Genomic DNA, 70910 nt, shown 5'->3' with positions numbered 1-70910 from the left:
ATACAAAATTAATGCACAGAAATCTCTTGCATTCCTATACACTAACAGTGAAAAATCTGAAAGAGAAATTAAGGATACACTCCCATTTACCATTGCAACAAAAACAGTAAAATACCTAGGAATAAACCTACCTAGGGAGACAAAAGACCTGTATACACAAAACTGTAAGATACTGATGAAAGAAATGAAAGATGATAGAAACAGATGGAGAGATATACCATGTTCTTGGAGTTGAAGATTCAATATTGTGAAAATGACTATACTACCCAAAGCAATCTACAGATTTAATGCAATCTCTATCAAATTACCAATGGTATTTTTAACAGAACTTGAATAAAAAAACCTAAAATTTGTATGGAGACACAAAAGACCCCAAATAGCCAAAACAGTCTTGAGGGAAAAGAACGGAGCTGGAGAAATCAGACTCCCTGACTTTAGAGTATACTACAAAGCTACAGTAATCAAGAAAATGTGGCACTGGCACAAAAAGAGAGGTACAGATCAATAGAAAATGACAGAAAGCCCAGAGATAAACCCATGTACCTATGGTCAAATAATCTATGACAAAGGAGGCAAGGATATACAATGGAGAAAAGACAGTCTCTTCAATAAGTGGTGCTGGGAAAACTGCACAGCTACATGTAAAAGAATGAAATTAGAACACTCCCTAACACCATACACAAAAATAAACTCAAAATGGATTCGAGACCTAAGTGTAAGACAGGACACCATAAAACTCTTAGAAGAAAATATAGGAAGAACACTCTTTGACATAAATCACAGCAAGATGTTTTTTGATCCACCTCATAGAGTAATGGAAATTAAAACAAAAATAAACAAATGGGACCTAATGAAAGTTAAAACCTTTTTGCAAAGCAAAGGAAACTACAAACAAGATGAAAAGACAACCCTCAGAATGGGATAAAATATTTGCAAACGAATCAACAAAGGATTAATCTCCAAAATATATAAACAGCTTATGGAGCTCAATATTAGAAAAACAAACAACCCAATTCAAAAATGGGCAGACCTAAATAGACATTTCTCCAAAGAAGACATATAGATGGCCAAGAAGCACACAAAAAGCTGCTCAACATCACTAATTATTAGAGAAATGCAAATCAAAACTACAATGAGGTATCACCTCACACCACTTAGAATGGGCACCATCAGAAAATCTACAAACAACAAATGCTGGAGAGGGTGTGGAGAAAAGGGAATCCTCTTGCACTGTTGGTGGGAATGTAAATTGATACAGCCACTATGGAGAACATTATGGAGGTTCCTTAAAAAACTAAAAATAGAATTACCATATGATCCAGCAATCCCACTACTGGGCATATACCCAGAGAAAACCATAATTCAAAAAGACACATTTGGGCTTCCCTGGTGGCGCAGTGGTTGAGAGTCCGCCTGCCGATGCAGCAGACGCGGGTTCGTGCCCCAGTCCGGGAGGATCTCACATGCCGCGGAGCAGCTGGGCCCGTAAGCCATGGCCGCTGAGCCTGCGCTTCCAGAGCCTTTGCTCCGCAACAGGAGAGGCCACAACAGTGAGAGGCCCACGTACCACAAAAAAAAAAAAAAAAAAAAAAGACACATGCACCCTGATGCTCACTGTAGCACTATTTACAATAGCCAGGTCATGGAAGCAACCTAAATGCCCACTGACAGTCGAATGGATAAAGAAGATGTGGTACATACATATAATGGAATATTATTCAGCCATAAAAAGGAATGAAATTGGGTCATTTGTAGAGACATGGATGGATTTAGAGACTGTCATACAGAGTGAAGTAAGTCAGAAAGAGAAAAATAAATATTGTATATTAACGCATATATGTGGAATCTAGAAAAATGGTACAAATGAATTGGTTTGCAGGGCAGAAATTGAGACACAGATGTGGAGAACAAACGTATGGACACCAAGGGTCAAAAGCGATGGAGGGAGGTGGTGGTGCTGTGATGAACTGGGAGATTGCGATTGACATGTATACGTTAATATGTATAAAATGGATAACTAATAAGAACCTGCTGTATAAAAAAATAAAATTAAATTAAAAGAAAAAAGAAAACCAGTGTTCAGAAAAACAAAAACACTTTCGCAAATGCTTTTAGTTTTGGTAATTGCCCCAAACTGTAAAGAACCAACGTGACCCTCGAGTGGGAATGGAGTCTCAAACTGCTTCCTCCAGATAATGGAAACCTAGTCAGCAAACCAACGGAACAAGCTCCCCGGGCTCGCAACTACATGGGTGACTTCCACTGTGCGTGCCAAGTGAAGGAAGCCAGGCCAAAGGCCTCCATTCGGTGTGATTCCATTTGCGTCACATCAGTTCTGGAGAAGGCAGAACTATAGCGTCAGAGGAGAGAGCAGTGGTTGCCTGTGCCGAATGTGGGGTGGGGGGTGACAACAAAGGGAGTCTGAGAGAATTTGACTGGGGGCGGGGTGGTACTGATGGAACTGTTTCGTCTTTTAATTGTGGTCGTGGTTACACAGTGCTTTGCATTTGTCAAACCTTACAGAACGTTCATTGAAACCAGTGAATTTTAGTGTGTATGAAGTTTTTCAATGTTTTAGTAAAAAGAGTGTATATTAAAAAAATCATTCATAAACATACCATCATTAGTAATAACATTTTGGTGTGTATTTTTTTGTGTTTATACAAAAAATGAGATCAAACTTTTGCAGCTTATTCACTTAAAGCATATATTGGACAACTTTCCATATCATTAAACATAAATCAACTCCTCCATTTTCAAGGTTCCATGGCACTCCACTCATAAATGTACCATGGTTTATTTATCCCCATAGTTGGGCAAATAGGTTGCTTTCCATTATCTACTATTTCCACTATTTATTATCACAAAAATGTTGCAATGAACAAAGCTTCGTGCAAACCTACTGCTCTTTTTGTGGATAAAATGCATAAAGATGGAACAGTGGGCTTAGCTCTACGTTGACAAACTGCTGTCCAGAAAGGCTGCCACACTGCATAGGCCACCAGTTCTATGTGAGACAAAAATTCCACCGTTTTAATTTGTATTATCTGATCACTAGTAATTTTTCTTTTTTTGTATGTATGGCTGTTAACTATTTGATATTCTTTTCCGAACTCTTTACGTCCTTTGCCCCACTCTATCTTGGGATGTTCATCTTCTATTTCCTTATGGATTTGTAAACATTCCTTATATGTTAGTGATAGTAACTCTACGATCTTGATCAGGCCTAGCTATGCTTTTTGTCTTTAGTATCATGTTTACAAAAGCTTTCTCTACTATTTTAGCCTGCATTTTATGGTTGCAAAAGACAGAAGCTCATGCAGAACCTCCACAGAAAGGAGGTGGGATGGGGAGGGGGGTAATTGTTAGAGTGGATGTAGGTGACATGAAAATCCGGGAAGCCCAGGAAGCCTAAAGCACTGGTCTCCAGACTCAGGAGCACACGCCACATTGGAGTGTGGGAAGAAAACATCAGCCCTCCTACTTGAGTACATATACGTTTATAGTGTTTATAGGAAACTGGAACAAACGTACATAAGATGTACAAAAATACGTGTTCAGTTTATGGAATAATAAAACAAATACTCAGGTATCCATCACCTGGGCTAATAATACCATTAATTTGTTATCTCATCCTTTCAGATGTCTGCTTTTTTCCCCACATGCTACCCCTGACAACCACTTGCCGAATGTTTGTGCAGTAATACATGTAGATGTGCAAGTAAGTAAATATGCATGTGCTGGAGGAGGCGTGTCAAGCTGTTGACTCTGAGGCCCCACTTGTCTCTGCCCGCCAGCTTCTTGCTCTACCCACAGACCTCCTCTTCCGAGTGGTCTGCACCCGGCTCGTGGTGGCTGCACTGGGCCGGCTCCGGCCCCTCCTCGTCATGACCTTCTTGCTTCATTCAGCTCCTGTTGCTCATTGGCACAGCCTTCTTCTGTCCGTGCTCCAGAGCTGGCTGGGGCCGGTCCAGCTGTGAACTGGCAGGCTCCGGGCTGCGGAGGGTTTGACCGTGTGGTGCAGTAGACTGCACTGCCCACCAGAGACCCGCGTAAGTGGGCTGCTGCCCTCCGGTGTGTTCATTTTAAAGGAGGATGTAGCATTAGAATCTCTGTCTTCATTTCGTTAAGTTCATTAAGTTCCAGTATTAATTTTTAGTAATCACCACCAGTACAATATACTACCTTTGTTACGCAGTCAAGTTTTGTAAGCCATGTATGTTTCCATGCTTTCATTTGTGACTTGATCCACCTGTTGAACGCTAGGTAAGCACTACACTTTAACAAATCATTATGGCTTTGTAATATATTTTAGTAACAGTAAGACAAGTCTTTTCTCCTTGCTATTATTTTTACTGTCTTCCCTTACTTCCCTGTATCTTTCCTTGAACTATTTTGCCATTTATTTTTCCAGATTAATTTCAGAATCTTTTTTGTTGAGTTCCCAAAAAACACCCCTGCAAATTTTTAAAGTTTATTGAGGTGTGTATGTATAAACTAAATTATACCCTTCATGCCTGTCCCTGTTAAGGGTGGAAGTTGATTCTCTCAGAGCTCCGTAGCCCCACTCTCTTCTGTAACTGAGAGCCTTTCTGGCGTCTGAGCTGACCAAGAGACGGGCAGATTTAGCCTCCCTCAGCTTCATTTAATTACATCGGCTGTTCTCATCAGCCTGACTGCGCAAGGGCAGGATGGAAGTCAAATGGTCCTCAATCTGGTTTCAATTCAGTATTTGAAAATGCTCAAACGGAAATACTGCATTTAGCCTTGATAAAGCCTCACAGGCTAACCAAACAGCCTATTTCTCCTTTTTGCTAGAATTATAGCAACTCAGTGGAGAAACCCTTGGTATCCTATGCTGAACAGAAGTTCTGATAGGAAATGATATATGTCTTTGATTAAAAATTTTAAATGGAGTGATCAAATAATTACCAGAAAATGGAATTTGTTTACTTGAGAGATGCTTTCAAATTATGTGTTTCAAGGAAGCAAAATTAATTAAAGAGCTTCCTGGTCAGGGGAAGATGAATTACTTCACTATTCTTAACTTTTTCTCTTCTCTATTGGGAGAAAATTAGTAGGCTCCGTGGTATTGGGGGCGGGGGGGTAGCCAATGTGCTGCAGAGCAGTGGTCCTCAAACCTTAATGTGCATAAAAATCACGTGGGGATCTTGTTAAACTACAGATTCTGACTCAGGACACCTGGATGGAGCCTGATTCTGCGTTTCTAGTCAGCTCTCAGGTGATCCTGCTGGTCCAGGGACCACTTCTGGGCATCAAGGCTGTAGAGGGAGGTCTAGGGTTAGCTTTGCAGCAGACTTGCAGACAGGTCCCCCTCGGCCCTTCCTCTCCTACACAGCGAGGACGTACGGGATGGTCTCTGCCACGTCTGATACCGTGATGACACAACAACCTCAAGGTCATCCGAGAGACCGCAGCACCCAGCAGATGCAGAGCCCAAGGCTCTCGAGACTGGGAGGCTCTCGTACCACCTACACAGTTCAGCTTGGCCCCGTACCTCTGCATCATCCCAGTGGAGACTGGATAGGGGGCCCCCAGCTGAGGACCACCCCCTCAAGCAGTACTTCACACGGCTCACGTGTAAGGGTAGCGCCTAGGCTTGGTCCACAGAAAGGGACTCGGCGGGCACACGAGTCACCAGCCCCGCAGCTGAAACTGACCCAGTGCTGCTACCTACAGCCCGAGGGGAAACTGCCTGCCCTCCCCTCTAGTTCGTTCCCCGCTCGGCGTCCTGGGCCCCAGAAAGCGCCCCCATGGCCACTGAGCAAACTGCTCTGCCTCTCTGAGCCGGCCTGTGTTGGCCCCACCCTCCAGCTCGAGTCACCGGAGCTGCTGAGTGGGGCTGAGGAACCCTCGTCTGGCCGCCTGCATGACCCCCAGCCCCATCCCGCCTCTGCTCCGTCAGAGCTTTCCGAGAGGCTCCTTCAGCCGGCTCTCACCTGCAACCTGGAGGAGCTGGTACCGCGCCTCCCCGTGTCCGAGCTGCAGTGAATCGCTGCGCGATTGGCCGATACCTTCTCCACATCGCACTGTTTTCTTTCAAGTGCCCTTCGTGGGAACTCTCCTTCCCCTCCTCAGTTGTTTTCTTTTTTTTTTTGAGTTATAGATTACAGACAGTCAAATGCAAACACCCGAAGTTTATACTTAACATCTCCTGAGCTACGCAAGTCATCGCCCAGATCCAGCCACAGAGCGTCTCCAGGGCTCCGGAAGGACGCCTGCGCGTCTCATAGTAACCGCCCACCTCCTGCCGCAGGCTGCTCTCATTAGCACTGTAGATTAGTATTCCCTGTCCTCACAGCATCTCATCTCATCCTCGATCATCCCTGTTCTACAGATAAAAAATCCAAGACAAGTGAGTTGGTCTTTCTAACCTGGTCCTGTACCAGAGCAGGACCCTGTGGGGCCTTCCCAGAACAGACCCCCTCCCCCACGCCCAGATCCTCCACCAGCCTCTCGCCCGCAGGAGAGTTTTAGCCTCCTAGGCTTTCCCTGAGTTCCAAAGAGAAAAATTAATCAGAGAAGAAAATACAGACGAAAGGAAAAGAGTCATGTAAGACAAAATAAGAAGAGTTTAGCTATTAAAGTCAGGGACCTTTAGTTCCTCCTCAAGGGCTGTAGATAATATTCTGAGCCATTTCCTTTGAGCTGCTTTGCAGATACTGAAACTCCCACCAGGTGGAAGAAGTTGACCGCATGCTGACCACAAGCAGGTAGACTTCAGACCAGCTGGAACCAGGTGGACAGTGTTGACTCCTGATTACCTCGCCACTGACCAATCAGAAGAGTGTCCACGAGCTGATCACGCACCCCACAATGCCCCTCCCTCACCCTGTCTTTAGAAACCTCTCCCTGAAAGCTGTCGGGGGAGTTTGGGCCTTTCCAGCACTAGCTACCTGGACGCCTTGCTCGGTGCCCTGTGATAAATGCTGCACTTCACCCACACCCTGTGTCAGTGCATTGGCTTTACTGTGTGTGGGCTAGTGGACCCAAGTTTGGTTGGGTAAGAGGCCGACCTGAGTACTGCCTCCCCCATGAGTGGGAGTGGTAACCCCTGTGTCCTCCTTGACTGGGTGCAAACACAGTCACATATGCAACCCGGACAGGACACCCCTCCATGATGAGGTGTTGCAGCTCCCTGAAAGCAAAGGACCCAATTTATAAACTTGACTTTTCACTGACTGCATATTCAGTGATATTAAGCAAAAATAGATATTTTTTGGTGTGATAATGAGATTTTTTTTTTTTTTTGCAGTATGTGGGCCTCTCACTGTTGTGGCCTCTCCCATTGCGGAGCACAGGCTCCGGACGCACAGGCCCAGCGGCCATGGCTCATGGGCCCAGCCGCTCCGCGGCATGTAGGATTCTCCCGGACCGGGGCATGAACCCATGTCCCCTGTATCAGCAGGCGGACTCTCAACCACTGTGCCACCAGGGAAGCCTGATTGTGGTTATTTTTAAGACTGAGTTGGTATCTTCTATAGATATGCACACATGTGGGACTTGGTGGGGTGGGAATGGGTGGAGATGTAGAAGAAAAAGGTCAGCCGCGTTAAGAGTTACTGAAGCTTGGTGATGGGTGTATCAAGTTCACTAAGCTAGGCCACTCTTTGAGTATGTTTAAAATTTCCCACAATAAAAAGGAAACTCAAGTTTTCCTTCAATTAAATATCCACAGAGATGTTCTCCTGAAGTATGACACAAAGTGAGTGACTTTTAAGACCCCCTAGGAGGGGCAACATTAGCGCCCTCAGACTCCTAACGTGAATCAAAGCAACGGTCACGGTGGGTGCCTGGCGGACGGATCAGATGAAGCTCTGCCCTCAGCCCTTCCAGGGCCTCGCCGACACTCAAAATAGAGCCAGAGTCCCTGCCATGGACTCCAGCGCCCAATGAATGTGGCTTCCGGCCCCTTCTCCAGCCTCCTGCCCTCCCTGATTCACCAGCCACTGTCACGCTGGGCTCCTTGCTCTTCTTGAGTGTCCCCTGCTCACTCTGGGGTCAGGGGCTTCCCCCCAGATACTCACATGGCTCACTCCCAGTTTCCAAATGGTCACCTCCTGAAAGAGTCCTTCCGTGACCAGTCACACTAACACCCATCCTCGTTACTCTCCAAGCCCTTACCTTCTTTTATTTTTCTTCCCCACTATACGATTATCTGACCCCACTTTATGCATTTATCTGTTGATGGTCTGTCTGCCATACTAAAGACGAGCTCCCCCAGCTAGGAGGGTTCCCTCCTGTCTCCCAGCACAGAGGACAGTCCTGGCACGTGGCAGATGCGCGATAAATACTGAAGGAACAGACGAACCGGCTGCTGAGCACAGCTGGGTGTCCTGGGGCCAGAGGAGGAGAAATGCTCACTCATGACCTGTTGTTGGACCCTCTAAGGCAAGTAAGCACCACCCTGTGAGCCGAGCACAGGCGGAGATGGCACAGAATTAAACCAACTTGGCCTAGACTGGCAGAAACTAGGCCCCAGGAAAATCTGAGCAGCCAGACACAGCAAATGGCCCCTTGGGTCAAAGTGGGAGTGATACTCCATTGTTAAAGCCAGAAATCCTCGATAGGAACAGTCACAATCTGACGGAGCAGCTGCACCTGTGGTCGAAGCCCTCGCTGCAGCCAGCAGCCCTCCAACAACCCGCTGTCCTGAGCATCACATTCTAGAACGTGGAGGACTGCCCTCCTCCTTGGAAGACTCAGAGCTGCTTGAAGAGTAACAGGCCCCTGCGCCCACCCCACTCCTGAGGAAGAAGCTGCTCTGACCGTGTACTCATGCCCTGCTGTTCCTGTCAGAACCAAACGCCCCAAAACTTCTGGTTTCAACCTGATGGTTTTTCCCAGAAACTTTTTTTTCTATATTTGAATACCATTTAAGAAAACAGGTGTGAAGAGTTCATTAAGGTAATGTGACCGAACAGCTCCAGGCTCAGGTATGTATGGGGTGGGGGGTGGGGGACAGGAGATGGGGGAGTTCCAGGAATTAGGATACTGCAAGGCAGACTCCAGTGTGGGGAGCAGGGGGGTGGAGGCAGGGTAGAAAACACTTATGATCAAACCCACTTGCTGACACCACCTGTTAAGCATGCCTCAAATCACTGCCCTCATCAGGACCAAAAATAACATCAGTCATCACTTCCTGAGCATGTGCCGGTGTTCCACATGGCTTCTCTAACCCTCACAGCGACCTCACCACACCAGTGCTATCATATCCCCAGGTGACAGGTAAGAAAAGTAAGGCTGCGAGAGGTTACCTTAGCATCGTCAGGATGGAAACCAGGCTGGTTTCAGGGCAATGAACTCCTGAAGAGTAACGCACGATGAACGGACAGGCTGCGTGCAGGCGCTGCACACCGGCCACCCCTGCAGGGGAGGAGCCCGAGTCCGGCCAGCTCTGAGGGTTACTGGCCGTGTGGTCCCCAATTCCATGTCACCATTCCCAGAGAACGAAGTCTCTCCACCAACACACCTGAAATGATGCCATCGATCAACAATGGTGAGGGGACAACTGAAGTTTGCCCTGAAAGCTGTTTTTTTTCCTCTAGTGAATCCACTACCTAACCTTGGCAAGAGGGGGATATTTCGGGCTACCTTCAAGTTCAATAATATAATTATACAAAATATAACAAAAATAACAGCTACATAAAACCTGAGCAGCACTGAGCTAGTTTAACAAGTGTTCATAACTGGAGCCTGAGAACACAGCCTGCGTGGGTCCTTAATACTCTGGAATGATACCCACCCAACAGTAAACAGCAGTTGCCTATGAGGAAGGTGGGGCAGTGCTGGTTACAGAGGCTTGAGCTTGACCTGCCATGTCTAATTTTTTAAAGGAACACAATGGTGGATTTCCACAAGAAAAGATTAATGTTGAAGATCCAAAGGAAATGCATCCAAATAGTTTCCTGGTGGTGGAACAATGGTGGTTTAAAATTTTCTTCAACTTTTCTGTATATTCCAAATTTTTATGTTATAATCATGGAAAGACAAACTTTAAAGTACATTCTTAAATGAACAGAAAATACCTAAGTTCTAAAGAGGGTATGAAGGAACACGTGGCTAGAGGTTATTAATTGTACCTCATTAATAAATAGGAATAACCACCCGTATCTTTACAGAGTAATGTAACTCAGAACTACGAGTAGAATGTATCAGCTAAATGGATGAAAAATGCTTGTGTGAGACTGCTCTTTGAAAGGGTAGCTCTCTCTCTCACACACACAATTTAAATTGTGCTATATGCAAAATAAAACACTTCTTTAGAGCACTATTGGTGATTTGAAAATTTTAATTTCTTTTAACCTTGTATTTAAAAACAATGAGATATTTTACAGTCTCTCATGCAGATGCATTCACAATTTCAAATCATTTACTGGGTTCACATTAGCTGTCCAACCCACACAGGCCTTCTACCGGTATTCAGTGAGTCTCAGCTCTTACACCTGAGCTATTAGCTACCTCACGGACAGCCAGATGCAGAAAGTAATTCTGGGCCTGCTGCATGGACAGCATTCTTATAATTTTCAAATAAATGCCATTTCTTCGAATATTAATTCCACTGAACAGTCCAGCAAAAGCACCATAGCCTATCCAGGTCAAGGTCTGCAAGTGGCACTTTGCTGAGAGGCAGCCTTGATTTTAATTTCCCGAGATTCACAATGGAAAGGCTGCCCCATGGGTGCACAGCGCCCCCGTTCTGTCTGGGTTCACAAGGTCCCCATGAGTGCCCCACAGCACTGGGACAGGCAGGGACCTGACTAGAAATTGGGACCCAAGTTCTAATCTAGATTCAGGAGTGAAGCCAGCACCTTAATCTCTGGGATTGTCCGCTCATGAGTAGAGAGATTTGGATTGTCATCTCTGAGGTGCCTTTCCCTGCTTCTAAGCCTCTAAACTTGACACTGGAATGAAGAGCAAATAAAAGTTTCTTCAAAAGCTTCTGTTCCTTTTCTGGATCATGACACAAGCTCTAACCTGCAACAGCTGAGAATGAAGACTGAATTTTCTCCGGCACAAGCTGCTGCCAAGTGATCCACACAAACGTTCTGTGGCTTAAAACAGACCATCTTTTCAAACGTCTGGCATTTTAGATACTTAAGATCTTTGTTACATGAGAGTAGTCTTTTATTAAGTTCCTCACGTTCTTGACAAGGTTCCTGGGAAAGTCATTCCAAACCAACTACTCCTGAGTTGAAGTTTATATAAACTAAATCTTGGTATTTTTTTAGTAAGGGAAGCTTAAAGGAGAATGGCACTGTATGAGTTCACTAGGGCGCTTTCACAAAGTACCACAGCACCGGGGCTTGAACCACAGATGTTTATTGTCTCAGCAGTTCTGGCGGCTAGAAGTCCCAGATCAATGGGTTGGCAGGGCTTGTTTCTGGAGGCCTCTCTGTGTCTTCACGTGGTCTCCTCTCTGCCTGTGTCCCAATATCTTCTCATAAGAACACCAGGCATGTTGGATGAGGGCCTTCCCTAAAGGCCTCATTTTAACTTCATCACCCTTTTTAGAGACTGCCTCCATTGGGTTAGGACTTCAACGAACACGTGAATCTGCGGGAAAGTTCAGCCCATAACCACTACAGAGTTTATGACTTTTTTCACATGCCTTGACATATCTATAGTAGGTTTTAACATTAAGTATTGAGAATTTAAAAACCAAAAGACAGCGCCATGTCACGTGCACAGAGCACAGAACTGATGTGCAAGGAAAGCCCGTGTCTGATGAGGCGCCACACCTGTTACGGTTTGTTGAGACTTTCAGAGGCTTTGCGGCAGCTTCAGGTGGAGAATGGTGATAAACGGTCAAGTCCAGACAGCAAGGAAGTTTTGAGTAGTTTTTGTTTCAGAAACAAAAGCCAGCACCTTCCTGAATGGCTGTCTGCCTAGCACTTTGTGGATGGATACACCAGAAGATGACGCACCTAACTCACCCAGATGCAAACCTGCCCTCCTCCACCCTCAAAACCGTCTCTCGAGGCCCCAGTCCCCCAGCCACCGCATCAGAGGCACCTGGGGTGGCAGGTGTGAACGCAGGTCATTGCATCCTTCCTCAGCTCAGTGAACCCAGCCCTGGGCCCGGGAACCTGCACTTTAACAAGCACCCACCTACCTGCCCCCTCGAGTCTGGGGGTCTCAGCCCAGAGAGCTATAAGCTGCCATCTCTGCACCCACAAGAAAGGCCACGGTTGTCCAAGCTGCAAAAGCACACCTTTATTTCAGACAAGTGCAATCCGGTACAGGCAGGAAGGTACTCTGTACACACTCATGATCTGTATCCTCTTACACCCATTTGGCAGGTCCCTGAAAGCCTGGCACATCGTTCAGCTAGAAATCACATGAAAGGTCCCTAGGGAATCTGATCTAATGGTTTGCCCCAAACAACAGCTTTTCTCTACATTAGTAAAATCAGCACCTGCTGACAGGGGGACACAATGCAAACCTGACAGTGATCTTCATTAACAAGCAAGACTACACTAATGCTTTCAAGCATAAAGATTAACTGTGAATGTCAGAGAGCCTAATTTGATTGTTATCAGCCACCAAGAACTCAAAGAGGAAAGCAAGGTCACTATGGAAGTTACGCTCTTCCTGGAAATTCACTACAACCTGCCAGAGCGAGTCCAAGACACTGGAGGGACAGCCATGCTGATCAGAGGGCTCTGCTCACGTGGAGACCCCACGGCTGCGTCTTTTCCAGCTGTGTCCTTCCCTGAGGTCCATTCCGCTGGCTTCACGGCAACTTGGTCCTCTGGTCTCAAGGCGACCATTTGGGAGACTTCTGGTTAAGAATCCATCCTTGCTGAACCCAAGAGTAGCATGCCCTGCCCAAAATTTAGGTGTTCTCCTGGTATGAAGGCCATTCTGTAGGTTGCATGTATATACATATAAGTATCAGCCCCTACGGGAGACAAAGCTTCCTTCCTCTTTAGCAGAATAGCGCACGGCCGCGCTGCTTTGGCTAGCTCTTTTTCCTGTGTTCCCTCATGTGCGCAGCAATCAAACCAGCTATTTCTGCATTCTTCTTGTTCTGGCCAAAATAATCTAGAAACTCACCATCTGGTCCAATCAAGTACATTATGATTGTATGATCCACCTGCAGAGAAAGCGGGGGGGGGGGGGGGAAGGAGAGGATGACAAAAAGTTCACCAAAATAAGCTGCTTATTTTACTGAATAAATGCTACAGGATAAGAGACTTCACATTACTAGTTAAGCAACCTTTGTAGCATCTATTATTTATGGAACAGGCCTAAGTCTATTATACTAAATACACAGCAACGAATTATCTAAAATCTTTCCAGAAATTTGCCGACTATTGCCTGACACATCAGCTAGAACTTGGAATTCTTTTGGTTCAATCCTTAACACACTCATCCACACAATTTCTGAGAAAAGAATGCACTTTTAAGAAATGGCCACTGCCAGCCTTCATTAAACAGCCAATGCTTGGGGAACAGCAAAGCCTGCTTGGGAAGAGCCTACATTTATGAGTAAAATATTTCATCTGATCCCTTAACCATATTATAAAGAGACACCACACGGGATTAAAAGTGTTGGTGAAAAATACTTTCTTTATTAAGTTCTAGGGTATATTCTTTTATGTTTTAGGAAGAACTGGTGATCATTCAACAGGCTAAATTCTGCTTACCATGTTATATTACAAACAAAAACAGAAAAGTAACCACTAAATATATAATATATAAATTCTAATACAGTATTTAGTCCTCATATTAGCGATTCAAATGGAAACATGACAACGAGTGTTGTCCTCCCCTAAGGACAATCCTACTACGCTGAACAGTCCTACCTGAAGCACATCACCCAGAAGTTCCTCAGCAGCCGTAAGTGCTACACCCCCAAGGAGTTACCTTAAATCCATTATCCACTTTCATGGCAAAGTTCTTAAAGTGTTCCTAGCTCCACCTAAAGTTTAGACTAGCCATCAATTTTTTTTAGTTATATGCTTCCACAAATCCAATTTTAAATGAGTTGAAGACATGGCACTTAGAATCCTTGGAATTTATTCCAGGCTTGATTGCTGTTTGGCAAGACAAAAAGACAGACAGGAATGCGATCATACATACCAAGCTGGAGACACCCCAAATATACCCAGACACACGATGTGTCTGTTAGGTTACCGTACTTTTATACACACACATCCATAGAGAGTAAGTGGAAAGAGCCACTTGCTTATTCACATAAGGAAAGAATGTAGACCCAGAGGGCTCAGACAGCCGGTGATCTTGAGGGGGCTGGGAGTAATTCACTGCGGGAGGACAGGGAACCCGCGTTTCTCCAATTTTCTGACAGTCAGAACCAGGTCTCCAGGTGTCTCTTAAAGCCCTACTCCACAGCTTACACCTCTCTTTCTCCTCATTTCTTCCTCTTTCCTATTCTTTCTATTCTCTCTCCCCCTTAAAAGACCAGAATTTCAGCATGCGTTGGGCTTATTTTATGAGTCTTCTTCACATAAATTACTTTCTAATACATAATAAAAAAATTGTTCTACTCAAACTGTCAAACTTGTCAGTGGTCAGGTCTCAGTGTTCACTTGGGTTGTGGGCACAGCAAATCATATGTAAATAAGAAAGGAAGAATACACAGTAAATGTATACAATGAAGTCTTCCACTCCTTCCAGACTCCCAGAGTCCCTCAGTTCTCCTCAGAGGGCACCACTACCACCAGTTCCTGCTGTTACTCTTCGAGAGAAACCCTCTGCGTCTATTAGTGTGTCAATAACCATCTATTTATTTTTAGACAGAATTAACCACACACTATACCTGTTTTCTCACTTAGCAATATACTGGACGTTGTTCTGTATCAGTACATATATAGTAGCCTTTTAAAGAATGGTTGCTTGGTTTCCAGTCTTTTTTACAAACAAGGCTATAGGTTATCTCTGTAGGACAAATTCCAGAAAATGGGGTCTCTAACCTAAAAAGTATTCCACTTTAAATGCTGATGATACTGACAAACAGCCTTCTTATGAGGGCGTATCAGTTTAATTCCCATCAACAATGCATGGAAGTGCCAGCTGGTCCAATTTTACTCCAACACTGCAGCATTTTCCCTTTTCCTAAATTAGATTTTGACAGTATCTTTGGCCTTTCTGATCTAACAGGTGAAAAATGGCATCACATTATACAATTCACATTTCTTTTATTGTGAATAAAACTGAACATCTTTTCTTAGGTGTGAAAGCTATTTGTATTCTTTTGCGAAAGTATTTCCTAATTAATATTTAGAAAATAATGTAATACTATACATATAACGCAATGATGTGCACATTTAGCTTTCAGTGGAATTCTAAATGCTTGTAACCTGCGTTACATATACTATGGGTCAGAGGATGCCACCCGTATTCAAAGCCAGAAGCTCACCTCTGTTGCTATCAAGATTAAGAAAACTTCATTCCTTTATATCTCAACCTTTAAGGTACTCCCTCATTCCCTTCATGTCCTTAAATCTTAAGAGAAGTTTCCCATACCATGTTGCGGATTAAAATCTGTAACCTCAAAGGACAGAAGTCATAGTAATGAAAAACCCAAGAAACTGGAGAGTGTCTCCCCCTACTGGTTGATTTGGCAAACGTACAGCAGTGAACTCACTGATTCTTATCAAACGTCACATTCTTATGGCAGTAGACCAGTATCTACTTGTCAAAATGGGGTCTGGGATGGGTTCTAGAGGATCCAAGAATCTCCGTAAGACGTACATATTTACATCTTGATTTTTTTTTTTTTTTTTTTTAAATTTATTTATTTATTTTTGGCAGTGTTGGGTCGTCATTTCTGTGCGAGGGCTTTCTCTAGTTGCAGCGAGCGGGGTCCACTCTTCATCGCGGTGCGCGGTGCGCGGGCCTTTCACTGTCTCGGCCTCTCTTGTTGCGGAGCACAGGCTCCAGACGCGCAGGCTCAGTAGTTGTGGCTCACGGGCCCAGTTGCTCCGCGGCATGTGGGATCTTCCCAGACCAGGGCTCGAACCCGTGTTCCCTGCATTAGCAGGCAGGTTCTCAACCACGAGCGCCACCAGGGAAGCCCCACATCTTGATTTTTAAGACTAAAAAACTTAATATCCATATTCTGGATTATCTGCATGGCTACCTTAGAGTGCAAATCTCAGTGCCCAAACCTTATTTGATTTATGTTTATGAGTTCACTGGTACCTCGCCGTATACTGCTGGTTACAGTCAGACAAGAAAAAGATGCATTCTTACTAAGTCAAGACCAACCAGTCCCGGTAGGCTACACAATGAAAGGTTTCAAAGTAATTTAAATAAAAAACCACGAGGGGCGGCTGACTATAGAGGTGGGTGTCTCAAATCACATTCCTGTGGTGAGCAGCGCTTCAGTTTCAGCCAAGTATCTCTTACTACTTTAACTGGATGTTTTACTTGTTTTTTTTTTTTTTTTTTTTGGCGGTACGCGGGCCTCTCACTGTTGCGGCCTCTCCCGTTGTGGAGCACAGGCTCTGGACGCGCAGGCTCAGCGGCCATGGCTCACGGGCCCAGCCGCTCCGTGGCATGTGGGATCTTCCTGGACCGGGGCACGAACCCGTGTCCCCTGCATCGGCAGGCGGACTCTCAACCACTGCGCCACCAGGGAAGCCCATGTTTTACTTGTTTATAAGTTGTTTGCTCTAATTTGTAAAATTAATTTTAACTCTAGAATTATGAGCTATAAGCAACAAGACTAAAGGGTGTTACCTAGTTTACAACTGTACATATGTAAACAGTTTAATAAAACTATTCGGCACTGGAAGTCAGACTGACTAGCTCAGCTGCTCCCACTGTCATCACAAGTTAAACCTCAAAACCAGTCAATACAACTCTTTCATAGGAAGAGTAACGAATTCTGAAAAGCTCTTGTTTCTCCACAGCTTCCTTTCTGCTCTCCTCTCATTCTTCTCATGCTGCTGGTGTGACAAGAGGAAACCACAATAGGGTCCCTCTACTTTCCTTAAACTTAGGGTGTAAGAAGAAAATGCTGATTTTTCTAGTCTTTTTCTCCCATGAACCCAAGTTTCCCTAAGTCTATGAGGCACCAGAACTAGAAAATGTGTGGGCTTAAGGCAAAGGGACCAGAAACGTGCTTTTAATTTAGGCCAAAGGCTACAGTGCTGGGACTTCCCTGGGGGTGCAGTGGTTGGGACTCTGTGCTCCCAGTGCATGGGGCCTGGGTTCGATCCCTGGTCAGGGAACTAGACCCCACATGCGTGCTGCAACTAAAAGTTCGCATGCCACAACTAAGAAGCCCGCCTGCCACAACTAAGACCCAGCACAACCAAATAAATAAATAAATAAAATATTAAAAAAAAAAAAAAGCTACAGGGGCACATGTGCTCCAGGTTCAAAAGTGGTGAGGAAATCACAGTGGGCCATAGAGACAAAGCACCACAGTGGGATGTCCCCTCTGCATGTCACTCTTGGGAGCTGGCCATGGCATTGCGGGAAGAGCAACGACTCAGGATCCTGACCATCTTTCTTCCTACAAAACCAGCTCTGCGGCTGGAAAGGCTCTTATGATTAATCACTTTGTCTAACCAATACTATAGAGAAACTAGAGCATGACAACTGAGGAAAAAACCTGAAATGATACTAAAATACAATGTCAACTCTTCATGTGATAGGGAAAAACGTCCACACTGAGAAGGAAACTGGATGCGTACGGGTGGCGCTTATGCTTCACTGTGAAACCACTGACTAGAACAGAACAAGGTGACCCAGGACTCCTGGACAGTGCTGATGAACGTGAAGACGGCTCTTTAATATAAGAGCTATAGAAGAACAACCTGATAGAATTTGTTCTTCATCGTTAAAAAAAACTTTTATTTTTTAATTAATTAAAAAAATTTAAATTAATTAATCCTAATTATGTAGAGCATAATAGCTGCAAATGCAACTAAACACAAAATTACGCAAACGCATAGTTGGTATGAAAAGAAATCTTATGGGAAGTCTAGTTGCCTATGGCTTTCTTTTCTCCTGCTTTTCAGAATTCTTACTCACTCAACCCAAAAACGCAGTTCCCTACGGCCTAACACTACTTCTCAAAAGGAGTATATTTCTTATACGTCTTCATTGAGGGCAGAGAGAACCAATACGATGTTTAGCAACTAAAATGAGCTTTGCCCCAAACGATTATATTATATTATATTGAATCTAAGATATCCCTGATTTTATATTGTGCTATAATTTTATGTGCCACTAGAAAAGCAGGCAATTAAACTCTAAGAACAATGAATATAAATTAAACAATCATCCTTCAAAAAATACATATACTTCTTCTATCCTTTCAAACATCCCTAATTATTAAGGAATTTGCTATGATCTCAGATTATCTTTCGTTTTAATTTCATTTCTAAAGCCAGTCATCACGGAAAGCTATGTGAATGTCTGGGACCTGGGAGCCTGTCAAGGTGTTGAAAGCTGTGCATTTGCTTACTATGTAGTCCTCATCTTCATCCTTGGGGCCAGGACTGTAATACACTCTGAATGCTCTGGCCACTCGATCGATCTCTTCTTTTGTGCCAGTTAAGCCAATCAGTTTGGGAGAAAATTCTAAATAGAAAATGAGAAAGACAGTGAAAAAGAAGCAAGCAAAACAACCATCCCTACACTTCAAAAAACAGTATCCGTTATACAGCAGCCCTACTGCCACTTTCTTCCTGTGAGTCCCTAAACATTTCTTCATGTTTCAAAGAAAAACAAATTCGCATAGAACAAATGAAAATTCTCCCCTGTAATATATGTTACATTCACCAAGATAGATCACACTGGAATTAAACTAGAAATCAATGGCAGAAAGATATCTGGAACATCCCCAAACTCATGGAAATTAAACACACTTCTAAATAACACATGAGCCAAAGAAGAAATCTCAAAGAGAAATTTTAAAAATATCTTGAATAAAATAAAAATGGAAACACAACTTATTGAATCCATATAGTAGAAAAGAAGATCTAAAATCAATAATATAAGTTTCCACCTTAGGATCTAGAAAAAGAGCAAATTAAATCCAGAGTATGCAGAAGAAGAGAATTAGAGCAGAAATCAATGAAACTTAAAACAGGCTATTAATAAAGAAGAGCAATGAAACCAAAAGTTGATTTTTGGTAATATGTAAGTCAAATCCTTTCATGACTAGTAAAGAGCTGGAGGGAATATATTCTAATTATTTAAATCACAATTTTTGTTAATTTAGTGGTTCTTAAATATTTAGGTGTAGTTCTGAGATATGCTGAAGTTTAAAGATACTATTATGAATTAAGCACGACAGTTTTCCATTGTATCATATGAGAAAAAAGTTTGCTTGACAATTAGTTCATACCAGATCAAAATACCTGTATCTCATTTTCTAACATAAAACCTCACAGCATGCACCTGCTATTAAGTTTTTGGAATTCACGTAAGTAAGCTGGGGAAGTCACTTAAAAGACCTGGCTTCATCAGACTACTGAGCCGAGTCCAACATTTAACAGCAGTAGCTTCTTCCAAAGGGAGAGGCAGCCTATTTTTATTCTTTGGACTAACTCATTCTAAATTGAAAAACTGCTCAGGTGCTGAAAAAGCAAGGTGGCTTGTTCTTCTTCCCTACGCTCTGACTAAATGAAGAGAAGGTGAGTGAGGCCTGAATTAGTTGCACATCCAAACCTTTTCAAAAAATTGTTGAAATTGCAGTTAATTTTCTAAATACCAACTTAAATATTTAAAAATCCCCCCCAAATGCAACTAGAAATGATCGCATCATCAATCACTGTATGTACCTGCTGATGAAGAATATTACTGTAAGGTTTTGGTATTTCCATTAAGTACGGCAACTCAAATGTCTATTCATTTGGGGATTCTCTAAGGTTTGGTTAATATGTGATAATAAACAATTGCCAGTATGACACACATTTAAATTGGAGATCATTTATCACCCAATGAGTTACACCTGCTTTAGAAAATAACGATGCTATTGCTCAAGTTTCTGACGTACCTGTAAACTGTGGACATAAATTCTGCTTATATATAATAAAAACTCTAAAACTTCAACGAGAAAACAAACCTTTGTAACCTTGGGTTAGGCAAAGATCTCTCACATAGGAAACCAAAAAAATTATCTATAAAAGAACAAGCTAATAAACTGAACTTCATCAAAATGGAAACTGCTCTTCAAAAGCCATGGCTGACATGACAAGCCAGACTGGGAGGAAATATTTGCAAATCATACACCTGATAAAAGACTTGTATCAGGACTATAAATAATAAATAAATAAGTAAAAATAAACAGCCCCATAAAAATGAGTAAAAGATGTGGAGACGCTTTACCAAAGAAGACATACAGATGGCAAATAACGGCATGAAAAGATGCTTAACGTTAAAAGTTATTAAGGGAAACGCATTAATAAAACCACAATGAGATACCACTAAGCACCTACTGAAGTGGCTAAAATTAAAAAGACTGGCCCTACTAAGTGTGCAAGGATGTGGAGGAGCTGGAGCTCTCACACTGCCAGCGCGAGTGTAAAAACGTACTGCCATTTCGGAAAAAAGTGGCAGTTTCTTAAAAAGTTAAACATTCACCTATCATATGACCCAGCCACTCCACTCGCAGGTATTTACTCAAGAGAAATGAAAGCGTGTGTCCACACAAAGACGTACGTGTACATATGAGTGTTCAGCAGCTTTATCTGTAATAGCCAAAGACGGGAAATAACTCCAATGTCCATCAATGGGATACTACTCAGCAATAAAAATGAACTGTTGACACACGCTACAACATGGGATGAATCTCAACATAATTACACTGAAGGAAGTCATTAAAAAGAAAGCATATACTGTATAATTCCATTTACATAAACTTCTAAAAATGCAAACTAATCTATATTGATGGAAAGCAGATCAGTGGTTGCCTGGAGACACGAGGTGGGTGCAGAGGAGGGACATGAAGGAGGAATTAGCAAGGGACATGGAAGCTGCTGGGGGTGATAGATATGTTCACTCTGACTGTGGTGATGGTTTCCCAGGTGCACACATGTGTCAAAAGGTAACACACTGTGCACTTGAAGTATGTACTCTTTTTATATGTCAACTATCTCTCAATACATGAGTTAAATAATAAAATATACAGCTGGTCTTACATAAGACACATTTTAAAATAACTCAAAGTTTTAGTGGATATGCATTAGAAGGTATCACACAATAAAAATAAATAGAAAACTATTCATTAGTCCTTCTGACCAGTAGCTTAAATCAATTCCACCATACTTAAAATGGAAATTCCTGATTTTTAAGCACGCATGTTCCACACACTAGTACAACAACAAAACCCGTCTGATCAGATTTTTATTCTCATCACTTTTTTCAGCTTAAGAAACTTGAATTCAGAGAAATTACCCAAGCTCACAAGAACCCAAATATTCACCCTTAATTCTAGCATAATTTATAGTCTTTAAAAGTACCTTCTAGGGCTTTCCTGGTGGCACAGTGGTTGAGAATCTGCCTGCTAATGCAGGGGACACGGGTTCGAGCCCCAGTCTGGGAGGATCCCACATGCCGTGGAGCAACTAGGCCCGTGAGCCACAATTACTGAGCCTGCGCGTCTGGAGCCTGTGCTCCGCAACAAGAGAGGCCACGATAGTGAGGCCCGCGCACCGCGATGAAGAGTGGTCCCCGCTCGCCACAACTAGAGAAAGCCCTCGCACAGAAACGAGGAGCCAACACAGCCATAAATAAATAAATAAATAAATAAATAAAATTTGAAAAAAAAAAAGAAAAAAGGCAAAATTCCTTAAAAAAAAAGTACCTTCTAATAGTTTTTAAGTGCATGTTGAGATGTCTGAATTGAAATTCTTCCTTAAAATGGTTATAAATATGTTTATCATTAATATTTTAGATTTATAAAATATATACTATGAATTCAAAATGTGCTTATATTTCATAATTTTTCTTTAATCTCCCAATGAACATATTCCCAGAATGTCTGTCTGTCCTAATTTTACAAAGGGAAGAGTAAGGTAATCAGAAGCAATGTGTCCCCTCAATTCAAGGGTCTCTCTACTTTGTTGATATATGAAGGCCAAGTTCAATCTTTCCTCTGTGACAAAATAAAGAGCCCTGCACCAGGAACTGAGAGGCCTCTTCCTTATTTATTTACTTACCGGCCTCAGTCACAATTCTGAGACTCTTTTCATCCACCTGTAAAACTGGTGACAGTACCATATATCCCCTGTATCTTACAAAGCATTCTGAAGTCCAAATAAGCTGATCTTTCAAAAACTGTAAGAGCTAAACATATGTAAACTATTATGAATAAACACACCTTTTACATAATTTGCGATGGCTTCTTTTGTGTCCCTCTCCGGGTCAATAGTGATGAAAAGTGGAGTTAAATCTGGCAGAGTTGGAATACTATCTGAAAGAAAGTTCTCATTAATCAGTATTCACATTTTAAGGGAAAAGAAAAACAGCAATTACAGCAGCGTGTAGGGAGTGCTACAGCAAGGTGTTAAGGCAACACAGAGGGACATCTAACACGGATGGGGAAGGGGATGGGACAGCCTCCAGGAAAGGCAGATATATATATATCTGTGGTGCAATCAGATAGATAGCCTATCAAATATCTGCACCCCTGCACACATGCTGTTACTCAGAATCACATCACGTGGATATCCTGTCTCCTAATCCAATGCAATGTTTGTAGGATTCCCCCGCCCCACCCACCATTTCTCAAGGGCAAAGAAACTATTGATAAGGACTGAATATCCTGGAACAATTCATTTTAAGAAGGATATACATCACAGACCATACCACAGATTTCCTAGTCTAACCATCAGTCACCAGGGAAAAAGCAATGGCAGTGTCAGTGATGAAAGGCAACAAAAAGAAAGGGACACAAAGCAGAGTTAAGGGAGACCCAGACCACACCAACATTTTTAAGCAACCTAACATTTAGCATCAAAACAAGCTTCCTTTGGTAAAGAATAAGGTCATGGGAATCACAGCCACTAACAAGCCTAACACTGAGATTTTATGTTCTCACAAACTGAATAATTACAACCCTCCACCTAACAGTAATATAAGAATGTGAAAAGCATAGTAACATTAGGGACATCAAGTAAACACATACTTTTTTATAGCAAGAGATGGCTTTCTTACCTATTTCATCCACAACTTGAATCATTTTTTCTAGTTCTTCTGGACAGATATCAGGGCAATGAGTGAAACCAAAATAAATCAATACCCATTGACCCAGGTAGTCCTTATCAGTTTTGGGCTCGCCAGTATGAGTTGTGAGGGAAAATGGACCCCCAAGTAAAGGCTTTCCGATGCTTCGCTGCCGTTCCTTCTCCAGCTCTTAAACACACACGAACACACACCGAAAGGGAAAAAAAAAGTTAATCTAACCACAGGTACTCAAATGCCTGATCTATGGTTCATTCTATACTACTGACTGAGGGCACAAAATGTGGAAGAAATAGCCTCAGTTCTCAAGAAGCTTGAAAAATCTTTTAAGAGAAATAAGCGTAAAACAATAAAATAAAATCAAACGCTATTGTATATAGTAAGGACTACAAGAAAAGAAAGTGGTAAAACTATTTTCTTCCTCCTCCAGAACAATTCAGTCCTTAGCCATCAGGTGTGGCCACGATGGGGGTGAGGGCAGAGCAGAGCAGAATGTCTGAGCCCAAGTGGGTGAGGTGGGTGGCCTGGCAGTGGGTGTCTGAGCCTGGGTGTGCTGAGGAGGGCAGCTGTGTGAGGAGAGGACAGCAGCGATGGGAGCTCAGTTACACACAGGGGCTTGACCAAATAAGTAAATACATTAAAGAGGTATGGATGAAAAAGGAGTTAGATCGATGGAAGGAGAGAAAACTAGAATGAACGCTGAAGTATTGGAAAGAAATGGGAGGTACAATACAAACTTATAGTTTCAATATATATAGATACAGAAATAAGTATAGATGTAAATAAGCACATCTCTCTCATAGCTCTGTCCACTGAAAGGACCCAGGGGCGGATACACCCCAATAGCAATGAGCTCATATCCTGACTTCTAATATCCTCCTCCACTAAAAGGAAATGAGGCTTTTTAGAGAAACGGCTGATACCAGGACTAGGGCAGAGAAAGTACACGAACCTAGAACACCTTTTTGTGTCACAATTAAGAAAGAACCCAAAGCACATAGGAGGCATGTCAAAAGGAAACAGAAGCCTGTGTCGAAGGGGCTCCCACTGACCAATCTGGGACGATGTGAGCGTCAAACCAAAGAGAATGATGGATTACAACTCACTGGCTTGCTAGGAAATCATGAATCACACTGATATAAATAAATGAATTGAGAGTTTGATGGGGAACAGAATATTTACATGTATAAATACATAATATTTACATGTGTAAATGTACATCACAAAATACACATTAATTACATTTCCAGTAGAGAAGCCTGACAGACACCACCTTAAACAAGTGATCAAACTGAACTTAAATCAGTAATGGGACAAACTGAAATCATGACACCTGACTAAATGCAATGAGAACACAGCGTCCTGAATCCAACCATGAGAAAACATCAGACAAACCCAAACGAAGGGACAGTCTACAAAATAACTGGCCTGTAATCTTCCAAGCCGTCAAGGTCATGAGAGTCCGGTAAAGGCTGAAAAACTGTTACAAACTGAAGGAGACCAAAGAAAAAACTAGGTATGAGGTGTGGCTCTGAACTGGATCTTTCTGCTATAAAAGGAGGGCATCAGTTGGGACTTCCCTGGCAGTCCAGTGGTTAAGACTCTGTGCTTGTACTGTGGGGGGCATGGGTTCAATCCCTGGTTGGGGAACTAAGATCCCGCATGGCACAAGGCACAGCCAAAAAAATTAAAAATAAGTAAAATAAAATAAAATAAAGGAGGGCATCAGTTGCACAGCTTGAATGAGGTCTGAAGATTGAACGGTGTTAACATATTGATGTTAATTTTCTGATTTTGATGGCTGCATTGTGGTTATGTTGGAGAATGTCCTTGTTTGTAGAAAATACACAATAAAGTATTGGGAGATGGTGAAGCATCATGTCAGCGAATACTCTCAAACAACTTAGGCACACTTTTTTTTTTTCCAAAGAAGATGTTGGGGGTAGGAGTTTATTAATTAATTATTCTGCTGTGCTGGGTCTTCGTTTCTGTGTGAGGCCTTTCTCTAGTTGTAGCAAGCGGGCGCCACTCTTCATCGCGGTGCGCGGGCCTCTCACTATCGTGGCCTCTCTTGTTGCGGAGCACAGGCTCCAGATGCACAGGCTCAGTAGTTGTGGCTCACGGGCCTAGTTGTGCCGCGACATGTTAGATCTTCCCAGATCAGGGCTCGAACCCGTGTCCCCTGCATTAGCAGGCAGATTCTCAACCACTGAGCCACCAGGGAAGCCCCAAGGCACACTTTTAATACTGTTTCATAATACAAGTTTTTATAAAACAAAATTATTAACTGAAGGTGAAATTCCAAACTAAAGTCATAAGAAGCTTGGCTTTTTCTACAACCGTCTCTACCATTACTTTCCTAGTTTGTCAGGTTTGTTTCATTTTGAAACTGAAGGAACTTAACTGCTTATTAAAATATGAAAATCATATCAATAAAACACTGCTTGCTACACAAAAGAAATATAACTGTATATCAATATGGATCTTATATGCCTAAAGTTCTAAAGCCTATGAATTTTCACTCCCAGCTGTAAATATTATCCTTTGTATAATGTCATCAAGAGACTCTCTAAAGAATCAAAACAGAGTTAAGTGATACTTTAAAAGTTTACTGGAAACTTCTAAAACAAATCTTAAAAGTCCTGAAATATTCCCTAAAATATAAAGTTCTTGTAAACAGTTTCTAAACACTCTTGAGTGTTAGTCCAGAGCCGTTCCTTGCCGTGAAATTCCCCCTGGCCTGGCAGAACCTCATCTAGTGAATCCTTCACTTCTGTGTCTGTTTCACTGTCATGGGCGCCTCAGTGGCTGGACTGCACCTTAGTCATCTTTGCACCCTGGACTTCTTACTATCTACATCCAGATCTGTCCACAGTAAGTCTTTTCACACGGTTAGACAGTGGTGCCCTGAACACATAAGACAGTGGAAAAACAGGTGAAATCCAAATAAAGTTTGTAGGTTAGGGAACAGTACTGGATGAACTTTCATTTCTCACTTTTGATAAATTAGCCATAGTTATACAAGATATTAACATTAGGGGAAGAAAGGTGAAAGGTACATGGAAACTGTCATTTTTACAACTCTTCTGTAAACCTAAAATTATTTCTAGATAAAAAGCTTAAAAACAACAATGACAAAAAGATGACAGTCCACAGCCAGGAAGGATTTTATTCAGCGCTGACCAGATGATATCTACTTACTCTCTGTCTTTTCTTTCTTGAAGTACTTCATCCCAGCCAATAAAACTCCTCCAATAGCAAATGTGATGGCTAAGGACTTCCAAGAAACAGGCTACTGGGGCAGAGATTTCAAAAATAAAAATACGAAAAAGATGAAAACATTTAATCACACTAAATTTATTACAGTATTTTTGAAGATACCTACACAAAGGCCTCGATCTTGTTAAACGGACAGCATGTTTCACGTTACTTTGGGATGAGAAAATACTGAAAGTTTCTGGGGATGCAGTTGCATCTGGGCTCCTAACACAATTACAAAGGCACTTCTTTCCAAGGGAAGGTTCCCTAAGTCGATTTCTTTTCATGTGGAAAAAAAGACCCAAGGCTCAAGCACCATGATTGTTACCACGTGTGACCCAGATCCCAACTGCTGATTTAAAAACCTGCTTGTGCTTTGAGAATACATAGAAATAAACCAAATAAATTTAGGAGGTTAACCTAACTCTGGCTTCCAAAAGTAACAAAGGCAAAGTAGAAGACAGCTAAAAGTGGAACGTCTTGCAAACGGCATCATTATTTCTTTGTACTTTCTCCAAGTCCCAAGATAAAATAACTCATTAACCTTCCCCCAGCTCCGAAGACCACTTCTCTTGCCTATCACTAGAGCCTAATGGCTCTCAAGTTCTTTTGGGGTCAGAACTAGAACCCGGGAGAAACCAAAGAAAAAAGGCATGTCCAGCACGCCACTACGACCCACATGTGCTCAATTTCAGCATATACACACCAGACCTCCGAAGGGAGAGCCAAGTGATAAATAATAAAAATGCTCTGACGCGCTTCAATCATGGGAAACTTAAGGTTGAGACCCAGCCCCCACGCTTAGAACACCTGAAACTTATTTTCTTGGAGCAAAAGCTAACTAAAATCCAAGCCCGGGTATCTAACCACGTGGAGAGGGTGTCGGTTCTGAGGTTCTCTTTACCGCTGAGGGTCCGGGCAAACCGGAGGAAAATGAGGGATGAGATTCTGTGACCCAGGGAGGTCAACCAGCGGAGTGGAGGACAACTTGAGGCCGAGCGGTTTCTGAGGTTATGACCAAATGGCATGGGAAGGGCGCGGAGGGTTGACTGGCGAGCAAAGGCAGGGCTCCAGGTGTGCACTCACCCGGGGCTGCGAGGGGCGCGTGGGGTCTCCGCCGCCCTTCGGCTCCGGTCCTGACGACCCGGGCGGGGGCTGCCTCGCCGTGCTGAGGAGCCGGCACCGCAGGCAGCTGCCAACGAGCCCCGAGGCCTGCCACGCCTCCTCTGGCGGCGCGCGGAACCGCCCCAGCATGACCTTCGCGGTCCCCTCCCCGGGGCCCCAAACCCCGAGGCCGCGAGGCAAGAGAAACCAAAGTTTGCTACTCGGAAGCCGCATTATCCGGCCTGACGCGCGCAACAACCCCGCCATGAGCTCGAGAGACCGCGCCTCCTTTGCCCCGCCCCTCGACTTCCGGCACCGTTTCCGCTTCCTCCGAAAGTGAGGGAGAGCCGCTCTTTCCGCTGCGCTCCATGGTGACGCGGTCGGCTAGCCGGTAGTCTGGGAGCCCTTCGCTGCGGAGTCGGCGCGCGGTAGGTGGTTCCTCGCGGCTGGAGGCGGGGCGGGGTGGGCCGGGCTGGGCTAGGCCTACGCGGGCGGGCGGCAGGGCCCTCGGGAGTTGGCAGGGCCCGGAGGGGCGGGCCGCGCCGGGGATCGGGCTGCGCGGCGGGAGCTGAGCCGGGAGGCCTGAGTGCAGCTCAGGGGCCCGGGGCTTCGGCGACCGCAGCCTCTCCTTCCCCACGGGGTGCCCCCAGCCTCGGAAAAGAGAAAACGGCGTCCGGAGACGGCCGGCACCGGGCAGCCCCCGTCCTCAGACTGGAGGCCGGTCCTTGACCGCTTTACACCCCTAACGTAGAAGCGGACCCATTGCGCTTGAAATAATGTGCGACTTTTTTTTTTTTTTGCGGTACGCGGGCCTCTAACTGTTGTGGCCTCTTCCGTTGCGGAGCACAGGCTCCGGACGCGCAGGCTCAGCGGCCATGGCTCACGGGCCCAGCCGCTCCGTGGCATGTGGGATCTTCCCCGGCTAGGGCACGAATCCGTGTCCCCTGCATCGGCAGGCGGACTCTCAACCACTGCGCCACCAGGGAAGCCCTGTGCGACTTTTTAAACACATTTGCTGGTTAGGATATTTGAGCGGTTAGGGTGACAAGGACTAGTCAAGTATGACTGAACTGCCTGGGATTTATATTCGCAGGGTATAAGGAACCTGAATAGAAATACCGGCACTGTACGGAGTGGTGTCTCTCCTGCGTCACGTCCCAGCCCATGACTTGGGCTCCCTGGGCCCTAGGATTTCTACAAGCCTGTATTTACATAAGCCCCTTGTTAACGAGGCGGAGAGCGTTTGTAGGTTGACTTTTCATTCCTTGCGAAAGTTTAACTCGCGTGCATTCTGTCTTGCCTTTGTTTTTGTCTCAGCGTCTGCAGTCTTAATCTCTCTCCTCCCCGCCTCCGTGCAGATGTGCAAAATACAAAAAAAGGAGGAAAAAAAAAAAAGCCTTCTAACGTTCTTAATTTTGGATCCCACTCCCGCGGGGCCTTTTTCAGGGCGTCCGCTGAGCGGAAGCATCCGGTGCCTGGTGATGGTGGCCCTGGGGCGGGGTATTTTTTATGAACTGGCATCATCAGCCAGTGTTCTCCTCTGCTCGCCCACCAGGAGGTTTGTAGTAGTCTGTCATTACCTGTGTTTCTTGATTCCTGAATTGAGCTGGACTTCTCTGGAATATCGGCTCAAAGTAAATGTTCAGCACTTCAAATCATTTTTAATCAAACTGATTTTTCTGTCTTGAGCTTGCCCATGCTTCAGATCTTCTCCCCCGCCCCCACCTTATTTCTCTGTGTTTGTTTCTCCAGGGAGAAGGTAGTCCTCAAATTGACAAAAAGACACAAAAGTACCCTGCATCTTCAGGCAGTGAGTGTGTACAATTATTGTTCACCTCTTTGCTCAGTTGTAGGTTAATTGATCAGACAGCCGTCAGATACATTAAAATTGAACTCAGGATTTTTTTTCAGCTGGTCTGTGAATTTTTATTTTCCAGAGTGATTCTTTTAACAGCTGGACCCTTTATTTGTTTACCAAAGCATTTTTATACAACGCCTTCATATTAAATTTATAATGTTAAATAAAATACTAGCTTCTAAGACAGTTCCTGGCTGAAAGTAGGTGTTTTATAGCTGTACATTGGATGAATTGCTAACACCTCTGAGCCTGACTTCACGCACCTATAAAACTTTAGTGTTAAAAGATACCTAAAACACTGTCTAGTGTAAACCTGTCACATGTGAGAGGAAAATCAGAATGGTGTTGGTATTGCTAAGAGAGCTCACTGAAATGGAGTCCGGAGGCCCTTGAGGATGTGTGACTTAGGCACTTCTCAGCCTGGATGGAATCTGACCTTTGACCATTTATTGTCCTAATGAAGTCATCCAGAACATGTGCTGGAAACTCACAATACCTAGCGGACCCCTAGCCTGGAATAATTCTGATTCCTTAAAGACAAATATTTCTTGACTTGTGTCAGAGTCAATCACAGTTCTCAACAGGCAGCTAACTCTGTGGCTTTTCGTATTTATGAGCCCCTGACTCTTTCTCTTCCCCAGAACACTCTCAGTTTTACCTGAATCTGTGTCTCCCAAATTGCAGTTCTTAAGACCCCAAATAAATTCATTTCTTACTTGTAGCCTCCTGCATTGTGTTTTGTTTGACACACTTTTATTACTCCTCTTAAACCACCAAGATCACAAACGAGTTTTTTTTCTTTTTTTTCCCAATTTAGATACTTTCCTTGAACGAGACAGGATGTAGATATTATCATCTGATATTTGTTCTATCAACAGTGACAAGGCTGATCAAATTTTGTGCTTGACATAACCTTAGGCTGTTTGACTAGGACAGCTAGGCCTAACTTCCCGGCCCTGTAGTTCCCTTGCTTCATCTCAGGTGCAGATCTCCGCCCTGCGTGTCTAGCCACAAACATTTCCTGCCTCACCTTGCCTGTTATTGCTGTATCTAGCACAGTGAGTTTCAAGGCTATCCCCCCCGCCACTTCTTTTTCCACAGCTACCTAGCCCACGTGGGTCTGTGTATAAAAACTTGGCTCACGCATCCCTTCCCTGAGATGCTTTTGGCTTAGGCTTTGAGCATCTCTTTATGGCAGTAGTTCCCCTTAACAGTCTCTCCTTAGTAAAGTCTAGGCTTGTCACATTTTTTTCCTTTGACAGTAGTTTGAAGGGCTGTCTTTCTTCACATCCTCACCATAGATTCTTGAGGGCTTTCTACAAGGACCTTCAGCCTTCTGCCAGTCTTAATTATCATAGAAGTTTTTTATATCATCTTGTAGCAAGTTTTCAGCAAGTAAGCATCCCTGGGCATTTCCTTCTATTCTTGAAAATCATTGGTGCCTAAGGTGGTTTTCGCAGAATGCTGACTGCTTATCCTGCACCATGAATTTTTGTAGGACCTTTTTTGAGGAAATCTTGTTAAGTTTTCTGCATTATTCTGGTCTATAAAAAGTTGGGGTAGTTTCATTTACCTTGAGGTTCACTAGGCAGATATATAATTAAAAAATAATTTTCTTGGGCTTCCCTGGTGGCGCAGTGGTTGGGAGTCCACCTGCCGATGCAGGGGACGCGGCTTCGTGCCCCGGTCCAGGAAGATCCCACGTGCCGCGGAGCGGCTGGGCCTGTGAGCCACGGCCGCTGAGTCTGCGTGTCCGGAGCCTGTGCTCCGCAACAGGAGAGGCCACAACAGTGAGAGGCCTACGTACCGCAAAAAAAAAAAAAAATAATAATAATAATAATTTTCGTAACACGTATAGAGTGCTTTATGATTTACAAAGTAGACCACTGTGCATTAAACTGAGTTGAATCTCAACAAGGGATGAGGGTTATTTTGCTCTAAGAAACTGGAACTGCAATCAGTTCTAGGTTTTCAGCCTCACAGCTTCCAGCAGTTCATCATAATACCTCTTAACTAAAACTTAGCATATGTAAATGGTGCAGGCAAAACTTCCAGAACCAAGTTCACTAGAAACTTGCTATTTGGCTTTCTTTTCAAAAGCAAATTATTTTCTTAGATCTTCTAATTCTTCCAGACTTTATTTTTCCCTAAACTTTAGAATGCTTTTAAAAAACTTTGTATTATAGACATTTAAAAACATGCATAAAAGTAGAGAGAATAAACCTCATGTACCCATTTTAGCTTTAACAATTATTCTCTACTCATCTACTTGTTTGTGTGTGTTTGGTGAAGGATGGGGAGTATTTTGAAAAAGTTTTACGGCACTGGAATGCTTGTTAATTCTAAGTCTCCCCACTGGAGGTGTCTTTGAGTTGTTGATCTCTCTGTCCACCAGGATCAGTCTTTCTGAGCTCCCTGGCATCTCCCTGAACCATAAAACAGAAAACTCTAAATGAGCCAGAAGAGTCAATTCCCGGCCCACTTGGTTCTTTTTTGCCCTGACTCACTCACTGTTGATTCCAATTGTCTTTCCGTGAATGTGGTCTTGTCCTCCCTTATCTCTTATCTTTTCTTTAACAGATCACGGTATAAATTTAAGTTTCTGTTTTACAAAATAATTTCTTTGTTTAATGAAATGCATATTTTTTTCTATCCTTAGCCTTATCTTTAAAAGCTATATGTAATGAGCATTTTGAATCTCTTTTCTACCCTAGAACACATTACTACTTTGAAGTATGTGGCCCTTGCTGGTTCTTTTCACATTACTTAACTTTCTTTAAAAAGCTGGCAAATCTTCAGATACCCTGGAGTTTCCCTAAACTAAACTGTGTTCCAGTGGAAGGTGCATCTCATAGGGCTTTTGGTATCGCATGACAGAAACCTTAAAGCCAGTTCACTTTGGCTTTACTCAGAGGAGATTTTGTTGGCTGATAGAACTAAATGACCAAGAGTAGTTCTAGCAGGGACAGGTGGATCCAAGTGTTCAGCTAGTGTTTCCAGGACTTGACATCCTTCCATCGGTCACATTGCTTCCTTCTAGGTTGGGTTTCTTCTCAGTTAACTTTTCCCTAGCAGCTCCAGTCTTAGTTATCAGTTTTAGCAGAAGTAGTTCCAGTAGTTTTGCTAGTAGTTCCAGTGAAAGTCCCAGGGCTGATGCTTATTGACCCCCAACTGACCAGAGGGAAACTGGGCTTTTAGAGGCCAGGCCTGGGTCCTGGGTCTGCCTCTCCCCAGCCAGGAGGTTGAGGTTAAACCACACAGACTGAGAGTGAGAGTGGGTAGGTGCCTAAACAGACATTGGGATGCTGCCACCAGAACAGGAAATGAATGCTGGGTCGGCAGTGACAGGTGTCTACTGGACAAGATCAAATTAATTGGGACCAAATACCTTCTAGGAGATGTAGAGTACATATTGTTACCCTAAAGGCGCTGAGTTTAAAGGTAAAAACAAACAAGCTTGTTTAGCAGGGGATAAAAGCATTCCCAGAAACCATTTTCTCTTAAACTCTGGTGATAACATTCCAATGATAACACTTGCTAAATTATCTTCTGGTTTGATTCTCTTATTAATCTATACTTGGAATCCCAAATATTTGAAGCCTTAAAAGACTAGGGGTTTTCAGCTTAAATGAGTTTTGTATTTATTTTAATTGTATCTCACCTTTCAAATCAGATTATCTCATCTATACTATCCCTCGTACATATTAACTGAGTTGGTATTTAGTGGGGTTTTCAGATGGGACTGCAGGAAGAAATGAACAACAACAACAAAAAAGTGTAAGAACACCAAGGAATTTTTCAGGGTTTCCATCACTTTTTCTGGTTCTGTTTTACCTGTTTTGGGGCTCATTCTGTTTTACCTGTTTTGGGGCTCATTCCCAACCAGATTAAGGAAGGAATTTAGCTCATAATTGGGTAGATCACATAGAAAGTGTGTCATTATTGACAAACAGTTTAGACCAAAAAGAGACCCTTAATTCTTAAAAGTGTCAAATAGAAATGTGGCCCTTGTTGCTGATTGTGGAGTTGTCACCTCCACCTCATAGGAGCACTCTGACAGGATTTCACATGTCTGTAGACGGTTAAAAAGAACTCAGTAGGAATATTCAGCAAATGACTGGAGACCAGGAGTCTGAAAGTAATTTTAGAAACTACAAGTGAGTTTTTAGAAACAACTAGGTTTTAATAACCTAGACACCACAACACAATTTATTACTGTAGTTTTTATAACAAGAATAGTTGATAATTTAGGGTCCTAGCCTTTTATTTTAATCCTTAGTGTTCTTGGCACTTTTAAGAGATTACAAATGATTATAAATTTAGATTGTAAACAATCTAATAAAGTAATAGCTTTTTAAAGTCTAAATCCCTAGCACTTGTGGTCCACTGAGGAAGAGATCATGTATGAGAAAAAAAGAATACATATTTCCTGTTTTGTTTAGAGAGAAGGGGAATGTGTTATTCAGGTTTTAAAAAGCTGGTACAAATTTGAATCCAACTTTTGAAGAACCAGGCATCGCTATTCACAGAAGTGAAAACAGTCACATCAATATCATAGTTTTTGTGCCGGATTTTTTTGTTTAAATTAATCCTCTCATCTTTTTTTCCTCTTTGTGTTATTGCATATATGAAATATGAGAAAATTATTTGAGGTGACCTACCCATCAACAAAGAGAAAAGATCTAGCCTAACGTAATATACTCCTAGTGGGAACTAATGTATAAAGTACAATGAATGAGTGTAATATACAACTCCCCCCACCAAAAAGAAATCTTGAGCTTTTGATAGAATTATTTTGGTGTTTGTGGATGAAGGGGTGTGTGTGTGTGTGTGTTTGTTTAAAACTAGTGTATATTTATTAAAAATTACAAATTATACCAGATTTGAATTTGACTTTACTAGAACTAGAATGCCTGTTCACGAATAGGATAATACCCTTTTGTAAATTGCTGTTCTTCTGCAGAATAGAGGTTATCATCTATTTTACAGATGAGAAAACAGAAGCATTTTGAGGACTTGGTGATTTGGACCTAAGACCATCAGACTCTAAAGCCCATGCACTTTTCTCTGTACCAAGCTACCTAGTGGATTGACTATTAAGTTTAATATTCATTTTACCGTTTTCTTCAGTCCAGTTCGAAAATTAGATGTTTATAACTTTATCTTTTTCACTTTCCTTGCTTAATTTAGAAAACTATTTGGAGATTATGGATGCTAAGCCCGAACCTGGACCCCTCAGTGAGAGTTCAGAACCTCTTTTCTGCTTTGGAGTTATAGCAGATATTCAGTATGCTGATTTGGAAGATGGCTATAATTTCCAAGGAAGCAGACGGAGATACTACAGACACAGTCATCTTCACTTACAGGGTGCTATTGAACACTGGAATAAAGAAAGCAGCCCACCCAGTTGTGTACTTCAGCTTGGAGACATCATCGATGGATATAATGCACAGTACCAAGCATCAGAAAAGTCACTAGAACTCATCATGAACACGTTCCAAAGGCTGAAAGTCCCAGTTCATCACACGTGGGGAAATCATGAATTCTATAACTTCAGCAGAGACTATTTAACAAACTCCAAACTTAACACAAAGTTTCTGGAGGACCAGATTGCCCATCATCCTGAGACTGTGCCTTCAGAGAATTATTATGCTTATCACTTTGTACCGTTCCCTAAATTCCGGTTCATTTTACTCGATGCTTATGACATGAGTGTCTTGGGCGTGGATCCGTCTTCTCCAAAATACCAGCAGTGTCTGAAGATACTGAGGGAGCACAACCCAAATGCGGAATTGAACAGTCCTCAAGGTGAATTATTCCTTTGAGCTGAGAATCTAATACATTGTCTTTAAATTCTTCAGCTACCTTTTATTCAGCAGGAAGATGGACGATTAAGGTAAAAGTATATTGTCCTGTTGTTCAGGGTCAGGATTTCTCACACGCCTCATGGCACATGGATTGGTGGCATTTGGTTCAAGATTCATTTATTTAACACATAACTGAGTGCCTGATGTTCTGGCCGGGTACTTTTTCTAGGGCAGCTATTCAGAGGCGTAGGCAATACTGACAGTCCCACTTTTTTATGGATGGAGTAGAGGAAACAAGAGGAAAGTGGACGGGACAGATAATAAATGCAACAGAAATAAGTGATCAGTGCCACCAAGAAAATAAAGTGCAATATTATAGAAAACGACTAGGGGTACCATTTTAGTCAGGTGGCCAGAAATAGCCCATCTAAGGAGAAAAGCATTTCAGCTAAGTGATGTGAAGGAGTCAGCCTTGGGAAGAGCGGGTGGGGCAGAGCACTCAAGACAAAAACCAGTGCATAGGGCTTCCCTGGTGGCGCAGTGGTTGAGAGTCCGCCTGCCGATGCAGGGGACACGGGTTCGTGCCCCGGTCTGGGAGGATCCCACATGCCGCGGAGCGGCTGGGCCCGTGAGCCATGGCCGCTGAGCCTGCGCGTCCGGAGCCTGTCCTCCGCAACGGGAGAGGCCACAGCAGTGAGAGGCCCGCGTAACGCATAAAAAAAAAAAAAAAAAAAAAAAAAAACCAGTGCATAGGTGCAAAGCAGTGTAAGGCACTGTTACTGAAGAGCACAGAAGGGCCCATGGGGTGCAAGGTGATTTTACAGTGGCTCAGTGGACACAGAAAACAGTCTGTTGTATATTCAGCGTAACGGGAAGCTGGGGAAGTAAGCAGAGGAGAATTGAGATTAGGAGTAAGATACAGTGTGATTTACACTGCTCTAAATTGTTACGGTTTCCTATTTTAAGTCATTGCTGCCAAACGTTCCTAAAGAAAAGTACAAGTGTCCCCATGTTAGCTAAGTTTGAATGCCCAAATGAGGGAAAATCGACATTTGATGGGTCTAAATTACTAAATTTGTTTCAGGACTTGCTGAGCCCCAGTTTGTCCAGTTTAATGGAGGATTCAGCCAAGAACAGCTGAACTGGCTGAATGAAGTTCTTACATTCTCTGACAGAAACCAAGAAAAGGTGGTGATTGTGAGTAAGTATTTAAATGAGTTGATTGCACTGGCATTTTAGAGAATGGGTCTAGTTAGGTTTTAAAACATACTAACAATATTTAATATTGTGATATTTTTATAAAATGAAAGCTGTTTAAAATTTTTTATTGAGAAACAATCTGAATGTAAAATTAACATTTAAGCTTGAGTCAGGAAAGAATTGTAAAATAAAACATCTTGCCATATATTAGAGCCTGTGAGTTGGCCCTTTAAGTTTAAAAGTAGTATTTCCCCAAATGGGTTCAATTTGTATAGTAATACATATAAGTGAAAAACTCCATCCAGGCCCCAGACCAAATCCCAGCCTCAGGAGACCTACCTGTGAGTGCAGTGACCTCTGCTGACGAGGTGAAAGCAAAGCTGGTGTCTCGGGAAGAGTGTGAGAGGCTCATCTGGCAGGTCTGTAACTGTGTCCACCATATGATTGCAAGGAAATAAAATGTGTTGTTTTCGTTTAGAATTATTTTTCACAGACATACTGCCATTAGAGGTTATAGGAACCTGGAGGTGCTTAAAATAGACGTGTGTGTATGTGAGCGTGTGTGCGTGCATGCACACACACACACGGAGAACTGAATCTGGATTTGCAGTATGCCTGGTGTACTTGGTTTGGGGGCTGGGATTAGTTCTCTCGGTTAAAATCCATGTGGCCTGATGGATGAGAAGATAGTACTGAGGGTCACAGGGATGGCATGCCATTCTGGCTCTTGTTTCTATGACCTGTGTGACTCTGGACAGATGTTGAATGTGCAAACTGCAGTTTCTCAGGATTGTATCAAATGGACTTATAAACATGAAATCCCTTTGAAAATGACAGGCTCTTCAGATAGTTGGTAATATAAAATTATATTTCAGGGAATTCCTTGGCCGTCCAGTGATTAGGACTTGGTGCTTTCACTGCCGAGGCCCGGGTTCGATCCCTGGTGGGAGAAGTAAGATCCGGCAAGCCACTGGGTGTGGCCAAAAGAAAACCATTATATTTCTACTAATCAATTTTCACTTATTTATCTTTCACTGATGTGGTAAAGATATGAGATGGAGTAGGGGTATTTCTAGAATATCAAATGTCATTCAAGGCTTAGAAAATTATAAGGTGCCCTCAGGGGTTATAGACATGATGTGACACTGTTTGGCTCTGTAATAAGTGGTTTCCAAAATGGGATACTTCTTGTCTCTGCTTTTTAGTTTTCACTGCCATAATGTACCTGTTATTGTAGAGAATACTGGAGCTAAAAGGGACCTCGAGATCATATAAAATCAAACCTTTTAATTTTAAAGATAAGGAAACTGAACCCAAAGAGATTAAACTACGTAGGTCAAGTCATAGAGCTCCTGAGACGGGAGAGACCCCTTTCGTCGTCGTCTCCCTCCGTACTGTATTCTTCCCGTTTCTTTGCACTTCTGTCAGTGCACCTGTCTGCGTTAGCATCTCGTACGTTTCTTCCATTTTGCTCTAAGCTCAGACACTGGATGAACAGCTGAGTGCCTCGGGTTTTCTTTAGCAAAGTTTAAAATGGCTAATAGACATTTCCTTTTGTTTCTGTTTGCTTCTTCACTTTCATTTGGGCTTCTCGGAAGTATTTGGCCTACTCAAGTTTTGGCCGTGCAGTTGGAAGGATAGAATTGCTATTAGCTGAGATATGGAACACTGCAGTAGGAGGGGTTTTGAGTGAAGAGTTCAGGAGTTCAGGTTTGAAAATATGAAGTTGCAGATGCCTATTAGACCTCAGGAGAGATGGTGAGTAAGCAGTAGGGACATATGAGTCGGAAATTCAGAATAGAAGTTTGGGTCAGATATATAAACGTGGAAGTTGAAAGAATACAGATAGTATTTACAACTGTAAATTACTAAGAGATCACCAAGTCATTAGGTATAGACGGAGTAGTGAAGCCTGAGGACCAAGCCTTCGGGCACTCCTGACAGGACACTAGGGAAGTGAGAAAGCAGCAGAGTGAGGATCAGAAGCCGTTGAGGTTGGGAGAAAACTAGGGGGACAGCGGTGTTCTGGAAGCCAAGCATTTCAAAGAGGAGGGAACGACTAATTGTGTCCGATGAGTCCAGCATGGCATCTGGGTCTACAAAGTCACACAGCCTCCTGGGACTCTCAGCCCTTATCACAGCTTGAAGAGTGGTTGTGTGTGTGTGTGTGTGTGTGTGTGTGTGTGCGTGCGTGCGTGTGCACGCGTGCATGTGTGCTCTGTTACCTCCCCTTTTTTTACTTTTATTATAAACTAATAGATATTAAGCAGAATAAAATTTCAGGATAAAAATAAACAGTAATAGAGAAAAAAGGAAAATGATTTAATGGGGAGAATCAAAGACCAGTGAGCTGTTGCACCTGTATGTTGGAGTGAAACCGTGGCCTGATGTTGATGTGGCCTCGTAGGTGCCTTGAGATCAAGAATTTGAAATTCTCTTGGCTGTATCTCCAGTGGAAGCTAGTGTGAATGTTCCCTGCTTTAACTTAGTTTTCTCATCTGTAAAATGCCTATGGCCACCTTGATCTCATGGAGGTATTTCAAGTAGCATAAGTCAGTTCTTTATAAAACACTGAGTGTTTATATAAATGACATATATATATATAAAATCCATTGGCCCATCCCTAAACTGTTCTTTTACTTGGGAGTAGCTCTTTCTGTGTGTGTAACACTCATACTCTTAGGGAAGTCAGTGAGACTGGATTCCAGTGGAGCATCTGCCTGATCTCTGGCTGCCTTTACGGACTGCCCTGCCCGGGATGCCCTCAGTCTCCCGTGGTGGTGTTTGTGCATCTTGAGACTTTGTAGGCCATAGATCTCAGGCTTTCTGCGTATACAGCAGCCTCTCTCCCCTTGGATGCAAACTGTCTCGCCCTTCTTTATGCTCCAGAAACGTGGCTCTAGATTATCTAGTTTTTCATGTATGTGGATTCTCTCTGGTCTCGGTCCATATGAGTAGCAATACACATTTTCTTTATCCTGAGTACTAGTTTTTAGCCTTTTTTTGGTGAAAGAGGTATTTCTTAATTGGCTCATAACTCTTCTTCTCTTTGACTAACAGGCCATCTTCCCATTTATCCCGAGGCCTCTGACAGTGTGTGCCTGGCCTGGAATTACAGAGACGCCCTGGCAGTCATTTGGTCTCACAAGTGTGTGGTGTGTTTCTTCGCCGGTCACACTCACGATGGTGGCTACTCTGAGGATCCTTTTGGTGTGCACCACGTCAACATAGAAGGGGTTATTGAAACGGCTCCAGACAGCCAGGCCTTTGGCACAGTTCATGTCTATCCTGACAAAATGGTGCTGAAAGGGAGGGGCAGAGTTCCAGACAGAATTATGAATTACAAGAAGGAAAAAGCGTTCCATTTTTAGTGTGATTTTATTTGTTTACTTTTATAGAAAGAGACTGACTTGGCTTTGTGGGTTTGTTCCGCCTTCCTCTCCCCACAGCCTGAGTCTCATTGTTTAGTATTCTGTTTGCATAACAAATGGCCATAACTGACTTCAGTGTGTGTTAGCTCGTAAGATATTCTGAAATGTCATTTTTGGATAATATATCCCGTGTTGAAAACTGGAAAGGAAATGAATGAAAGTAGCATGAATAAACCAGGGAGGAGACTGAGGTGGGGGGGATACAGTCCTCCAAACAGATTCTATTTAGCCTTACCTGAGGTTTTTTTACTTTTTACAAGGAGAATGTATTCATTCACTGTATTAGCTATGTAAGTTAAAATTCATAATAAAAAAGAAATAAAATAAGCTCAGGTAAACTTTTTCCGTTTACCCAGTTGTGTGAATGAGCTTTAGACATTTTATGCTCAGAGTACCCATCATATTTGTACTTTTATAGGTTTATACTCCTGTTTCGTAAGCCAAAAGCATCACTAGTTACTTCATAGGTGAACGAATAGCACCCCCATTCACACAGGTGAATGTGTGGTTTCCCTTGTGAACCTCTTGTGAGTTCAGCCAAATCAGGACCGAGTGCCAGTGCAGCTGTGTGCCTGCCAGCATGTCTGTTTGGGCCCCCAGCTGGTGCTATAGGAGACTATCGTAGGTAAATGAATTTACCCTTGACTCCCTTTATAGACAAACGGGGCATGTTTAACTGAGCTGTCATATATTCTAAGACTTATTCGCAGAAACACTTACTCAGTGGCAAATGGGGACTGTTCAAATGTAGAAAAAGTTTGATTCAGGGACTGAAAAACGGGAAGACAAAAAACCAGTACTAGTCAACGTAAGTGTGTCTGCTGAGTACCGAAGCATTGTGGGGCTACAGAGGCGTATCAGTTTCCACTGGCTGCTGTAACAAATTACCACACACTTGGTGGCTTAAACAACATATATTTGTTCTCTTACAGTTCTGGAGGTCATAAGTCTGAAATTGTCTTCACTGGGCTGAGATCAAGGTGTTATCAGGGCCATGCTCTCTCGGAGGCAGAATCGGTTTCCTTGCCTTTTCCAGCTTCTAGAGCTGCATCTCTTGCATGTCTTGGCTTATGGCCCCTTCCTCCATCTGCAAAGCTAGCAGTGCAGCTTTTTCCAGTCTCTTGCTGCTTTGTTGTCACAATGCCTTTCTCCCCTTCTGTCTGTAGTCAGATATCCCTGTGCCTCCCTCTTATATTGTAATTACATTGAGGGCCCACCCAGATAATCCAGGATAATCTTCCCGTCTCAAGATCCTTAATCACATCTGGGAAGTCTATTTTGTGATGTAAGGTAACATTCAAAGGTTCTGGGGATTAGGACCTGGGTACCTTTGAGGGTCATTATTCAGCCTACTGACGTGACTATAATGTGCTCCCTGCCTCCACTGACTTTCCACAAGTGAGAGAGAGAAACAACCCTGCATACAAATGTATGAAGAAAGGACAGTGGCAACATGGAGGAGGGATTTAATTTTGTTTGAAGGGAATAGGGATGACTTGAAGAAGGAAGAAAAATGGTTTAAATAGGTGTGCGGGTGCATTTAATGTAGACAGAACAGCGTAGCGTCACAGGATATGCTGAGTTCAGGAACTGCACGTAATGCTGTGAGGATTCACCAAACAGCGCTGGGGGATGGCAGGCGGTAAAGCGGGAAAGGACAAGCTAGGGCTACGTGGTGAAGAGCCCTGAGTGACGAGCCAGAGTTAGAACTAGACTTGTCAGGCAGTGAGGAACCCTCTGGTGTCTGAGCTGGGGAGTGTGTGAGGAAATTTGTGTCAGTTCCAGGCAGTGGATATGAGAGGCTGATATAGGAGAATGACAATGGGGAGGAAAAAGATTGTGAGGGTGGGAGGACAGCGACTTTGACAATAGAACTATTAAACTTACTAATAATACTTAAATTCAATTGAAAAATAGAGTTGAAGAGCAATTTCAGTAATACTCTTCAAAAGGCAGTACTTTACCAAGTTACTGCCTTTTACATGCTTCTGGAGATACGAGAGGAACTGTGTATATTCACAAAATTCATAGTGTTATATGGGAGATGCAAATATGATGAAAGTGTATTTTGGACATTACTTTAAAAAAAAATTGAAACATTACAGTCTTTTAAGCACAGAATCAGGCATTACTTGGAGGATGGGTAGGTCCTATATAGAATTTGGAAATAAATCTGTTTCTTCATGTCTGACTAATAGTTATGCTAACGGAGGTATAAAAACCATAAATATACCAGAAAACTGAAATCCTTTATTTGTATTTCACTGACCCTTAAAATAAGTTTTACTTTAATTGCTTTAATATCAACTAGATTTTTTTTCCTTTACCCTCTAAATCTTGATAGAGAATTTCTGACTATCCAGTGGCCATTATGTAAAACAAAAAACATGCCTATCTCCTTTAACAAATATTTATAAAATACTTAATATCGTATTAAAGTCTATAAAAATAGGCAAACTACCAGACTCATTTTCACTCTACTAATACTTTTTGAGTCAAATATTTCCTAAATCTCATGAAACTGTCTCCACTATGGAGTTTGATGCTAGCATATGTAAGAGTTGCCGTCCAGATGCTCTAAGACAGCACTGACCAACAGAAATATAATGTGAGCCACATAAGTAATTTGAAATATTTTAGCAGTCACATTTTAAAAAGTAAATAGAAATAGATAAAATTAATTTTAATTATGTATTTTATTTACCCCAATACATCTAACATATTATTTTAACATGTAATCAATATAAAAATATTTTACATTCTTTTTTATACTAAGTCTGTAAAATCTAGTGTATATTTTATACTTATAATCCATCCATTTGGACACTAAATTTTCATTGGAAATACTTGGTCCGTATTTAGATATAAAATTTGCAGCTGAAGAAGTAGATTCACATATCCAAGTTGTTCCAAACATACTTAAAACAAGTGTTCCAAACACACTTATAAGTTTTCTCATAACTGAATTGATGTTTTTAAATAAAAATGAAAAAATTCAAACTTCTTCAGTGTACATTTCAAGCGCTCAATACAACATGCAGCTAGTGGCCACCAGACTGTACAGCTCTGAAATGGTCTTCTCTCCAGGTCTACTTTTGACATTAAAAATATGTGTCTAGATTTTGGTCTTATTTTTCATTTAAAATGTAATTAATATTCTCTCTCTCCTTCTTTTTGGTCCCACATTCCTTTATTCTAGCTAACTTTCTTTCCAAGACATGCTTGTTCACTTGGTTGAGTCCTCATTTAATTCATGGCACTGTACCAGTTCAGTATATGGAGGTTAGTTCAGGGGTACAGCCCTCTCCTGAACTCTTTCTATCATTATCCAAACCCTGCTTCCCTCTATGTTATCAGGTGCAGCCCTTCGTCAACTCTTTATATTTTGAATGCTCTCATATTATCTCGGTTATAAACCTTGCAACTATATAAATAAGTAGGAGGTCTGGTAGTAACCCTATTTTATAGATAAAGAATTATCCATGGGAGTTTACACATTTGCCCAAGTCACATGGATAGTGACGTAGCTGAGTTAGAATTCATATTTCTGAACTTTTGTGTTTTGCCTTTTCCACTACACTGTGACACAACAGAATGTCAGACTCCTTCTCTTACTAGTCCCTTCCAGTCCTGTGTTGTAGGCAGCCTAACTTAGGATTTTTAAAAAAAATCATCTCTAGTATTAACTCAAATTACCTGAAATAAATTCCCAGGAAACTGGCATGTTACAATCATGTTTACAAAAAATTGTAAACTCTCATTTTAAGAACAGGATTCTTCATTTAAATTACTGTCTTGCAGTGAGTTGGCCAGGAGGACCGCATCTCCTTGTTTATATATACATAGACCCATAAGATAAATGGGAAAAGAGCAACTGTGATAGCAATAGCCAACTGAATTCTTCCACCAACTGGATTCCTATAAAGACACACAAAAATTTTTATAAATAACAATCCACTAAAAATTATGAATTGCTTTGGTAACGAATATGAAGATTGATTTTACTAAAACACATCATTACATTTTTGTACGGTTTTTTTAAATTGAAATATAATTCTTATATTTCATATAAGAATTATATAAGAAATATAATTCTGCATTTCAGTGACCTCAGTTGAAGGTCATTGATAAAGCAATGTTAAAATGGATCTTTACATAATGATTTTTGTGTCCTGTTTAAGAAAACTTTTCTTCCCCAAGGTCTTAAGGATACTAGATTATCTTCTCTAAAACTTTTATTGTTTTGCTTTTCACATTAGATCTATAATCCACCTAGAATTGATTATTATGAAAGTTTTAAGGTGTAGGGGTTGTTTCACTTTTTTCCATACGGATATTCAATTGCTCCAGCACTATTTATTGAAAAGATTGCCTTCCTTTGCTACCCTGGAGTGCCACCATTGTCCTAAGTGAAGGCCATATACATACATACATACATACATACACACACATATATATATATATATATATATATATATATATGGATCTGTTTCTAGATTCTATTGTTTCATTCATTTATTTTTCCAGTATGGGTTTATCTTATACTGCCATAGGATAATTATTTAGGTGTTCTTTATTTTAATATTGAGGTCTTTAATTTCTCCCATAATGTTTTATAGTTTTGTATGCAGAGATTTTGCACATCTCTGCTAGATTTATTCCTGGGGAGTTGATTTTTTGATGCTATAAATGGTAACTTTTTGTTTTTATCATTTTCTGTTACTTTCTGATAAAAATAGTTGATTTTAGTATATTGACCTAGTATCCAGCCATCATGCTAAACTCACTTATTTGAATAACTTTTTAGATGTTTAGAAATTTTCTGCATATGTGATTTTGTCATCTGTGAATAAGGAAAATTTAATTTTGCCTTTCCAATCCTTGGGGGCTTTTATTTCTTTTTCTCGCCTTACTGTACTGGCTAGGACAAGAGATAGAACAGTGTTGAGTAGAACTAGTGGCAACAGTGGCTACTTCTCATTCCTGACCTCAGAGGAAAAGTTTTCAGCTGCTCACCATTAAGTATTATGCTGTGGTATAGATACCCTTTAACAGGGTAAGTTCCTTTTTAAATCAATTTTTATGAGCTTTTATCATGAATGGATGTTGAATTTTATCAAATGCTCTTTTTGTATAGGCTGAGAAGATAGTTTATTTTCTTCTTTCATTCTGTTAATGTAGTGAAAAACACTGGTTGGTTTCCAAATGTTAAACTAACTGTATTCCTAGAATAAACACAACTTGGTGGCTGGGTCATGAATTGCAGGACTTGATTTGCTAATGTTTTTTATTTTTTGCTAATATTTTGTTTAGGGTTTTTCCATCTGTGGTCATGAGTGAGATTGCTGTGTAACTTCCTTTTTCTTTCTTTCTTTTTTTTTTTTTTTTGGTGGGGGTGGGTGGGTAATGTTCTTGTCAACTTTTGGTGTCCAGATTTTTCTGCCCTCATAAAATAAACTGGAAAATGTTTCTTCTTTTTCTGTTCTCTGGAAGAGTCTGTTGAAGGTTGGCATTATTCCTTCCTTAAATGTTAGGTAGAATTCTGCAGTTATGCCATATGGTCTAGAGTTTTCTTTTAGGAAAAGTTTATATTATACCCTCAATTTCTTTAATAGTTATGAGACCGTTCTGAGTATTTCTTCTTGTGTCAGTTCTGGTAAATTGTATCTTTCAAGGAATTTGTCCATTTCATCTACATTTTCAAATTTATTGGGAAAAAGTTGTTCATAATATCCTCTTATGATTTTTGCAGTGTCTGCTCCATGGGCAAATATCTTTGTCTTTTTCATCCGAAATTAGTTATTTTTGTGCCTTCCTTTCCTTGCTCTCACTCTAATTATTTTTCCCTTTTTAGCCTTGCCAGGGTTCATCAGTGTTATTAATCATTTCAGAGAATGAATATTTGTCCCTCTTACTCCTTTATTTTTTAATGTTGATTTTTTCCTTTCATTGGTTTCTGCTTTTATATTTATTTTCTTGTTTCTTTGGGCTTAATTTACTGTTCTTTTACTAACTTCTTGAACTGGAGAGTTCCTAACTTCTTCGAAGCTTACCTCATTGACTTTCAGCCTGCCTAGTTTTTGTTTTGTTTTGTTTTAATATATGTATTTAATGCTATAAATTTCCCTCTAAGCATGCGTTTTACCCACATCCCACAAATTTTAATATGTAGTCGTCTTCTTATCATTCAGTCCAAAATATTTTCTAATTTTCATTGTGATGTGTTCCAAATGTTATTTGGAAATGTATTTCCTAATTTCCAAACATACAGTGGTTGTCTGATTATTATTTTTGTTAATGATTTCTAGCTTAGTTGCACTGTGGTCAAAGAACGTACTCCATAAGATTTCAGTTCTTTGAAATTTGTTGGAACTTATTTCATGGCTCAACATAAAGTCTTTTTGCAAATATTCAACGTTTACTTGAAAAAAAAAAGTGAATTCTGCCATTCTTGGTGCTGGTATTCTATATATGTCCTTTAGGTCAAGTTTCTTATTGTGTAGCTCAAATTTTCTATATCTTTATTGATTTTTTAAATCTTCTTGTTCTGTTAGTAACTGAAAGAAGTGTATTAAAGTCTCCCAAAATGATTGTCAATTTTTTAGTTTTTCTTTTTCGTTCTGTCCATTTCTTTTTATCTATTTTGAGGCTATGTTATTAGTTATGTATGCTTTTTAATAAGTGGTGTTGAGATCACCAGAGAGCCAAAAAGGAAAAAGATAATATTGGATCCGTTCTTTTTGCTGTTACACTAGGATAAACTCTAAATCGGTCAAAGATTTAAATGTAAAAATGAAACCATACATGTATTAGAAGAAAACTTAGGTAAGTTACTTACAACCTGAGAGGAAGGAAAGTTTACCTAACTATGACTCCAGATCCAGAAGCAATAAGGGAATGGACCGATAAATTTGGTCACATTAAAAAAAATTTTTTGTTCATGGCAAAGTGTACTTTGCATAAGCAAAGTAAAAGGACAATAAGAAACTGCAAAATAAATTTTTCAGATTATATCACAGACAGAGGGTTAATAGCCCTAGTATGTAAAGAGCTTCTAAAAGTAGAGAAGACCAACAACCTTAGAAATTGGTTAAACCTATACTCTCAGAGATTAACCAATATTTATAGAAAAAAAAAATGTAAATGGCTCTTAATCATATGAAAATATGCTTACCTTTGCTCCTAATACGAGAAATACAAATGAAAACTACCCATTTCTCAACTATCCAATTAGTAAAAATTCAAAAATTTGACAATACACTTTGTTGGCACTATTTTGAATCACAAAAGTTTGGATACAACCTAACAGTAGAGGACTGGATGAATATACTCTGGACCTATCAGCAGAATAAGGAAAGTCTTTATATACCGCAAGGTGATCTCCAGGATGTAGTAAGGGGAAATCAAGAACACAATTGTGTATAATATGCTACCACTTATCTAAGACAAGCAGGAATACCAATGAATGTACGTATTTGCTCCATTAAGAAACCATGGAAGGGGGCTTCCCTGGTGGTGCAGTGGTTGAGAGTCCGCCTGCCGATGCAGGGGACGCGGGTTCGTGCCCCGGTCCGGGAGGATCCTGCATGCCGCGGAGCGGCTGGGCCCGTGAGCCATGGCCGCTGAGCCTGTGCGTTCGGAGCCTGTGCGTCCGGAGCCTGTGCGTCCGGAGCCTGTGCTCCGCAGTGGGAGAGGCCACAACAGTGAGAGGCCCGCGTACCGCAAAAAAAAAAAAGTTTCACCTATAGAGAAAGGGAGGACATAGGGTTGGGAGATAGAGAAGTTAGAGTTCTTTGAATGTACTCTGTCTTGTAGATTTGACTTTGGAACCACGTAGATGTTTTATATAATTATAAAACAAAATTAATATATTTTTAATAAAGTATCCCTAGAAATTGAAAGTAAAATGAGATAAATGAACTTAACTGTCTATTCACTTGGTGGGATTAGCACACAGAGTTACTATTCCAAGTAATTTGAATGTACATCCCTTAGAGAGATGTTCCCTAGAAACAGCAACACAAAATACCTATTTTCAGTAATTATATTGTTATTCTGAGATTGTGTTTGTATTGTGGGATGAGTCAGATGAGTTATGTTGAGGTCACTGAGACTAGAGATTTTTTGACATGATTAAAAGTAAATACAGGGGCTTCCCTGGTGGCACAGTGGTTGAGAATCTGCCTGCCAATGCAGGGGACACGGGTTCGAGCCCTGGTCTGGGAAGATCCCACATGCTGCGGAGCAACTAGGCCCGTGAGCCACAACTACTGAGCCTGCACGTCTGGAGCCTGTGCTCCGCAACAAGAGAGACCGCAGTAGTGAGAGGCCCGTGCACCGCGATGAAGAGTGGTCCCCACTTGCCACAACTAGAGAAAGCCCTTGCACAGAAACGAAGACCCAACACAGCCATAAATAAATAACTGGTAAATTAAGAGAGTCAACTCCTTTTCCTCTTATGATCTGTGTCTGAGTAGTCCAAGAATTGATAAGTGGAAGTTTTCCAGATAATAATCAAGGAATGGTATACTTAGATTATGACCATTTTGCAACTCAAATGAATTAGTGGATTTAGGCAGTGATCATCAAAGATTTTATATTAACATTAAAGAGAAACAGCTAGGTGTTATGCACATTATGATGGAAGTGCATAACACCCATGAAGTGGTCTTGCTTAGTGATGATGATGGTAAGAAGACGACGAAGGAGAAGGAGGAGAAGAAGAAGACGACCAGAATCTGGCCAAGTTTCTAGATCTTACCACCAATTTATAGGAAACATGAAGCACAGAGGAACAAGCATTTATAATACAGTTGTGAAAATATAAACATTGGCTGGAAAACTCATAATACTGAGGAATTACTGTTTTACTTTTTGTGTGTGATGATGGTAGAGTGGTTATTTTTTAAGTGCTTATCTTTTAGAGATACATACTGAAATATATAAAACATAAAACAACATGTTGTTTGAGATTTATTTCAGAATAATCAGGACAGTGATAGATGATACAAGATTGGATATATAATGATAGTTGTTGGAGCTAGGTGATGAGTACATCTGATTCATTATATTAGTCTCTCTGCTTTTGAATGTGTTTGAATATTTCAAAATAAAAAATTAAAGCAGAATTTTTTTTAATTGCCAAAAAGTCCTCCTTTTTTCTAATGCTGACCTTAAAATCTACTTTTTAAAATTAAACATCTATACTGGCTTCCGTTTTATTGGTGCTTGTATAGTATGTTTTTTCTATCTTTTGACTTTCAGTGTTTCTGTTTCTGTATATTTGTGTTCTCTTTTGTAAGCAGTGTTTAGTTTTTAAATCTTTTATCCATTTTGAAAATCTTTATTGGAATATTTGGAACAATTACATTTAATGTAGTTTCTCATATATTTGAGTTTAATTCTCTGTCTTAACATCTGCTTCTTATTTTCCCCATCTGTTCTTTTTCTCTTCTCCTTTCCTGCCTTCTGTACTCCTTTTCTTTCAGTGGTTACCCTAAGGATTACCACATGAATCCTTGACTTATCAAAATCTAATATAAATTGATACTTTTACCCTTCCCGGATAATTCAAGGACCTTAGAACACTTTAGCCCCGTTTATACCCTTCCAGCTTATATGCTAAGGTTGTCATGTATTTTTTATTTTTCTATTATTGTTTTATAAAGTTAATATTCACTTACATGTACCCACAGTTTTATATTTTGTTTGCTATTCACTTTTCCCTAAATATCCAAGCATCCTTTTGAGATCACTTTCCTTCTCTCTGGAGAATAGACTGGCAACTACCTGTGATGACACAGGAAACTGTGATATTCATAAAAGTATGAATGATCATGAAACACTGAACCGACTCTTGTTAGCCTCCCTTGCGAAAAGGAAAGATTTCTCTCAAAAGATTCCTGTTTCCAGTTGTGTCAATATTCTCACTTACCGACTTGATCTGACCAGCCTTAAACGCATCTGATTTTAACAGTTGAGTTGAAAACTTACTTTGATGAGCTGTGGCACAGGCTCAGCCATGCTGTGATAATCACCAGACCAAAGAGCTCCCTATAAAATAGCATAGATTTCATATTTTGAAGTGGCTGCGAAGTGTCATTTTCTCCCTGACACTTGATTCTGCTGATTGTCTGATGACTTCCTCCAAGATATATAGCATCTACAAAATATTTTCAAGTCTAACCATGACTCATAAATTACTTTTTTCAGACCTTTTAAAGCCCTATATGAAAATAAATTTCATCTTATGAGGCAGATAAGAACTTCATGACTGTTCCCCAATTTATAGGTGAACAGAGAAACAACAAACAAAAAACAAACAAAAACATATATAAATCACTTACTTCATGTCACGGGGAGGAATACCACAACCAAGAAGACAATCCCAGATTTGATCAGGCACTCTTTTCACATTGTGTTAGAGGGGTCACTGTTAGGCAGGTTGAGCTCAAATCAGTAATTTAAGCACAGATTGCAGGAGATTGGGTCACGTCTTAGTGGAGTGGAATGACTTGTAGTGTGAGTCTAATGATTTTGGGGTGGGTATATGCTTCTAGAAATATGTGTTAAAAGGTTGTATCTTTTACATAGCGTAGAAAATAATAGTATTTGGGCCAGAAGCCCCCACTTTGATTTCACTGTGCCTCATGGGCTTCAGGTTGGTGGAGGTGATTGAAACCATTTGGTCCACATTCCCATCAACTGACCCAACCTGATCTAGTTTTCCAAAGATTAGGGCCTATAATGTAGCAGCACCTCACCAGTGGGACTTAAGCTACAGGTCTCTCAATTTTGGTGTTGGCAGATGTTACCAGTGGGATAGAAAGGAAAGGAGGGGGGCTATTCGTGAGACCAGGGAGTCAAGGGTGGGAGGAAGCAAAGGAGGAGGTGATAAAACAAGAGCCAATGGTGGTGACAAAAGGAGGAGAGGACATGAGATATATAAGGGCAAGGCTGGCAGAGGCTGACCTCTGATGGGGCTGATCACACGTGTAAATAAGATTCTGGCTTGAACCAGGACTGAATCCGAAGGCTGTTGGAGTTTTTACCTCATTAGACTGGACTGAATGTTACTGTACGCGATCCTTGCTCGTTACAAGGGGGTCAGGGTCCAACTGCCCGATGATAATATAATGCAACGTGTAGCAGTGATCACAGGTTTGGTAGGCAGTGCTGGCTTTGAATCCTGGCTCTATCATTTCCTCAGTTTCTTCAGCTTATAAAGGAGATAATATCTTCCCTGCTCCTTATGGTGTTGGGGGAATTAAATCATCATCACGCACAGATAAGGTGTTGTAAAGGAACAGATTTCTCAGTTCTTCCCCACCCCTTCCAAAGAGCAAAAAATCACTGCTCACCTGCCTTCTTCCTCATGCAAGATGTTCTGTTTTGTATGAAGCAAGAGGTTGTATGCCAAGCCGACAGCCCACACGATACAGAAGAATATGTGTATTGCAGAGACACTCTTCCAAATAAAGTTACCTAAAAACAGATATCCTGGTGCTGTTAATCGTGGAATCACATCCCAGAGAAAAATGGTCTCTTTGTATTGCTTTGCCATAATCTGCCTTCAAGTAAAGCATTCAGAAAAGGCTGGGGTTTTTTTTTTTTCGATTTGCCCTCAAATCAAAAGGTTAAAACAGAGGTTAAAACAGTATTTATAAACTTAAGTGGACATTTATTATTTTGTCCAGCATCTCCCCTTCCTATGATGACGACCCTTATTTTTTCTGGGGATCCACCCTTCCCACACTCCTGGTCTATGTGTCCCAGACAACTGGACCTTAGCGAGGTCAATCAATGTATTCCACCCCCTCAGTGACAGTAATTTGTCTCAGGATGAACAGATAACGAATCAGGGCCAACAACTCCATTCTGAGCTTTTGTGGAGCTATCAGGGAAGTGGCTTCTAGATTCTGTTGGACCCAGCATGGTGAAGCTGTGACCTTTGTGTGGCAGGGCTACCACGTGGAGCCCAGGGCTGAAGTGCAGTGGATGTGGAACTAAGACTGCAGACAAATTTAAGTTCTGAGCTGCCACCAGCGCCTGAAGCCAGCACCACCCCAGCCTTTTCAGTAAAGGATCCCAGTACATCTCCCTTCGTCTTATAGGCCATTTGAGTTGTTTTTTCCTTGCTTGCAACTAATGGAGTCCTAACTGATACTCCTTGAAGATGTAAACAGAGATCTAGGGGCCTTGTACAAGAAGCCCGAGCATCTGGGGGATGAGAGCTTTCCCCACCCAGGTGGGAATCATTAGTCTTTATTCTAAGGCCCTGAGAATTTTCAAGCCCCACTAGTAGAAGCTGATTTAAAGAAAGTGACAAATAACCTGCCGGACTAACATTCCCCATTAATAAGAGAATGTTAGTAAACAATGTAAAAAAAATTTTTTTTTCTGCTCTAAGACACTGTTTCATAGAATGAAACTGTCCAACTAAGGTTTACTGAGTTTTTAGGGCCATAAAAGGTGAAGCAGCTACATTTTGCCCCTAACTGAGGTAGGTGGCCTGTGGGCAATGCAAACCGCTATTTTAAGTGAATTTTTTATGTGTATACTCACCTGGGATATACATGTAAGGAATCCAAGGAGCAGGTTACAAAACAAACATATGATAAAGCCTCTGTGTTAGAGCCATTCACTGACTCAACAAACATTAGGTACCTGCCATATTCCTGGCCATGTTTAAGCTAGACTTGGGCAAAGATGGGTTAGACATGATCCTTTCAAGGGGCTTACAGCCTAGATGGAGGAAACATATATAAAAGTGTGCAAGAAATTGCTGGAGTTACTGTGATGGTACATAAGGAGATCAGAGAGAGCAACATGTATCAGTGAAAAATCTAAAGATTTGTTATAGACATTATAGACAGTTTCTCTACAAAAGTAGCAGTTCAGATCCATAGGCGTTAAATGAATTCAAAATCAGAAAATGACTACTGGGAGTCGTACTGGGAGAAGAACTGTATAGAGTAAATGCATAATAGACAACGATGCACCACTAAGTATGGAGACAAGGTTAGCAGTTTGATTGTTGCCCATCTTCCATTAGCTTGGTGGCTTAAGAAGTCAACGCGGTGACTGAAGCCCTTCTCTCTCAGGGGCTAAACGGCATAACTGCTGTACCACATCAGTATGAGATCTTGGGTTCCAAATTGATAAAGACTGTCTTAGTATGGCACGGCCTTATCAAGTTTTCCTGAAGATGGGTGAGGACGATCTAGATTAGAATTCACCTCCTCTTATGATCAGAAGGGAGAAGAGAGACATGGAGAGTTCCAGTTTTCTCCTGGGGGTTGGCAGATAGACTCTCGTCATTGAAAGGAAATCAGATTTGCTGTATCTCCATTCAGAATCCAAGGTTCATACCTGTGACAAGAGGGTTAAGTCCAACAAGCAGGGTCAGACCGGCAGGAACTGTATACACAACCTGTTAGCAGAAAAAGAGGAAATTACATGGGTTAAGAAGGATGCCCAAAAAGAGGAAAAAAAAAAAGAAGGATGCCCAGTATAGGAGGTGTTCAGAGATGTGTAGGGAGTAAAGAAAGATGACAGCAGTGGCCACCACACTCCGTGACTTACCTCTAGCTTTCAGTAGCAGCTGAGGAAGTGGTGACCTCTGCCTTATGGCATTTACCGTGTCAGGCTGTAATTCTATCTGCCTTCCTCCTAGACTGTAGGCTATTCCAGGAAAGATTTCTCCATCTTCAAGCTCTAGCATTGAGCAGAGTTTTGGTCTCAAGACACAGTGACCTCCTGATCTCTCCCAAGCAACATCCATGCCTAAATGGCCTTTCCCTACTTTTCAAAAAATGCTCTTAGAAAAGCAGGGCAGGGGCAGCCATAATTAGCCACATGGCCCTGCTGGGTCTAGGTCCATGGACCATCCAGCCCCATATTCCATCTCTGCGAGTGAGACCACATAAAGGTTACTGACAGTGTACAGATCAGATGTGCCCAATAAGATCAGGCCCTTCATTTTGGAAACTGTTGTAAGTTGGTTTGGAGTTGGGAAGGCTGGCCCTGAAGAGGCCCTATTTCCAAGCCTCATTCATGGCAAGCAGGCAGATTCTGGAAAAACCTATTTCTTGTGTGGTGTGGGCAGAGGGCAAGTAGGGGGGTGGTAGGTTTATAAGAAGCATGGGGCCTCCCCAGAGATGTAGCTGCTTAACATCAACTGTGATGCTTAGTTAGAAACCTTTAGTTTATAAGGAAGTTGTCAGAGCTGAACATTTTAAGTGATTTGCTGTCACTATGAAAACATGTCTGTCTTGACCCTGGGGAGAGAAAGCATCTGGATTACAGACCATGTTCATCCTTCCTACTCCATCCCAAACGATGACTAGAATATCAGCCAGTATCAGCATTTGCAAGGACAGTCACGCTGCCGAGGGTTAGACCAAACTTTAGTGTGCATATGAATTACCTGAAGATCTTACTAAAATGCAGATCTGATCCCAGAGGTCTGGGGTAGGGCCCTAGATTCTGCTTTTCTAACAAGCACCCAGGGGATACTGGGGCTGTTGTTCCAGGGCCACTTTTAGAGCAGTAAGGGGTTAGTTTCCCCCTAGTGAAGAGCTACATGACTTAGCTACTGAGGGAGAGAGAAACAGAGACATCGAGACAGACAGAGAGAAGTTAAACACATACACATCATGCAGTATTTAATTGTGCTCTCCATAAGAAATGTTTGGCAGAGATTTTTAAATGTGCATTCAAATGTATCACATATCTGTGATTAATAGATTAAGGGGTCTGAGCACTTATGTATGAGTGCTCACCAAGCAGAATGGATCCTAGACCATAAGCCATGTTAGGGGCTTCTTGGGAAACATTTCCTCCCTGATGAAAGGGAGAAAAGCACAGGAGGAAAACTGGTTTTGCCTCCTGCCTTGTTTCTTCCTACTTGGGATGCTCTCGTCTGGGCATGAGATGTTTGGAGCTGCAGCAGCCATTCTGTAAACATGAGAGGACATACCACCTACCCATTGAGGATTGGCAGAGAAGCAAGACAGAAAGCCCAGGTCCTTGATGACACTGTTGACCATTAAGCACCTGCCTCTAGACTTCTTGTGAGGTGGTCTGTATTTTTATAACCTGATGCTAGTCATATTTTCTATTATTTGCTCCTGTATGCATCCTGATACAAGTATCCTCCATAAGCAAGATGTGGTAGGGAACATGGAAATCAGTCAGGTACAGTACAGCCCCCAATGCCCGGTAACATATAATTGATTCATCTGTGCCTTTATTGTTTTATTCACTCAAGAATCAGTATGGGAAGAACTGCCATAGAAAGATTCTATGCTAGGTTGCCTAAGGACCACCAAGAAGAGGGAACTGGCCTGTGATCCCTGGGAGCTGGCATATACAGAGCCAACTCTAATGCAAAGCAGAATGAGTTAGTGGTACAGTAAAGGTTCAAAGGAAGGATGGTTGGAACTTATGGGAAAGAGGCAGAGAGATTTTGCAGGTGAGATAGCATTTGAGATAGACCTGGAAGCTTGAGTAGAGTCTGACATACAGGAATTCTCAGGGCAAGGCAAGAAGTGGACTGGGCTTCCCAGACCAAGTTGGGAAGGTGGGTTAGGGCCGTATTGTGGTGGGCCTGGAATGCCAAGTTGGGAGTTTCAACTTAGACATTTTGGGAAATGACAAAAGTTTTTGAAGCAGGAAGCAATATATGGGGAGTATTATAGGAATGGAAGATATTAGAGGCAGCTCGAAGAGTTAGGAAGGACCCACAAGGGTCCATGTGGGAGGAATGGAGGGCTAAACTGGGGGTGAGGGAGGATGTCTTTGGGGGCCTGGTGTTTATTATTATTCATATTACATCATCCAAGCATGAGGTGAAGGGTAAAATGTGCCGATACCGTACAGATAAGCAATTAGACCTACGTTGTTTTTTGTTGAATTGCTTTGTTCTTTGTTTTCTGAGGGGATCTCAAAGACAGTGGTAAGAAACAGAGATGTTAGAGATGGCTGAGGTTTTGAGCAAGGATGACTCAGAATGACTGCTGATAACAGAAATGGTGAGTCAGAAGGAAGAGTGGGCATTGGAGGGAAAGATGCTGGGTAGGACCTTGTGTGTATCTGAGGAGCCACTGTAACGTACAGGTGGACAGATGTAGCAGTCGTTTGGAAATTCGGCATTAAGCTGGATATTTGGAACTGCAGGAGAAATAACATTTGGAACTAAGGATATGGATCATAGTGCTGAGGAAGAGGCAGGGGCATGTGAATCTGGACAGTAAGAATATCAGAATGTGGTTATATTTATAACCATATATATATATATATAAAATAGATTACATTATATATAATTCCAAATGCTTTCACTTGTTGTTACTCTATACACAGTCAACATTATTCCAAAGCCTAAAATCATCTCATCAGTGACATTGTACAGTATTGTATATCTGTATTGAAAGAACCAAAATTTAGATATTTCCAAAAATGTGTGGAATGAACTCCCCCTCCTCTAAATGATTCAATCAGAGCATTGGTTCAATGTATACTGTAGGTTTTATGGGCTTTAATTACTTTTTATGAATGTAACTCACTGAATTAGCAGAACCACATACCTTAAGCCTGCCATTTTCTCGTCAAATGTTTGTTGGAGTTTCTGGATAGAAATTCATGAGGATTGGTTCACTTAACCTTGAGAGGTCTGTTCTGTGTCTTCAGAAAAGTGTCCTCAGTTGGCCCATTTTATTCAAAGGGAATACTGCTGAAAGGCACCTCTATATCTGGAAAATTCTGACTTCTCAATCTGATCCTTCTAATATTTTAGGAAAAAGCACTTACTAAGGATTTGATTTCTAAGTTTTTAAGTAGACGAAGCAGGGAGGAGGGCAAATAGATAAACCTGCGTGTTTCACGCAGGCCCACAATTCTTTCAGGTGTGGGAAGGCAGCTCCTACTCACCATCCACACTTCTGCATCTGGATCATTTACCTGGAATGCCAAAACGTCAGCATTAGCGACATGCTGTCATGCTCCATTCCAGCATTTGGTCTGCTCTTTATTCATTTCAGTCATTTTCTAAACGCTGCAGTAGGGACCGAGGATACAAGGAGGAGTATGACATAGTGTGTAGCCGATGGTGACAGGGGGGGCTTCTGGCTGAACCCAGCACCTGGTTTGAACACACAGCCACACCTACCTATTTGTAAAGAAGGGCACAGGGGGTCCGCAAAGGGCGAGCCAAGCCCAGAATGGGTATCTTAAGGGCCCTCCAGTCTCAAGGAATGAGGAAAGCTATCACAAAGGGGCCCCAAAGCAGGCTTGGAAGGATAATTAGCTGCAAAGGGTTTTGCTCTGCTTCCTCTCCTAGGCCGTGAGTTCAGCCTCGCCCCCAGGCTGCCTTTTTAGAAAGGTGCCAGGGCCGCTTCTGCTCAGGTCCCTGCAAAGGGACACGCGCCGAACCAGTTCCTTCCAGCATGTGAGCAAACGCGACCATATGATCACACCTGTCTCAGCTGGAGCCGGAGTGCGGGTTCCGGGATCACCAACCCTGACTCCAGCCCTCCCCGTACAGGGCCGGCTCCTGCGACCCCGCCGGCCGCTCGGTCTACACCGCACGGGGCCTGGGGCGGAGCTCGGAGCCCGGGGTCCCGCCGCCCGCCGCCCGGCCCGGGGCGCTGACCTGCACGAAGGCCGCCAGCGCGAAGAAGGCGCCCATGAGCCAGTTGCAGGCGCGCCACAGGCCCGGCGCCCCGCGCCCGGCCGCAGGCGCCATGGTCGGGCAGCGCGGTCCACGCCGCGGCCCCTCCTTCCGCCCGGCCCGATCCCCGGAAGGCCCTCGGTCGTCCGGTCCCGGGGCCACTGGCCGGCGCGCGCCCGGGTGGGAGGGGCGCCCGTCGGGCCTTCCTGTGGGCCCGCATTCGCTCCTCGTCAAATGTAGAGAGGCGTAGGTATCCGCCCATTTCTCAGACTCGGAGAGTGAGTGACAGAGCGCCGGGGAGGCTGGTTCAGCGTCGCACAGCTCGTCCTTGGGGGCAGGAAGTCGCATTTGAACCCAAAGAGGTGCAACTCCAATGCCAGTTTTCACTAAAGCTGCCTTCTTCACATTTAAAAAAAATTAGAGGAAATTAAAGGCGAGGGAAGGAGGGAGGAAAGAAGGAAAGAGAAAAATAGAGGCGTGTGTGTGTGTGTGTGTGTGTGTGTGTGTGTGTGTGTATGTATGCGTGTGTATGCGTACGCGCTTTCTGGTTAGTGTTTATGCATTTCTTTCCAAAGCTCAGAAACTTTCAAAGCCCTGTAAGCATTATGGTAATCTCTTAGAGTGACGACAGTTACATTAGCATCTCATACAGCTCACAGCTTTTCTTAACACAGCCTCGTTTATCTTCATGGGCTTTTATTATCAGAGGTATTTACATATTATACATATTTACAATTCTTTCCCACCACCAAAACCAACAAGTTCTCCACACGCGTTGCTCATGAATTTCTTATGAACCAAAGACACTTGAAATATTCACTTTTCTCTCCTCACTTGTTTTATGGTCTTTTTCTGTTTTGTAATTTACCCTTCTGATTACTTCTTCCCGGGGCTCATTTACACATCCATAGGCCTCATCATTTTTGCTGTTCTAAAGAGTCTTTATCATTTCAAATCATGAGCCTGTTCTCCTGTGCTCCACTCCTTTTCGCTAAATCTCCTAAAACTCTTTAGGATTTTTTTCTTTCTTTCTCTGTTTCATTCCTTTCAAATAATGCTTATTTCAAGAACGTTGTCTGCCGGATGCCTGGCCCTGTGCTTGGTGCAGGGACCATGAAAGGGACTTGCTGTACGCTCTCCGGGATAGTTTGGAAATGGGGTCTTTAAAGAGATAATTAAGTTAAAATGAGGTCATATGGGTGGGCCCTTATCCAATATGACTGGTGTCCGAGAAGAGATTTACACACAGACGTATACAGAGGAAAGACCACGTGAGGACACAGCGAGAAGACCACCGTCTGCAAGCCAAGGAGAGAGGCCTCAGGAGACACCAACCCTGCTGACGCCCTGATCTTGCCCTCCCATCCTCCAGAATTATGGTCAGAAAATAGGTGTTTGTTGCTTCAGTCCCCCAGTCTGTGGTACTTTGTTATGGCAGTCCTAGCAAAGTAATACAGGAAGTGATCATTGCCAACCAAACAGAGGTGTGGGTGGCAAGGAGAGAGTGGTATGAAAATGCTTTGTAAACTTGTGTGCTGTGCAACTCCCCTGCAGTTTATATTTTTCAGTGTTGTCTGGGGCATTCATGGTCACTGTGTGGACATGTGTTGTTTTTGCTGGCGCAGGGTTCATTCTCCTTCTTACAGGATCAGCATCCCAGTTACTGGGGAAGGACCCAGCTCCCACTGTCAGGGCATGTATACCAGGAGGGCTGGCGTGCTGGGGCCTTTCCAGAGATTGGCAGGTGACCGTGGCCTGCCAGTTGGCGTAGCCCATCCTCCTGACCACAGCGATTGGGTCTGGGATGATACGTGATGCAGGTTGCCCAGATTCAGTCCTGTGCTGGAGGGAGGCTTGCCAGATAAAATACAGGAAGCCTAGTTACATTTGAACTTCAGATCAACAAGGAATAATTTTTTAGTATAAGTGTGTCCTAAAGATTTGCTAAATCCGGTAACCCTAGCTGGACCATTAAAGAGAAGCTTTCTTTTTGCTGAGGGTGTTGAACTGGTAGCATGTAAGCTGGAGCTGCCAGGAGAAGGCTTTTCGGAGGGTGAGCTCAGGTAGAGGAAGCAGAGCTCAGAGAGAAGGAAGGCAGGAACCTGGTAACATGGCATGAGTGAGGCTCTGGGTCCAGCCCCGCCGACCGCTGGGCACGGCCTCACCACCCTTCAGCAGCTTTGTGAGCCATCTCAGCCCCTTCCTCACACACAAGCCTGTGTGAGTCCAGTTTTTGTCACTCACGACATAGAATGATGACTTGTAAAATCATGATTCAGTAGTTAGGCCGGTGCTTGAAATCCTCTAAATCCTCCCGCTGCATGTTTGTCCGGATTTTGCAAACATAGGCTCAGCCTGAAAAGTCATGAGAAATAAGTTTAAGTGAATCCAGTATCCCAGAGAGCTCTGCTTGAGAGGTCACTCCATTTCCCTTTTTAACTGCGGTGTCACACGCTGCGGGGATGAGGAGGTTTGGAAGGGACCGGGGGCCTGTCAGCTCTGGCCTCCCCCTGCCGAAAGGGCGGCATGCGGGACCTTCATCCTGCCAGGCTGCTCCCGGGCTGCCAGGTCAGTGGCAGCGTCATGAGAGCAGTCAGATCCACTGGCGCCAGGCAAGGGGTACTCGCTTCTCCACCAGAACCCGACAGTGCCTGGGCGGCATGCGGATGTCTGTCCTCTGAGAACTTGGAACTAGAGGTGCTTGCTTGAGCGTGGGCATTGGTGATGGCCACCGGATGATGTGTTTGGGGACAGGGATGCTGGAATAAGAGTCATGCCCGTGCCCAACGTTGCCCGTCCACCTCCCTCTGTCCACCACCCGGCTCAGCAAGGTTCCCCCTCGCATAGTCTGCTGGTTCTGTGTTGGGGAGGAGCTGGGGTGGGGAGGGGTTTGGAACAGGACAGCAGAGGGACTCTGCCTGGGCTGTACCGGCTGCTCCTGAGGTCTCTGAACTCAGACACGCACCTCACCAGGGCAGGGATTGATTTGCTTCTGCCAAACCCATCTGGTCTCCGTGAAGGACTCAGGTTTCTCCTGTTAGTAAAACGTAGACCATATCATGAAAGCCCTAAGTTTACTCATATCGATTGACACTGAAAGACACCTGGCTCAAACAACGTTCCTCGAAATCCTGGCCGTCCCCTTACACCTCCAGTAGGAGAATGTGTACTGGTTCAGGGCACCCTCCATGTGTGTTTCCCTTCATCACTGTGTCCCTCAATGAGTGAAGCACTCATTGAGTCATTTATTTCATCTGTTCACTGAACATTTATACAGGCCTTAACTACGTTCAGGCACTGAGGTGATAACTGATTATATGACCGTGAACAGAAGAGATACAGGTCTTGCTCTGTAGAGTTTACAGACCTCACAGGAATCACCCAAACAGTCAGGTGGTCCCAGCAGTTCGAACTGTGAAGGAAAAGCCAGGGCCGCTCCGGGAGATGTGTCAACGAGGGGAATCAGACCTCTATCAGGGGTTTCGAGAAACTGCCTGGGGAGGTGACTTTTGGGCGTGGCCTGAAAGATGAAGGGGTGAATGCGGTGATACTGGCCCTGAGCTCTCCAGGGCCGGCATGGGCATGGGTGGACACAGAGGAGGCTGGAGAGGTGCCGCCTCGGGAGGTTGGCTTATCCCTAGTGTTGGGAGAGCCCAGAGCAGCAGGGCGCTTGGCTCTGAGGTCCCTGCAGGAGACCAGGAAAGATGCGATGCAGCACGGATGAGCCACCTCGATGGGGTAGAACCACAGGGCTGTGTGCGGGGACATAGTTAAGAGTTCGGGTCTCATGGCTGAGGACTGGCTGCAGGAGGAGGTGGACTCACCTTGGCACCTGCCCATGTAGGGACCCCTCCTCCCTGTTGCCCTGGCTCCTTGCGGTTTCCCTGGAAGGTCAGGGCTTGCTAGCAGTTTATCTCCCCATGTGGGGATGAGAGTCCTCCTCTCCTGCTTCTTTTTACACTTCGCTTTTGTTGCTTTTATAGCACTTCTTAGTTTTTACCTTGCACTGATTGTTACATGCGTACATGTGTTGTCCACACTCCTGGACTGTCCCACAAATGGCAGGAGAAAAGGACTATAACTTACCTATTTTTATTCCCCTCCCACAGTACCTGGCATACCTGGATACCAGTGGTATCCAACAGTGAGTGGGGATGCCTTGAGGCGTTGTAAGAATATTGTTGAAAGTTGGGTTTGATGGGAGCGGGGAGTGTGTACTAGTTAACAGGTATTGGGCCTGCTGGGTTAGGCAATAGTCTAAGCACTTCGTCTAGATTAACTCATTTCATGTCCACAACAGGTCAATTAGGTAGATACTATTATTACCCCCATTGAATGGATGAAGAAACTGAGGCATAGACTAGCTTTTAAATACACTGGTTGAGAAAGACCCCAGCTCTCTGACCTGCGAGTCAGAATTGGGTTCTATGGGTTCATGGAAGCAGCGAGCAAGGTAGGCCCAAAGCTCTCCCACCCACGAGGGAGAAGCATTTCACTGAGTAGTTGCTCCTAACCAGAGCTGGGAGAGGGAGGCTTTAAGGGGTCATCCATAGACACAGGCTGGAGGGGCAGTCCTTCAGGGCCTGCTTTGATGCCAGCTTGCTTATCTCTTAGCTATTTTCAAGACCAGAGGGATTTTCCACCCAAACCTTGACTTTTAGAGGCTGATTAGATGAAGCTGTGTTCAGAGGTAGGAAAAGGTGAGTGTCTTTGCAGCCCCCTTCTTCTCCAATCCTGACTCTCTGAGTTTGGACCAGGCTGAGAACTGTGGGTGTCCACAAGGTGGCGGGCTTCTGCTTCCAACAACTCTGCTGGGAGGAGGGCACAGTGGGCTGGCCGTGCTCCCCTCGGCTCCGCCTGCGTGGCTGTGATGTAGCCTTTCTGGGTGGGTATGATGATGTTGGTATCAGCCTGAGGTGAAGAGGTACAAACAGAACTTTGTACCAGGAAATAACGTGGGTCCCAGCAGGGGTGTTGCTGACCTGGAGCAGAGCTTTGCTGTGTCCTGGCAGAGCTTCAAACTGTTTGCCATCCCAGGATTCCAGGAAAATCAGATATGCTTAAAGAGAGCCATCACTTCTAATATCGGAGCGTTCCAAAAGTAAAAATGACAATAGCTATCAATTACTGAGTATTTACCGTGAGCCCGGCTGCTGCCCTTTCAACATCTTACAGTCACCACAAATTGTGCATTTCTGACCCTAAACTCGTCCTCTTCCTCTATCCCACAGGGCCCACCCCTCAGGCTTCCCTCCCTCCACGAGTGGCATTGTCCCCTTTTCAGTGACTCTTTACGTTTCTTGCATACGGCTGCCTTAGCAAATGATCGCCAAACTAGTGGCTTAACACCACAGACATTTATTCTCTCACAGTTCTGGAGACCAGAAGTTCAAAATCGAGGTGTCAGCAGGGAGTGTGTCCTTTCTTGCCTCTTCCAGCTTTGGGGGCCCCTTGCGGCCACATTACTCCAGGCTCTGCCCCTTCACCTTGCCTTCTCGGTGTCTGTCTTCCCCCCTCTGTCTCTTATAAGGAGACTTGTTCTTGGACTTGGGCTCACCTGGGGAACGCAGGATCATCTCATCTCAAGATCTTCAGTTATATCTGCAGGACCCTTTTTCTAAAAAGTCACATCCACAGACTCCAGGGGGTGGAACGTGGATGGGCCTTTTTGGGGGCCACCATTCAGCTCAGTGCACCCACAGGAACCTAGGAGTTACCCTTGACACCTTCCTTCCCCTCCCTCCTCATTTGGTCCACCACTGGTTCTGGTAGACTCTTCTGCCCAGGGTCCCTTCACCTTCATTGCCAACAGCTAGTCCAGGCCGATGGCATTTCCTCCCTAACCTCCTGACTGGTTTCCCGACACCCACCCTGCTGTGGACTGAATTGCCCCCCCCCCTTCATGTATTGAAGCTCTAACCCCCAATGTGACTGCCTTGGGAGAAAGTGCCTTTAAGGAGATAGTTACAGTTAAATGAGGTCATAAATAGAGTCATAAGGGTGGGGCCCTAATCTGATGGGACTGGGTCCCTTTAAGAAGAGGAAGAGATGTCAGAGATCTTGCCGTCTCTGTGCACGCACAGTGGCCACAGTGGCCATGTGAGGACAGGGCGGAAAGCTGCCGTCTACGAGCCAGGAAGAGAGACCTCCCAGAGACCAACCCTGGTGGCACCTCCATCTTGGACTCCCATCTCCAGGACTGCGAGAAGATGTGTTTCTGCTACTTCAGCCCCTGAGCAGCCCCAGCAGGCTCTGAGCTTCCTCGCACTCGGGCTCCACATAAGACACATCTCAAACTTCTGCTTGCAGGCCCGCCTCCCTGTCCCTTCCTCAAATCGATGCAGGCAGTTATGAGCACGAGGGATGGAACAGTAAACAGCCTTGTGTGACGCTGACAGCCCCGCCGCCCTGGCTGCCGATGGCTGTGAGGGTAAAGCCCTGCATTTGGAACACGGTCCAGGAAGCCCAGCCTGTCGGCCTCTATGCATGCCCTGTCCGCCTCCTTCCCCACCCCTGCCACGCGAAGCACCTCCTGCACACAGCCTTCCTCGGCTCCTCTAGTGGGCAGTTCCCGCCTGGAAGGCTCCCCTCTGCCCGCCTCTCTCTGGCTCCTACACCACTCTCAGCACCTTGAGTGACCCTGTCACGTGCCCTCAGCAACTGTCACAGCTCCCCTTGCAGCACCGATAACCACGCAGTTAAACAGTTAATTATGCAGTTAGTTGTTTGGTGTCTGTGTTGCCCCCCAGACTGAAAGCACTATGAGGTCTGGGCCTGTTTCTGTTTCCTGTTGCTTTCCCCGTGTTTAGCGAAGTCAAAATAGCAGGCACTTGTTAACTACTGCTGTACATGAGCGAGCACAGGAGTGAGCACACGGCTCTAACCCTAGTAAGCATCTCACTTCCTTTAGATGTTTCTATCTCCAGTGTTCAGATGTGAGAAGTAGGGCACAGTGTGGCTCGGTAACTGACCTGAGGGCTCCCAGTAAGAGCAGCTGGAGCTGAACTTGGAAACCAGAGCTTTCTGATTTCACAGACAAGGCTCTTCACGGCTATGACTCAGACCCAGCCTGCTTCAGATGATGAGTGGATTCTTAACATCCTAACTAGAAATTCATTAAAGGATAATTTCCTTTATTAAAATAATCATTGCAGTCAGCAGGAGGATGGATAAACAATCTGTTATAGTCATTAATGGAATACGAGTAGCAAGAAAGGGAAGAGGATTACCAATAACACGCTATTGCATTGACGAATTGCAAAAACGTTATGCTGAGCTAAACAAGCCAGACACGGAGAGTACACGCTCTAGGATTCTATTTATGTGAAATTCTGGAAAAGTCAAAGTCATCTATGGTGAAAAACATCAGATCAGCGGTTGCCTCTGGGGTGGGGGTGGGAACCGACTGGGAAAGGGCATGAGGGAACTTTCTGGGGTGATGATGATGTTTTGTATCTCAGTAGAGGTTTCACTTACCCAGGTGTGTATGCGTTTGTCCAAATTCAGCATATGTATGCATGAGATGTGTTAACTTCTCTGTTTGCAAACTTTATCTAAAAAAACCCCCACAACTCAAGCAAATATTGAACTCTAGTTAATGATATACACACCAAAGTGTTTAGAGGTGGAGTGTACTAACGTCTGCCTCTTACTCCAAAATGTATCAAAAAATAAGATTGATTGATAATGGACAGAGGGATGAATAGATGCATAGATGTGGGATAAAGCAAGTAGAAAAAATGTTAAATGTAGACTCTAGGTGGTGGTATATGGGTGTTCACTGCACAATACTTTCAACTTGGCTCTGTGTTTGAAAATTTTCATAATGAGCGGTCAAAAAGTAACATAAGCTGAAAAAATGTATTTCAAAAGTAGCTAATGTTTGCTGGAATCGATAAGACAATCCAAAGATGCAGGAATAGAAAATTAATCATTGTCGTTTTGCATCAGTTTCAAGGGAATGATAAGCAAGGAGGCACAGAGAAGGGGCGGGGAAAGTTGGGACCAGGTGGGATCGAATTTTGGCAGGACCTGGGGGAGGAGACTGCGGGTGGGATTCTCTTCGGGCTAGAGTGGCTATAGAATTGAGACTGAAGTATCGACAGCAGCCACCTCCTCCCCTGGTCATCAAGGGTGGCAGAGTTAGCCCTCAAAGCTTGCTCACCTATGGTCCAGTTAGAAACAATGACATTTTTAAGATGTCATCTTAAAGCTAAGCTGAGAGAAAGTCTAGTAAGTTTTAGGAGTAAAAACAATGAAAATGAAATGCCAGGCTCATGTTTTGAACTGGATCAAGCTACTCTCTAGAAGGACTGTGCGCTGACGCTACCCCATTGGCAGTAAATTCAAGGCTGCCTTCTCAGGGGCTGCAGATTGAGGACCTGGGTGTCTGGGGTGTGATGACTTTGATGGTAGAACGGATACCTCCGCATGCCAATCCTGTCCCCACCACTCACTGATTACGTGGCCCTGGGCGCGTTACTCAGCCTCTCCTGGCCTGTCTTGTCAATTCCAAAGTCTATCCCCGGTTTTCCGTTGCTCCATTTACCAGCAGCTTTGGACATGGCTGATCAGGCCCTTCTTGAAATACTCGTTTCCCGCGGGCAGGGGCCACCTGTCTCTCTTAGGTCCCTCTCAGCCTTCCTGGCCACTCTTTCTCAGCCTCCTTTGCCTGATCGTCATCTTCCCATCACACATCGAACTACCCCCGGCTCAGTCTTCAGCCCTCTCTGCTCTCTCTGCACCCAGCCCTGACGTGCGATAACCCGTGTGAAGCCAAATCCTCCATCCCTCCCCACGGGCTCCTGCCTTGAGTCTTCCGTTTGGAAGTGGCACTACCAGCTCTCCCAGTTGTTCAAGCCAGACTCCTGGAGTCGTCCTCGACTTATTGTTCTCTCCTGTACTTAATTCAGCAACAAATCCTATTGCTTCCACTTCTGAAATCCATCCTCCTCTCCACCCTCGGGGTCGTCACTAATGTCTCTCACCTGGATGATTGCATTTGCAGCCTCACTGAAGCCTCAGCTTCCGCTCTTGTCCTAAACTCTATTTTCCCCACAGTAGCTAGAACCATTCTTTAAAAAAATATCAAGATCCTTCCCATCTCAAAACTCTCCGATGATACCAGAATAAAGGCCCATGTCTGCATCCTTCCTGCATGGCCCTTGACCTCCCTGGTCTTGTGTTTTACCCTTTCCCCATTGCTCATTCTGCACCATGCCTACTGACTTCCCGGCTGTTCCTCCAACAAATCAATCAGCTGTCACCTTTCTCGATGCTATTTCCTCCACTTGGACTGTCCTTCCCTCTCCTATGGATTGATCTCTCACTGCCTTTAGGGTTCTCTCAAATTGCATCCTATCCTAAAGATTGTACTACTCTATCAGAAATGGCATCCTTCTTCACTTTCTATCCCTTTACTCTGCTTTCTTTTTCTTCTAAGCACTTCTCATTGCTTGATATTCTGTATTTATTTACTCATTTTTAAATGACCTGTCTCTTCCTACTTGAATGTGAGCCCAGTGAGAACATAGGCTTTATGTATTTTACCCATCACTGTATCCCCAACGCCTCAAACAGAGCCTGGCACACAGTAGTTTGCCAATAAAGAACTGTAGGATGAATGAACAAGTGAAGAGACGCCCAGCTCTGTGCTGGCCTGGAAAATGCACCCACAGAATGATTTTCTTTCTTTCTATTTTTAACCTTTTATTTTGTATTGGAGTATAGCCTATTAACGATGTTGTGATAGTTTCAGGGGCACAGCAAAGCGACTCAGCCATACATATCCATTCTCCCCCAGACTCCCCTCCCATCCAGGCTGCCACATAACACTGAGCAGAGTTCTCTGTGCTATACAGGTGGTCCTTGTTGGTTATCCTTTTTAAATATAGCAGTGTGTACATGTCAATCCTAAACTCCCTAACTATCCCTCCCCCCCACCCTTCCCCCCTGGTAACCATAATTTTGTTCTCTAAGTCTGTGAGTCTGTTTCACCCACAGAATGATTTTCGTTGCCATAATGATGGTCCTTTATGGAGAAAAAGGACAATTTGTGGGGAAGGTCCCGATTCTGGTCCCAAAGTTGGGAGCTAAGTGTAAAAAATCCGTAATCCCTTGGGCAGGTTCCTTACGGGTATGGGTCAGATGTTGCTTTGGTGACCTGGAACTAGAGTGTCACATGACCCAGAAATGACTGCCCCTGCTTCCTGGTCAATAGTATGTCCTCCTGCCTAAAGCCCCTTCCTCACTTGGCTCCCGATTCCCTGTTTCTGCCTGGGGAGCATTTCTTTGAAATGACCCTAAACTACCACCACCCAGAGCACAGAGCTTTCCGGTGGCTGCAAGACAGTGCTATGACATATTTTAACAGAGTCGGTTAAAAGACTTACCAGAAGTCTGCTGGGCGTGCTCTGAAATTAGTTCAGCTTAGATACTGGCCCTTCTTATCTCTGCCAACAAACAGATACAGCCCCGTGTACCACCTGCAGGAAGTGGGGCCTTTGATCTCTGTGAGGAGACCTGCGTTATGGCTCTTTTAAAAATTGAATTACATTCCAAGTGTGTTTTAAGACATTGTAGTCTATGGAAAGAAGCAGGATTCATTTATCAGAAAGGAGATTTTAAGTTCTACAATCATGCAACAAATATTGAGTTGATAATATAGTAGCTGCGTTTGATAAAGTTCAAATACCTAATAGAAAGCAGCAAGGCAAAGAGAGAAGGAGATGGAGAAAAACACACTTGCATGCAGAGAGAGAAGGGGAGGGAGGAGAGAGGGAGGGAGGGAGGGAGAGAGAGCGAGAGAGGAGAAACGCTTCGTATTTGAAGAGCGTGATCCCAGGGATGTGTGACTGATGTGGGTGTCACTGGATTTTGCTTCTGCACCTTGTTGGTGAGCTGGGAGCTTGGGGCAAGGTGAGGCTTGCTCCTTCCTTCCTTTTATTTTCCTTTATTAGATCCTAAACTATCTCAGCAGAAGATAATTTGCCTACCTTCTTCAATAGCTGATTCATTCTTCCACCTGCCTGTGTGTCCATCCATCTGTGGTCATTCATTTCTAGTGGGCATTTGTGTTTTCCTCTCCCTTTCAATACAATCCCAGTTTCCTCTGTGAATTCATCTATTCTCTGTTCTCAGTCTTGGGGCTTGGCTGGGGTTGACCCCACCCCAGCTCTATCATCCTCTTGGCCACAGGGATGGGTTCAGAGAAAGGCATGTACCCCAATTTAGGCTAAAGAGAGAGTGACCTCTCCTTCCCACCCCACCCCCACCCCCTGGGACGTATGCTGCAGTTACTGAAAGTGATCTGCTCTCTCCTGGACCATGTGGTGTGAGGACATGAGGTCTAGTGTACCTGGAGGATCTGGGCCACCAGGAGGAGCCTAAGGGTGCCACTAACACCACACAAGATGAGAGAGACAGAGGCAGAGACAGAGACATGGAGCAGAGATTGATTAGGTCCTGGATGCCATGGTTTGAGTTACTGGGTCAAGTCTCATTTGAAGCTAGAACTATTTCTGAACATCCCAGATTTTTTTTTAGCTAATACAGACTTTTTGCTTTAGCCAGTTTTAATTGGGTGCTTAATTGGGTGACTTGCAACCCCAGAGTATCCTGAGGGACATGCCATCTCTCCAGCTGACGTTTATGGGGTCACGGCCATGTGCTGGGGTCTCTGTCCAGCAGGCACAGTGAACCTGGTGAAGTTGGGCGCCGCTCACACGGAGGCAAAAACTTACTGAGAAAGGCAGACAATTGCATAAGCGACGACAATAAACATGTTCATCCTATTGTTAAAAAGCAGCGTGGATGGTATGATCGGCCCCGTTTTTTAAAAATGATATTTATGGATCTTTATGCACCTGTGCTTAGAACAAACTATGATAGCATGCTCTGATCTCTGGACGCTGTGCAATGCGGTCTGCTTTTTTCTTTTACATTTTGCTTTGTTTTTGCAATGGACTTTCATTGTTCTAATAATCAAAAGGGGGAAATGCTATTAAAGTCAAAACGATAAGCATGGTAAGTGCTATGCCTGGAGAAGGACTGGATGCTATTAGAGAGCTTAGCAGGGACCTGCTTTGGGCAGCTGCGAAGCTGTGCAGGGAGCAGTAGAGGAAGCTCAGGGAGACCTTCCTGCCGCGGCCTGTACGGGCTCACCCTCTGCATGGCCCCCGGTCAGGGGAGCCAGCTGCCGGCCCTTTCCCTAGGCTCTCTGGAGCAGGTCCGCGGTTAGGCCGGGAAGGGCGTTTCCGCAGCTCATCCTTCTGCGTTGCCAGTGTAGGGCTGGTTACTGGAAACACAAGGCCCTTTCCTCTCAGGGCTCCAGAAGCTGAACATTAAGAAACCGTTGCAAATAGAGTAATTGCTCAGAATGAGCATTAGCGTCCTCTTAAGAAGAGGCAGCTGCTGTGACTATAACGTCGAATTCAGCAGCGCTTCCTGAGAACCATGTTAATGTGATTTGTGCTAATTCCCTCCTTGCTGCCTGGGGGCCCAGTCCAGAGCTGTCCCGGCTCCTGCCCTCGGTCTCTGCGGAAGCGCGAGCATCCTTCACTCCTTTTCCTGGCAGGCAGGCAGGCATCGTCAATCAGCAGACTGCTGTCGCTCATCCACTCTGTGCCTGACTTCGGGTGCCGAGGGGTTGGGGCGGGGATGGGAGCGAGGTCGGGGAGGGGATGATGCTTATTAAGCCTCACTAAGTGCCTTTGAGGCGTGAGGCATTTGTCCAAGGACTCAGGACAGCTGTGCTAAGAAATGAACGAACTGGGGAAGCGCGCAGCACAGTATCGAATGTACTCCTCGCTCATTTATTCACCGTGAACAAGACAGCTCTGGTCTCCGCTGTTGTGGAGCTTATGTTCTAACGAGACAGACCTTGAATCAGCAATTGCACATCGACTGATTTAGCTACAGCAGTGATTTGTGTGACGCATCAGTACAGGGTGCCATGAGAGAATGAAAGGGGACGAGGTGTGGGCTGACCTGGCCTGGTGGGGGGGTGGGAGGTCCAGAAAAGCTTCCTGGGGAAGGGAGATCTGAAGAATGAACAGGAACTCACCGAGCTAAGAGGAGGAAGAGACTTGCAGGCAGAGGAAAGAATTGGTACCATTCGAGAAGCACGGGAGGCAGGACACAGAGCAAAGTGCAGAGGTGGCACCAGCTGGTGCAGGGCTGCTCCTGTGGTGGGCGGGGTGCCTGACGGGAGACCCCCAGGCTCTAGTCCCACCTCTGCCTCCACTCCCTTTGTGTCCCCATGTGAGTTACTCACACTTCGTTGGGACCCACTGTGTGCACTGGGGTCTCTCTGGGTCTCAGCGCCTCAGCAGAGCACATGGGAGGCTGCTGAGGTTCTGTGCAGTGCTGAAATCCCGTGATTCTGTAAGTTC

At 43.5% G+C, this 70910-nt stretch overlaps 3 protein-coding genes across 8 annotated transcripts; 1 reads left to right on the top strand and 2 right to left on the bottom strand.

Moving 5' to 3' along the window:
- Positions 1–12215: 12215 nt before the first annotated feature.
- Positions 12216–27859, bottom strand: LOC116745404 (protein SCO1 homolog, mitochondrial). Of its 3 annotated transcripts, none has more exons than XM_032616101.1 (6): positions 27538–27843; positions 26395–26485; positions 23167–23364; positions 22331–22423; positions 18470–18585; positions 12216–14063 (listed from the first exon to the last, which is right to left on the bottom strand). In XM_032616101.1, exons 1-6 carry the CDS (start codon positions 27820–27822, stop codon positions 14046–14048), a joined length of 801 nt encoding a protein of 266 aa, XP_032471992.1. In that variant the 5' UTR covers positions 27823–27843; the 3' UTR covers positions 12216–14045. The 3 variants fall into 3 exon arrangements, 2 of the variants coding, with proteins under 2 accessions (XP_032471992.1, XP_032471991.1); XM_032616100.1 differs by having other exon boundaries at positions 12216–13120; XR_004347417.1 differs by having other exon boundaries at positions 12987–13120; positions 13894–18585; positions 27538–27859.
- Positions 27860–27921: 62 nt separating this feature from the next.
- On the top strand, positions 27922–41957 carry ADPRM (ADP-ribose/CDP-alcohol diphosphatase, manganese dependent). Its single transcript, XM_032616292.1, has 4 exons — positions 27922–27983; positions 34604–35221; positions 36305–36421; positions 39481–41957. Exons 2-4 carry the CDS (start codon positions 34621–34623, stop codon positions 39789–39791), a joined length of 1029 nt encoding a protein of 342 aa, XP_032472183.1. The 5' UTR covers positions 27922–27983; positions 34604–34620; the 3' UTR covers positions 39792–41957.
- A 124-nt stretch (positions 41958–42081) lies between these two features.
- On the bottom strand, positions 42082–57720 carry TMEM220 (transmembrane protein 220). Of its 4 annotated transcripts, none has more exons than XM_032616293.1 (6): positions 57502–57720; positions 56781–56810; positions 53223–53283; positions 51212–51335; positions 49845–49904; positions 42082–43769 (listed from the first exon to the last, which is right to left on the bottom strand). In XM_032616293.1, exons 1-6 carry the CDS (start codon positions 57592–57594, stop codon positions 43634–43636), a joined length of 504 nt encoding a protein of 167 aa, XP_032472184.1. In that variant the 5' UTR covers positions 57595–57720; the 3' UTR covers positions 42082–43633. The 4 variants fall into 4 exon arrangements, 3 of the variants coding, with proteins under 3 accessions (XP_032472184.1, XP_032472185.1, XP_032472186.1); XR_004347449.1 differs by having other exon boundaries at positions 43681–43769; positions 49845–50283; XM_032616294.1 differs by lacking the exon at positions 49845–49904.
- Positions 57721–70910: the final 13190 nt, after the last annotated feature.

Source organism: Phocoena sinus, chromosome 20, assembly GCF_008692025.1.
Source record: "Phocoena sinus isolate mPhoSin1 chromosome 20, mPhoSin1.pri, whole genome shotgun sequence".
In the NCBI taxonomy this organism is placed as follows: Eukaryota; Metazoa; Chordata; class Mammalia; order Artiodactyla; family Phocoenidae; genus Phocoena; species Phocoena sinus.
This window is presented reverse-complemented; position numbering and strand designations above follow the sequence as displayed.

Excerpts from the sequence above, each read along its gene's own strand:
- TMEM220 (XM_032616293.1), bottom strand. The coding sequence starts at position 57,594 with ATGGCGCCTGCGGCCGGGCGCGGGGCGCCGGGCCTGTGGCGCGCCTGC. Across the intron at positions 53,284-56,780 it reads CAGATGCAGAAGTGTGGATG|GTTGTGTATACAGTTCCTGC; the intron begins GTGAGTAGGAGC and ends TTCTGCTAACAG. Across the intron at positions 49,905-51,211 it reads TTGCATGAGGAAGAAGGCAG|GGAGCTCTTTGGTCTGGTGA; the intron begins GTGAGCAGTGAT and ends GCTATTTTATAG.
- LOC116745404 (XM_032616100.1), bottom strand. The coding sequence starts at position 27,822 with ATGGCGGGGTTGTTGCGCGCGTCAGGCCGGATAATGCGGCTTCCGAGT. Across the intron at positions 26,486-27,537 it reads CGCGCCCCTCGCAGCCCCGG|CCTGTTTCTTGGAAGTCCTT; the intron begins GTGAGTGCACAC and ends CTGCCCCAGTAG. Across the intron at positions 18,586-22,330 it reads CATCGCAAATTATGTAAAAG|AATTTTCTCCCAAACTGATT; the intron begins GTGTGTTTATTC and ends TTTTCTATTTAG.
- ADPRM (XM_032616292.1), top strand. The coding sequence starts at position 34,621 with ATGGATGCTAAGCCCGAACCTGGACCCCTCAGTGAGAGTTCAGAACCT. Across the intron at positions 35,222-36,304 it reads GGAATTGAACAGTCCTCAAG|GACTTGCTGAGCCCCAGTTT; the intron begins GTGAATTATTCC and ends AATTTGTTTCAG. Across the intron at positions 36,422-39,480 it reads AGAAAAGGTGGTGATTGTGA|GCCATCTTCCCATTTATCCC; the intron begins GTAAGTATTTAA and ends TTTGACTAACAG.